This window comes from Leucopleurus acutus (genome assembly GCF_964270905.1).
Source record: "Leucopleurus acutus genome assembly, chromosome: X".
Lineage (NCBI taxonomy): Eukaryota > Metazoa > Chordata > Mammalia > Artiodactyla > Delphinidae > Leucopleurus > Leucopleurus acutus.
The window spans coordinates 81,839,880-81,911,968 of NC_139148.1; positions in this window are offsets into that span (position 1 = coordinate 81,839,880).

Sequence of the window (72,089 nt, forward strand, 5' to 3'; positions counted from 1 at the left end):
GGCTTCTTTGTGGCAGCAGAAGCAGCCTTAGCATCTCATGCCCGTCTCTGGGGCATGCGCTTTTAGCCTCGGCTCACGCCTGTCTCTGGAGCTCCTTTAAGCAGCACTCTTAATCCCCTCTCCTCGTGCACCAGGAAACAAAGAGGGAAGAAAAAGTCTCTTGCCTCTTCGGCAGGTCCAGACTTTTCCCCAGATTCCCTCCCGGCTAGCCGTGGTGCACTAACCCCCTACAGGTTGTGTTCATGCTGCCAACCCCAGTCCTCTCCCTGTGCTCCAACCGAAGCCCGAGCCTCAACTCCCAGCCCCGCCTGCCCCAACGGGTGAGCAGACAAGCCTCTTGGGCTGGTGAGTTCCTGTCGGCCCTGATCCTCTGTGTGCGAATCTCTCCGCTTTGCCCTCCACACCACTGTTGCTGTGCTGTCCTCCATGGCTCCGATGCTTCCCCCCTCCACCACCCACAGTCTCCACCCATGAAGGGGCTTCCTAGTGTGTGGTAACCTTTCCTCCTTCACAGCTCCCTCCCACTGGTGAAGGTCCTATCCCTTTCCTTTTGTCTCTATTCTTTTTCTTTTTTTTCTTTTGCCCTACCCAGGTACGTGGGGAGTTTCTTGCTTTTTGGAGGTCTGAGGTCTTCTGCCAGCGTTCAGTAGGTGTTCTGTAGGAGTTGTTCCACGTGTAGATATATTTCTGGTGTATCTGTGGGGAGGAACGTGATCTCTGCGTCTTACTCTTCCACCATCTTCCCGGAAGCCTGTAATTTTGTATTATTGAATCTAGCACAGTGCATGACACATATTAAATATTAAAAAATATTTGCTGAAAGAATGACTGCCATGCAAACTTGTACCTTAGAATGTTCACCCATGTCATTCTTCTCTTTTGGATGTTCATTATCTTGCCCCTCTAATTGACTTCTAACCATTTGTTGTGGCTTTAACAATTCTTCTTCCTTCATGTGCCCAAATCACTTCAGTCTACTTTAGTTTTCAGAAATAACACTTACTATAGAGCTTTATGTTAGACTTCGTATAGTCATTCATTGTTATCTGTTTCCTAAGTGTCCAGCATTTCTAAGGCAAAGTACCATGTCTTATAATGTTGGGCACCACCCTCCACCAAAGTTTGAACACATAGCAGCTAGTCAATACACAAATCAACTGATAATGATTCTGGAGCCTCAGATTCCTTTTTGTGTAGGAGTTCAGGACTGTCTTGACCTTTTAGTTCACACAGAATCTCTAACAAGTAATGTCCTCACTTTTTGGAGTCCATAGGAACTAAGATTATCTTCTGATTATAGCAGAATTCTAATTATGTCCCCTGATGTCTTTTCCTGAATTCTTTTACCTTAAATGCATTTTTTTTAGTATGAAGCAATTTCATGGTTCCTTAGTTTCTTAGCTAGGAAACAAGAAAACATGCTTTTTTACTAAAAGTGATTTTCAAAGAGATATTCTTTTTTTTAACACCTTTATTGGAGTATAATTGCTTTCCAATGGTGTGTTAGTTTCTGCTTTATAACAAAGTGAATCAGCTATACCTATACGTATATCCCCATATCTCCTCCCTCTTGCATCTCCCACCCACCCTCCCTGTCCCACCCCTCTAGGTGGTCACAAAGCACTGAGCTGATCTCCCTATGCTATGTGGCTGCTTCCCACTAGCTATCTATTTTACATTTGGTAGTATATATAAGTCCTTGCCATTTTTTTTTTCAAAGAGATATTCTTTTGGTAAAGAAGTTTTTTGGTCCATAGGTTTGGGAAATACTACATTACCTAGCCCTTCTCTTGGAGAGTCAGAACACATATTAGTAGATTAAAGATCTGAGGAGATTTTTAGATATGTTTTTTGCTTTACAAGTTATTTAATTTAATCTTCAGAATATCCTATAAGGAAGGCACTCTTTTATTCTCATTTTATAATAGAGAAAACTAAGGAACAAAGAAATTAGTTAATTTGCTTAAAGTCACACAAGTAGTAAGTGGTGAGTCCAGGACAAGCATAGTTAACCACATGAATCGAACCTTTGTGTTCTTAACAAGTGCACCTAGTTTGTCAATAAAATAGTCCATAGAAACATCTTTTATTTCAAGAGCATGCAGCTTTTTATTGAAATATAATTGATTTACAATATTATATTAGTTTCAGGGATACAGCATAGTGGTTCAGTATTTTTATAGATTATACCTCTTTAAAAGTTATTACTAGATAATGGCTATAATTCTCTTTGCTGTACAATACATCCTTGTTGCTTATCTATTTTATATGTAGTAGTTTGTATCTCTTAATCCCATATTCCTGTCTTGTCCCTCCACTCTTCCTCTCCTCTCTGGTAACCACTAGTTTATTTTCTATATCTATGAGTCTGTTTCTGTTTTGCAATATATATATTTTTTGGTTTTATTTTTTAGATCCCTCATATAAGTGACATCATACAGTATTTGTCTTTCTCTCTCTGACTTAACTCACTTAGCATAATACCCACCAGGTCCATTCATGTTGTTGCAAATGGCAAAAATTTATTCTTTTTTATGGCTGAGTAGTAGTCCTTTGTGTATGTATGTGTATGTGTGTGTATGTATATATATCTCACATCTTCTGAGTCAGTCGTCTGTTGATGGACTTGGGTTGCTTCCATGTCTTGGCTATTGTAAATAGTGCTGCTATGAACATTTGGGTGTGTGTATCTTTTTGAATTAGTGGTTTTGTTTTCTCCAGATACATACCCAGGAGTGAAACTGCTGAATCATATGGTAGTTCTATTTTTAGTTTTTGAGGAACTTCCATACTGTTTTCCATAGTGGCTGCACAATTTTACATTGGTGGGAATGCACAAGTGCACAAGGGTTCCCTTTTCTCCACATCCTCTCCAACATTTGTTATTTGTAGATGTTTTAATGATAGCCATTCTAAGAAGTTTGAAGTCATTTCTCATTGTTGTTTTGATTTGCATTTCTCTAGCAATTAACGATGTTAAGCATCTCTTCATGTGCCTATTAGCCATCTTTTTGTGTTTGGAAAAATGTCTATTTAGGTCTTCTGCCAATTATGTGATTGGAGTGTTTGTCTTTTTGATAATGAGTTGTATGAGCTGTTTGTATTTTTGAATATTAACCCCTTGTCAATCAGATCCTTTGCAAACATTTTCTCCATTCATTAGGTTGTCTTTTCATTTGTTAATGGTTTTCTTTGCTGTGCAAAAGTTTTTAAGTTTAATTAGGTTCCATTTCTTTATTTTTGCTTTTATTTATTTTGTCTTAGAATACAGATAAAAGAAATATTCCTATGACTCTCAAAGAGTTTTCTGCCTGTGTTCTCTTCTAGGAGTTTTATGGTTTCCATTTTTACGTTTAGTTATTTAATTCATTTTGAATTTACTTTTGTATATGGTGTGAGGGTGTGTTCTAATGTCATTCTTTGACATGTAGCTGTCCAGTTTTCCCAGCACCACTTATTGAAGTGACTGTCTTTTCTCCATTGTATAATCTTGCCTCCTTTATCATAGATTAATTGACCATAGGTACAAGGGTTTAATACTGGGCTCTCTATTCTGTTTCATTGACCTATGTGTCTGTTTTTGTACCAGTACCACACTGTTTTGATTACTCCAGCTTTGTAGTATAGTCTGGAGTCAGGGAACATTATACCTCCAGCTTTGATTTTTTCTTTTTTTCTTTTTCCTCACGATTGTTTTGGCAACTGAATTTTTTGTGGTTCCATATGAACTTTAGGATTATTTGTTCTAGTCCTGTGAAAAATGTTATGGGTATTTTGATAAAGATTGCATTAAAACTGTAGATTGCTTTGGGTAGTATTGTAATTTTAACAATATTAATTCTTCCACTTCAAGAGCACAGGATATCTTTCCATTTCTTTTAAGACATGGCCAGAAACCAAGTGTCCATCAACAGATAATTGGATTAGGAAGATGTGGTATATATACAAAATGGAATATTGTTCAACCATAAATAGAATGAAATATTTTCATTTGTAGCAACATGATGGACCTAGAGAATATTGGGCTTAGTGAAATAAGTCAGAGTGAGAAAGACAAATATTGTATGAAATAAAACTAAATATATATATTGCAAGATAGAAACTGATTCACAAATATAGTAAACAAACTTGTGGTTACCAAAGGGGAAAGGGAAGTGTGGGAGGCACAAATTAGGGATATGGAATTAAGAGATACAAACTATTGATACTATGTATAAAATAGATGAGCCACAAGCATATACCGTAAAGCATAGAGAGTCATAACCATTATCTTTTAATAACCTATAATGGGGTATAATCTGCAAAAATACCCTTTTCTCTCTTCTCCTTCTGGGACCCCTAAAATACGAATGTTGATATACTTAATGTTGTTTTAGAGATCTCTTAAATTGTTTTCTTTTTTTAAATTGTTTTTCTTTTTGCTGTTTTGATTGGGCGATTTCCATCGTTCTATCTTCCAGATCACTTATGTGTTCTTCTGTATCACTTAGTTTGCTCTTCATTCCTTATAGTGTGTGTGTGTGTGTGTGTGTGTGTGTGTGTGTGTGTGTGTGTGTGTTTAATTTCAGTTATTGAAGTCTTCATTTCTGACTGGCTCCTTTTTTTATATTTTCTAATTCCTCATTAAAATTCTCACTGTGTTCATCTATTTTTTTTCTAATTCAGTTAACATTTTTATTACCAATGCTTTGAATTCTTTGCCTGGTAAATTGTTTACTTCTGTTTCATTATTTATTTTTTCAGGGGTTCTCTCTTTCTCTTCCAATTGAGACCAGTTCCTCTACATTTTCATTTTGCTTAACTTTCTCTGTCTCTATGAAATTATGTGAACCAGTTACCTACTGTGGTCTTGAAGGGGTGTTCTTATGTGTGTGTTCCTATAAAAAGTACATGTACCCAGTATCCTTGGTGGTAGAGCTGGGTTTGATGTGGATGCAAATCACCTCTTTCCTCAGGATGTACTGGCAGCTGCCACCTTGGTAGGGGGGTCAGGCTGGAGATGGTGGGTCTAGAGCTGGAATTCAGTGTGAGGCGGGAGTTCCTCTCTGCTCAGTGGCAGTCACCACCCCATTGGGGGTGGGGTCTGATCCCAAGTTGCTGGAGCAGAACCCCTCATGGTTGGGCCTGAGGTGGCCTTATTTTCTTTAACCATGTACTTTCAGTCCCCCAGCATCAGGACCCTTGCCCCAGAGGAGGGAGACACCAAAGCAAGGGGGAGCCTGTGCAGCAGACAAAATTCTAAACTCTCTCAGATATACTGCCCATGAAGGTGCCAGCAATCGTTTTCCTAGCTCTGTGAGGGGGTCCAAGTCCCCACTGTGCATCACAGCCAATCACTCCCCACAGCCTCTGCCACCCCTACCTTGCTGTGTAAACACACTGCAGGGCAGGCAGTGCCTGCATGAACTCTTGGCATATATCATAGTGTGAGTGGTAGTGGTGCAGCTGCTATCAGAGATATGGGCTGCTTCTTATGTGCTGTCTGAGTAACCACCAAAAATGGCTGCTGCTGCCCAACCCAGACTCTGCCCCAGGACCAGGTTGCCTTTGTGTCCCTTTGTCCAGTTTTCTCCCACTTTGTGGCATCCCTAGATCCATTGCTGTGCTGTGACATGGAGTGAGGCTGGAGCCTTTGTTAGGCTCAGGCTGGGTTGCAACCCGAGGCAGTCATAGGAAGTGAGTCAGCCAGCCTCACTGTTTTAATTTGCCCTTTCTGCCCTGCTTCTGAGTCTCCTCCCAGGGGCACAGATTCCAACCCAATCACTTTTCTGCCCTTCCTACTTGACTATGTGTGTATCTTTCTTACAACCATGGTTGTACAGGAGTCTTTCGGCCAGTTTCCAATTAGGTGTAAGTAAGAATTGTTCTAGGTGTAGTGTATTTTCAATGTGTTCATGGGGGGACGTGAGTTCCATGTCTTCCTACTCTGCCATCTTGATCAATCCCCTGTATAAGGGCATGAATTAATAATGATAATAAAAATTTCATTAGTGCTTTCTATGTGCCATTCTGTCACCATGCTGAAAATGTTTATATGTATCATGACACTTAATTCTCAAAATAACACTATGAGATTGATGGGGGATATAATAATAGACCTGGGGAAATAGAGACTTAGAGAGGTTAAGGAACTTGCCCAAGTGTTCACAGCTGTTAATTGGTAGAGCTGAGAGTCAAAGTCTGGAAGGGAAATACACTTAAGATTAAGGTATTTCTTAACAGGAATTTATCTGCATTTAAAAAGGCAGTGTCACCCAAATGAAATCATTGCTTATCTCTGAATGGCAGTGCCCACATGATTCCTCCAAAGCAATTTAGAATCAAAACTCTTTTGTGTCCTAAAAGAAATAAATAAAACGTACTTCTGGAAGTTAAATAACTGTTAAAATGGATTGTGATTACTCATTAAACAAATAAGTAAATATTACTCTTTCAAAAGTTTATTTGCTTAACTGTTTCCACACCTTGGATGATTTTGTACATAAAGACATTTTAAGGCTGATTGATGGGGGGAGGTATTCATAAGTGCTTTTACAAACTTTTTTTAAAAAAGAATAACATATTTTGAAGTAAAAGTAAGCACATTTTTAAAGGAAAGGTTAATTGAAATCAGAATATAGAAAAGCTCTACATAATGTAAATTATAGTTTATATATATATATATACACATACCTATGACATTTCATTTTAGACATATGAGGGATTGCATATAACAAACACATGGAGGGTATTATGCACATAGAGATCTGATTTTCACTTTTATATATCCACCTCTGTGCTGAATGTCCCTCCAATGGAGTTTTTCAGTTGCCTACCCTAAGATGAAGGTGAGTTGATGCTTGTGATATAGTTTAAAGAAGACTGGTTTTGTAGTCAGAAAATTTAAGTCTGCATTTCATATAGTAGAATATGTAGTGTAGTATCTGACATACAGCAGGTGGCTCTTATTTAAAATGCAGTGAATGAATAAATGAATACTACTTACTGGCTCTATGACCCTGAGAAACTTAATCTCTTCTATTCCTTATTTTCTTCATCTGAAAGAGTGGAATACAGCTACTATTTATCAACCAGATTAGATTTGAGAAATAAATATGGTGATGTGTGGGGAAATCTTCAAAAAGTTCCTTTGCAGAATGACTTCTGGACTGGCAGAAATAACTTACAGAGAGCCTGGTTCAGTTCTCCTTAACCCATCTGCATGCTGTAAGTGATGAAGTAACATATACACCAGACACTTATTTAAAATAAAGTCTATTGGTGGGAGGGGTTGTAGACAATAAAGGAAGTGGTACTAGTTACCATTCACACACCCCAGCTAAAAATCATCCAGCCTAAAGAGAGGAAAGAGAAAACCTAAAAGCAACATCTTAGATGGTGTTGTGTCAGAGAGAAGGAGTCCTATTCCCTGCCCTTGCCCCAGTATGAGTCACAGTGAGGTGAGGTAAATCATAGAATCCACAGATAGTTTTGAGGGGGGTAAGTATGAGAATATAGATATGGTATGTCTTCAAGGTTAAAGCAGCAACAAGTCTTACAGAGTTCCACATCCAGGATGGCTCTGGAGTAATAGAGATGGCCACTTGTGTCCTTACAGTTGGGCCTGAGTGAGCCTTGCAGAGTGCATGTTATGGAGAGTAGCTGAATGTTTTCTCATGAGACAGAGCATCATGTGTATGGTAGAGAGAAGCATCTGATGTCAGATACCTTGTAGTTAAGATGAGGAAGATGATGTTAGCACCTATATGGAGGCCAACTAGGGAGCAGATAGGAGGACAAATGTTGATATATGACCAACTTTGCCTATCCGGTTGGATTATTTTGGCACTATTGTGGCTCCTAAACTTAGAAGAAATAAAAGAGAATAGGAGGAGAAATAGCACCTTTAATTGACTGAGAAAATCTTGTATTAAGATTATACTTATTTGTCTTTAAGAAGGTTTTGACACCTGGTAGAATTGTTATCCAAAATGAAAATTCAGTTGATACTGAAATAGAATAACATTCTTGGCCCACCCAAGATTATGAACTGAGACTCACGTTGCTACAAGTAGAAGTCAACTTTGTAATAAAATTAAGAGTCATCTGTAATTTTAGAGCAAAGCATGCTTGCTTTTTGTACCCTAAATGTAGTATGAATTTGAGAAATTTTCCAATAATAATACCCTGAATAAAACTTCTCAGTGCACAAGCTGACAATTGCTTAACATTAATATTTTCTCTTCCTCCAAGTTTAGATAATCCCAAGTAAAACTTAAGGTATTTCATACACATATACTTTAAATATACTTTTCTGAAAGGAATACAACAAGCTATTTTATTTTTTACTTGGGAGAGAAGAGGGGCTCTTATTTTCAATTTTGTACTTCTGTGTACAGTTTGATTTTTTCAACTATGTATACATAAAGCATGTGTTTAACTTTTTTTGTCAAAATTCAACTGGGCAATGAAATTATTAGTATTTTTTTCTTTAATTTTCTCTTTATTAACAATGAATGAAAGTTATTTTAAAATACCCAGTACGCTTATAAAGGAATATAAAAATGTGAAGCATTGTCTTGGTTGTTGATAGGGAAGGCAAACTATTTGAGCTACAATGCTGATTTTAAATATTCTAATCCCTGACAGAATAAGTGAAGAATGCTAGAATCTAGAAAATATTATAATATTTTCTCAAATACTCCAAAATAGTACAGACTCATTGGTATTAAGAATCTCTGAAAATACAAGTATCTTCTTTAAAAATTAAATCAGATTTAGACTAGGGGCCACGACTCAAAATAGTACAGATTCTGACTAAGGTTGAGAAGAGAAAAGGGAAATTCACATAGTACAGACTTAGCCAGGTTGAGAGATTTTAGAATATTTAAGAAGGATACTCTGACTCCTGGGCATCAAAGAGCAGACAAACAAAAGCTGGAGGTGAAATAGGGTTTTAGAAAAACAGATTAACACTGGATATATGAAAGTGAGCCAAAAATTCATTCCACCACCCCCCACGGGATTTGTGGTCTAATGAGGAATCAGAAACTAATCAAGCAAATAGATATTTAATTGCAATTTAGGATAAGTGTAATGAAGGAAAAATAGGGTATCATTAGAAAGGATATTGGAAGGGGGTTATATTAAATTGGGCAATCAGAGAATGTAGTCCTAAGGTGACACTTGAACTAAGATCTGAATGACTAGAAGTTATCAGCCTTGGTGAAGATCTGATTGCTGAATATTCCAGGCAGAAAGTATGAAGGTACTGAAATGGAAACAAACTTGAAATATATTGCAGTAGAAAGAAGATTGGTTTGACTGAAAGATAGTGCATAAAAAGTAGAGAGTGACAGATGATTTGGTCAGAGATGTAATAGAGGGGCCAAATCATGGAGAGTATTACAGGTTTGTCAACCATATAACTTATCATCTAAATCCAATCGTTTTTGTAAAAATTTCAGCTTTATTGAGGTAAAATTGATACATAAAATTGTAAGATATTTAAATGGTATATCATGGCGAATTTATGTACATATACATTGAGAAAGGATTCTCTCATCTAATTAACACATCCATCACCTTACCTATATATATAGTTTTTTCTTTGGTGAGAATATTTGAGTTCTACTGTCTAAGCTAATTTCATTAAAAAATATAGTGTAATCAACTATAGTCACCATGTTTTACATTAGCTCCTATGACCTTATTCAATTTATAGCTGAAAGTTTGTACCTTTTTATCAACCTCTCCCTACTTTTCCCTACCCAAGACCCTGGCAATCATTTTTCTAATCTCTGTTACTGATTGACTCTTTTTCCTCAGCATTATTGAGATATAACTGACATAGAGCACTGTGTAAATTTAAGGTGTACAACAAATCGATTTGATACATTAATTTTTTATTTTTTTCATGAGTCACGAAACTACTTTATTTTATTCTATTTATTTTTTTTACTTATGCTTAACTTTATTTCTTAGTAAAAGGAAAACTAAATCTTCAACTTGTCAACATTTCTTATTGAATATTCTCTCTCTTTTTTTAACATCTTTATTGGAGTATAATTGCTTTACAATGGTGTGTTAGTTTCTGCTTTATAGCAAAATGAATCACTTACACATATACATATGTTCCCATATCTCTTCCCTCTTGTGTGTCCCTCCCTCCCACCCTCCCTATCACAAACCTCTAGGTGGTCACAAACCACAAAGCTGATCTCCCTGTACTATGAGGCTGCTTCCCACTAGCTATCTATTTTAAGTTTGGAAGTGTATGTATGTCCATGCTCTAGTAGATCTGTGTCTTTATTCCCATATTATCACTAGGTTCTTCATGACCTTTTTTTAAATTATTTTTTCTGAGATTCCATATATATGTGTTAGCATACGCTATTTGGTTTTCTCTTTCTGACTTACTTCACTCTGTATGGCAGATTGTAGGTCCATCCACCTCACTACAAATAACTCAATTTCGTTTCTTTTTATGGCTGAGTAATATTCCATTGTATATATGTGCCATATCTTCTTTATCCATTCATTTGTTGATGGATACTTAGCTTGCTTCCATGTCCTGGCGACTGTAAAGAGAGCTGCAATAAACATTTTGGTACATGACTCTTTTTGAATTATGGTTTTCTCACGGTAAATCCCCAGCAGCAGGATTGCTGGGTCGTATGGTAGTTCTATTTGTAATTTTTTAAGGAACACCCATACTCTTCCCCATAGTGGCTGTATCAATTTACATTCCCATCAACAGTGCAAGAGTGTTCCCTTTTATCCACACCCTCTCCAGTGTTTATTGTTTCTAGATATTTTGATGATGGCCATTCTGACTGGTGTGAGATGATATCTCATTGTAGTTTTGCTTTGCATTTCTCTAATGATTAATGATGTTGAGCATTCTTTCATGTGTTTGTTGGCAATCGGTGTATCTTCTTTGGAGAAATGTCTATTTAGGTCTTCTGCCCATTTTTGGATTGAGTTGTTTGGTTTTCTGTTATTGAGCTGCACGAGCTGCTTGTAAATTTTGGAGATTAATCCTTTGTCAGTTGTTTCATTGGCAAATATATTCTCTCATTCTGAGGGTTGTCTTTTGGTCTTGTTTAGGGTTTCCTTTGCTGTGCAAAAGCTTTTAAGTTTCATTAAGTCCCATTTGTTTATTTTTGACTTTATTTCCATTTCTTTAGGACGTGGGTCAAAAAGGATCTTGCTGTGATTTATGTCATACAGTGTTCTGCAAAGGATTTCCTCTAAGAGGTTGAAACTTTATGCCCTTACATTTAGGTCTTTAATCCATTTTGAGTTTATTTTTGTGTATGGGGTTAGGGAGTGTTGTATTTTCATACTTTTACATGTACCAGTCCAGTTTTCCCAGAACCATATTTTGAAGACACTGTCTTTTGCCACTGTATATGCTGGCCTCCATTACCAACAATAAGGTAGCCATATATGCGTGGGTTTATCTCTGGGCTTTCCATAATGTTCCATTGATCTATATTTCTGTTTCTGTGCCAGTACCATACTGTGTTGATTACTGTAGCTTTGCAGTATAGTCTGAAGTCCAGGAGCCTGATTCCTCCAGCTCCGTTTTTCGTTCTCAAGATTGCTTTGGCTATTCGAGTTTTTTGTGTTGCCATACAAATTGTGAAATTTTTGTTCTAGTTCTGTGAAAAATGCCAGTGGTAGTTTGATAGGGATTGCATTGAATCTGTAGATTGCTTTGGGTAGTAGAGTCATTTTCACAATGTTGATTCTTCCAATACAAGAACATGGTATATTTCTCCATCTGCTTGTGAGTCCTTTAATATTTTTCATCAGTGTCTAATAATTTTCTGCATACAGTTCTTTTGTCTCCTTAGGGAGGTTTATTCCTAGATATTTTATTCTTTTTGTTGCAATGGCAAAAGGGAGTGTTTTCTTAATTTCACTTTCAGTTATTTCGGAATTAGTGTATAAGAATGCCATAGATTTTGGTGCATTAATTTTGTATCCTGCTACTTTACCAAATTCATTGATTAGCTCTAGTAATTTTCTGGTAGCATCTTTAGGATTCTCTATGTATAGTATCATGTCATCTGCAAACAGTGACAGCTTTACTTCTTCTTTTCCAATTTGGATTCCTTTTATTTCTCTGATTGCTGTGGCTAAAATTTCCAAAACTATGTTGAATAAGAGTGGTGAGAGTGAGCAACCTTGTCTTCTTCCTGATCTTAGTGGAAATGGTTTCAGATTTTCACCATTGAGGACGATGCTGGCTGTGGGTTTGTCATATATGGCCTTTATTATGTTGAGGAAAGTTCCCTCTATGCCTACTTTCTGTAGGGTTTTTATCATAAATGGGTGTTGAATTTTGTCAAAAGTTTTCTCTGCATCTATTGAGATGATCACATGGTTTTTCTCCTTCAATTTGTTAATATGGTGTATAACATTGATTGATTTGTGTATATTGAAGAATCCTTGCATTCCTGGAATAAACCCCACTTGATCATGGTTTATGATCCTTTTAATGTGCTGTTAGATTCTGTTTGCTAGTATTTTGGTGAGGATTTTTGCATCTATGTTCATCAGTGATATTGGCCTCTAGTTTTCTTTCTTTGTGACATTTTTGTCAGTTTTGGTATCAGTGTGATGGTGGCCTCACAGAACGAGTTTGGGAGTGTTCCTCCCTCTGCTCTATTCTGGAAGTGTTTGAGAAGGATAGGTTTTAGCTCTACTCTAAATGTTTGATAGAATTCGCCTGTGAAGCCATCTGGTCCTTGGCCTTTGTTTGCTGGAAGATTTTTAATCACAGTTTCAATTTCATTGCGTGTGATTGTTCTGTTCCTGTTTTCTATTTCCTCCTGGTTCATTCACAGCAGGCTGTGCATTTCTAAGAATTTGTCCATTTCTTCCTAGTTGTCCAGTTTATTGGCACAGAGTTGCTTCTAGTGATCTCTCATGATTCTATGTATTTCTGGAGTGTCAGTTGTTACTTCTCCTTTTTCATTTCTAATTCTATTGATTTGAGCCTCCTGCGTTTTCTCTTGATGAGTCTGGCTAACAGTTTGTCAATTTTGTTTATCTTCTTGAAGAACCAGCTTTTAGTTTTATTGATATTTGCTATCATTTCCTTCATTTATTTTTTATTTATTTCTGAGCTGATCTGTATGATTTCTTTCCTTCTGCTTACTTTGGGGTTTTTTTTGTTCTTCTTTCTCTAATTGCTTTAGGTGCAACGTTAGGATGTTTATTCGAGATGTTTCCTGTTTCTTAAGGAAGGATTGTATTGCTATAAACTTCTCTCTAAGAACTGTCTTTGCTGCATCCCGTAGGTTTTGGGTCATCATACCTCCACTGTTGTTTGTTTCTAGGTATTTTTTTGATTTCCTCTTTGATTTCTTCAGTGATCACTTCGTTGTTAACTAGTGTATTGCTTAGCCTCCATGTGTTTGTATTTTTTACACATCTTTTCCTGTAACTGATATCTAGTCTCATAGCATTGTGATCAGAAAAGATACTTCATATGATTTCAATTTTCTTAAATTTACCAAAGCTAGATTGGTGACCGAAGATATGATCTATCCTGGAGAATGTTCCATGAGCACTTGAGAAAAATGTGTATTCTGTTGTTTTTGGATGGAATGTCCTATAAATATCAATTAAGTCCATGTTGTTTAATATATCATTTAAAGCTTGTGTTTCCGTATTTATTTTCATTTTGGATGATCTGTCCATTGATGAAAGTGGGGTGTTAAATTCCCCTACTATGATCATGTTACTGTCGATTTCCACTTTTTTTTTAACATCTTTATTGGGGTATAATTGCTTTACAATGGTGTGTTAGTTTCTGCTTTATAACCGATTTCCACTTTTATGGCTGTTAGAATTTGCCTTATGTATTGAGGTGTTCCTATGTTGGGTGCATAAATATTTACAATTATTATATCTTCTTCTTGGATCGATCCCTTGATCATTATGTAGTGTCCTTCTTTGTCTCGTGTAATAGTTTTTATTTTAAAGTCTATTTTTTCTGATATGAGAATTTTTACTCCAGATTTCTTCTGATTTCCATTTGCATGGAATATCTTTTTCCATCCCCTCACTTTCAGTCTGTGTGTGTCCCTAGGTCTGAAGTAGGTCTCTTGTAGACAGCATATATATATGGGTCTTGTTTTTGTATCCATTCAGCCAGTCTGTGTCTTTTGGTGGGAGCATTTAATCTATTTACATTTAATGTAATTATCGATATATATGTTCCTAGTCCCATTTTCTTAATAGTTTTGGGTTTATTATTGTAGGTCTTTTATTTCTCTTGTGTTTCTTGCCTATAGAAGTTCCTTTAGCAGTTGTTGTAAAGCTGGTTTGGTGGTACTGAACTCTCTCAGCTTTTGCTTGTCTGTAAAGGTTTTAATTTCTTCATCAAATCTGTATGAGATCCTTGCTGGGTAGAGTAATCTTGGTTGTAGGTTTTTCTCCTTCATCACTTTAAATATGTCCTGCCACTGCCTCCTGGCTTGCAGAGTTTCTGCTGAAAGATCAGCTGTTAACCTTATGGGGATTCCTTGTGTGTTATTTGTTGTTTTTCTCTTGCTGCATTTAGTATGCTTTCTTTGTATTTAATTTTTGACAGTTTGATTCATATTTTTCTTGACATATTTCTCCTTGGATTTATCCTGTATGGGACTCTCTGTGCTTCCTGGACTTGATTAACTATTTCCTTTCCCTATTAGGGAAGTTTTCAACTATAATCTCTTCAAATATTTTCTCATTCCCTTTCTTTTTCTCTTCTTCTGGGACCCCTATAATTCGAATGTTGGTGTGTTAAATGTTGTTCCAGATGTCTCTGAGATGGTCCTCAGTTCTTTTCATTCTTCTTTCTTTATTCTGCTCTGCAGTATTTATTTCCACTATTTTATCTTCCAGGTCACTTATCCGTTCTTCTGCCTCAGTTATTCTGCTACTGATCCCATCTAGAATATTTTTAATTTCATTTATTGTGATGTTCATCATTGCTTGTTTCCCCTTTAGTTCTTCTAGGTCCTTGTTAAATGTTTCTTGCATTTTGTCTATTCTATTTCCAAGATTTTGGATCATATTTAGTATTATTATTCTGAATTCTTTTTCAGGTAGACTGCCTATTTTCTCTTTATTTGTTAGGTCTGGTGGGTTTTTACCTTGCTCCTTCATCTGCTGTGTGTTTTCCTGTCTTTTCATTTTGCTTATCTTACTGTGTTTGGGGTCTCATTTTTGCAGGCTGCACGTTCGTAGTTCCTGTTGTTTTTGTTGTCCCTCCCCAGTGGCTAAGGTTGGTTTAGTTGGTTGTGTAAGTTTCCTGGTGGAGGTGACTAGTGCCTGTGTTCTGGTGGCTGAGGCTGGATCTTGTCTTTCTGGTGGGCAGGTCCATGTCTGGTGCTGTGTTTTGGGGTCTCGATAGCCTTATGATTTTAGGCAGCCTGTCTGTTAATGGATGGGGCTGTGTTCCTCTCTTGCTAGTTGTTTGGCATAAGGTGTCCAGCACTGTAGCTTGCCACTCGTTGAGTGAAGCTGGGTCTTGGTGTTGATATGGAGATCTCTGTGAGATTTTCACCCTTTGATATTACATGGAGCTGGGAGGTCTCTTGTGGACCAGTGTCCTGAAGTTGCCTCTCCCACCCCAGTGGCACAACACTGATGCCTGGCTGGAGCACCAAGAGCGTGTCCTCCACATGGCTCAGAATAAAAGGGAGACAAAGTAGAAAGAAAGAGGATAAAATAAAATAAAATTTATTAAAATAAAAAATAATTATTAAGAAAAAAATGTTTTAAGTAAAAAAAAAATAAAATGATAAAAAACGAAAAATATACCAGATTGACAGAAACCTAGAACAAATTGTGAAAGCAAAGCTATACAGACAAAATCTCTCACAGAAATATACACACTCACAAAAAGAGGAAAATGGGAAAAAATAATATATCTTGCTCCCAAAGTCCACCTCCTCAACTTGGGGTGATTCATTTTCTATTCAGGTATTCCAGACCTGCAGGGTACATCAAGTTGATAGTGGACCTTTAATCCGCTCACTGCTTCTGAGGGTGCTGGGAGTAATTTCCCTTTCTCTTCTTTGTTTGCACAGCTCCTGGGGTTCAGCTTTGGATTTGGCCCCGCCTCTGCATGCAGGTCACCTGAGGGCGTCTCTTCTTCGGTCAGACAGGACAGGGTTAAAGGAGCAGCTGATTTGGAGACTCTGGCTCACTCAGGCCGGGTGGAGGGAGTGGTATGGATGCAGGGCGAGCTTGTGGCGGCAGAGGCCAGCGTGACGTTGCACCAGCCTGAGGCGCGCTGTGCATTCTCCCAGGGAAGTTGTCCCTGGATCACGGGACACTGGCAGTGGTGGGCTGAACAGGCTCCCGGGAGGGGAGGTGGGGATAGTGTCGTGTACTTGCACACAGACTTCTTGGTGGCTGCAGTAGCAGCCTTAGCATCTCATGCCCGTCTCTGGGGTCCACGCTGATAGCCGTGGCTCACGCCCATCTCTGGAGCTCCTTTAAGCAGCGCTCTTAATCCCCTCTCCCCATGCACCAGGAAACAAAGAGGCAGGAAAAAGTCTCTTGTCTCTTAGGCAGCTCCAGACTTTTCCCGGACTTCCTCCCGGGTAGCCGTGGTGCACTAACCCTTTTAGGCTGTGTTCGTGCACCAACCCGAGTCCTCTCCCCGTGTCTGACTGAAGCGCGAGCCTCAGCTCCCAGCCCCCACCCATCCCAGCAGGTGAGCAGACAAGCCTCTCGGGCTGGTGAGTGCTGGTAGGCACCGATCCTCTCTGCGGGAATCTGTACGCTTTGCCCTCCACAGCCTTGTTGCTGTGCTCTCCTCCATGGCTCTGAAGCTTCCCCTTCTGCTCCCGCAGTCTCTGCCCGCGAAGGGGCTTCTAGTGTGTGGAAACCTTTCCTCCTTCACAGCTCCCTCCCACTGGTGAAGGTCCCGTCCCTATTCTTTTTTCTCTGTTTTTTCTTTTTTCTTTTGCCCTACCCAGGTACATGGGGAGTTTCTTGCCTTTTGGGAGGTCTGAGGTCTTCTGCCAGCGTTCGGTGGGTGTTCTATAGGAGAAGTTCCACGTGTATATGTATTTCTGATGTATCTGTGGGGAGGAAGATGATCTCCACGTTTTACTCTTCCGCCATCTTCTCAAATCCCCCTGATATATTTATATACTGCAAAATGATTGCCACAATAACATTAGCTAACACCTCCAAACCGTCACATAATTACCATTTCTTTTTTGTTGTGAGAACATTTAAGATCAACTCTCTTAGCAACTTTCAAGTATATAATACAGTATTATTAGCTATATCCACCATGTTGTACATTAGATCCCCAGAATTTGTTAATCTTATAACTAGAAGTTTGTGTATTTTGACCAGTATCTCTCCATTTTCCTCAACCCCACCCCTGGTAACCACCACTCTACACAGTTTCTCTGTATTTGGCTTTTTTAGACTCCACATATAAGTAACATCATACAGTATTTGTCATTCTCTAACTTATTTCAGTTAACATAGTTTCCTCAAGGTCCATCCATGTTGTTGCAAGAGGCAGGATTTCTTTCTCTCATGTCTGAATAATATATATAATTCTATCTATTCACCTATTAACAGACACTTAGTTTTTTGTCATTTCTTGGCTATTGTAAATAATGCTGCAATGAACATGGAGATACAGATTTTTTTTCAAGATCCTATTTTCATTTCCTTTAAATATACACCCAGAAGTGGGATTGGTGGATCATATGGTAGTTCTATTTTTAATTTCCTGAGGAATCTCCATACTGTTTTCCATAATGGTTGCACCAGTTTAATTTCCCATCAACAGTGCACAAGTGTTTCCTTTTCTCCACATCTTTGCCAACACTTGTTATCTCTTGTCTTTTTGATGATAGCCATTCTAATAGGTGCCAGGAGATATCTCGTTGTGGTTTTGATTTGCATTTCCCTGATGATTAGTGATGTTGAACATCTTTTCATATACCTGTTGGTCGTCTGTATGTTTTCTTTTGGAAAATGCGTTTTCAGTTCCTCTGCCCACTTTTTAATCAGATTTTTTTAAATATTGAATTGTATGAGTCCTTTATACATTTTGGATATTAACCCCTTATCAGATATAGGCTTTGCAAATATTTCTCCCATTCTGTAGGTTGTCTTTTCATTTTGTTGATTGTTTCCTTTGCATATACCTTCTTTTTTCAAAATATTTATTTATTTATTTATTTACGTGGCTGTGTCAGGTCTTAGTTGTGGCACATGGCATCTTTAGTTGCAGCATGTGGGATCTTCAGTTGCAGCCTGTGGGATCTTTTTTAGTTGCATCATGTGGATTTCTCAGTGTGGCATGTGGACTCTTAGTTGTGGCATGCAGACTTCTTAGTTGCTGCATGCATGCAGGATCTAGTTCCCTGACCAGGGATTGAACCCAGGCCCTTTGCACTGGGAGCACGGAGTCTTACCCACTCGACCACCAGGGAGGTCTCCAAATGCTTTCTAGTTTGATGCAGTCCCACTTGTTATTTTTTGCTCTTTTTGCCTTTTCTTTGCTGTCAAATCTGAAAAAAAAAATCATTTCCAAGACCAGTATCAAGGATCTTACTCACTATGTAAACCCAAACACTTTTTTTTTTTTTTGCAGTACACGGGCCTCTCACTGTTGTGGCCTCTCCTGTTGCAGAGCACAGGCTCAGCAGCCATGGCTCACGGGACCAGCTGTTCCGCAGCATGTGGGATCTTCCCGGACCGGGGCACAAACCCGTGTCCCCTGCTTTGGAAGGTGGATTCTCAGCCACTGCGCCATCAGGGAAGCCCCCAAACAATTTTGAGAATGAAAGAGAAAACTATTACAATTATGTGGAACAACAGGCATAAACCAGGACTCTACTGGAAAAACTAGATATATGGCCATACTTATGTCATGATTGGAATTTAAATTTTATTCTAAATATGATGAGAAACAATGGAAAATTTTTAAGCAGAGAGATGATGTGATCTGATTTCCACATATTTGTCAAAATTTTCTTAATTCAATTAATATAAGTGGCATAAAAATTTATACATTTTGTTGGACCCTTGTTTGCAAAAAGTAGAGGTTACTTTAAGTAATTATTACTTTATTTTTAAGACATAGAAAATAAGAGAAGCATGTATTCTTAATCCCAGTGCCATGCCTCACACAATTTAGTCAAATACATATAGCTAGGCCTCATGGAAGAATAGAATACAGGCCTTAAATAGATGGGAATTTGGAGTTTGGTCAGTGTTTAAAACAGATCTAATTGCTAGGTTATCTTGTTAATTTCCCTCCTATTTTTAACAGCCATGTTTTATTGATCTTTTACTCTTTTGTTGCTACCAATCAACTACCTCACTTTATAATCTCTAAATCTTCTTGACTTCTACTTATTCAAAGTTTTTTCTTCTTCATGACTTTTATAGCTTCAATATTTCCACCTACTGCTTTCTTTCTGTCCTTCCACTTTTGCTCCCCCTACTAGATAACCAATACTCTTTCTGTATCATATTTAAACTCCTCTATAAAGATGACTTGGCTAGTTCATTTAAACACTATACCACAGGTGGACAAATTTTTTTTCTAAGAGATCAAATCGTATTCTGTAGGTCAGGCAATATATTGGTTGTCTTTCAGCCAGGTAACCATCTCTGTCTAAAAGCTGTGACATTGTGGGTGTTCAAAGACTTAGCCAATTCAATATAATATTATCAGCAATAGTTTAGAAATTAAGAAATGGTTTTCTCATATTCACAAGCTACTCTCACTCCAAGATAGTATAATTCAATCAGTGTATCTCTCTCACTAAACAGTTACTCCCCACTGAATGAAAATAAATTTTCTCCCTTCTCATATTATTCATTCAGTCAGTCATACATTTTCCCAGTGCCTTTTGGTATATATCTGAAGGTATTTCTGCATTCATTGGAGATTTAAAATAAGTCATTTTTATATTAATAAACAGCCCCCAAATCTGTATCTTACATCAAATGTTTATTCCTCCCTCACATTTTATACAGCTATGGGCCAGCCATAGCTTTGTTCCATATGCCTTCATTCAGTACCCAGACAAAAGGAATAGCCCCGATCTGTGACATGTTCTAGAACATGATATGCTTGTGGCAAAGGGGAAAGAACAATAATCTGGCAGACGGCACTTAAAGTTTCTGCTCAGAAGTCAAATTGACTCATATTCGATTGGGCACAGCAAATCATATGGCCAAGCTTAATGTCAATGTGTTGGGAAATGAGGCCATAGGAAGCACTGTAAGTCAAATGTCAACAATTAGGAATGTATGAACTCTCTTACTGGAAAGAAAAGTAAATAGATTGAACAGATGAGAAAATATATTCTCTATTACATTCCACCCTCTTAGTCACAAATATTCACTTTCCTTCTTCCTGAATGTAAATAAACTCACTCTTTCCCAAGAAGGCATTCAAAAATCTCACCAAATCATGGCATCAAAATGAAAGTTTGAGATTTTGAAATGGTCTCTACATCAGGTTTTTTTCTAAATTCAAGAAGTAGAATTAAAGACAAGTTTCACAGTCTTCCAAACACCTAACATACAATGATGAATCAGTGACACTCACATCTCAAAGTGAAAACACATAAACTGTAGTAACTCACTGGACAGTAGGAATTGTAAAACCTGCTGGAAAAATGACTGTAGATAAGAATTGTTTCTTGATTACACTCCAGTTTCACTTTTTGGGAGGAGCTTTGCAGTCAAGTTTTCTCCATCGCTTAGTTCTACCCTATGGAAAGTAATTCCTTTTCCATGATTCTCCTTAGCCACATCTGAAGAGAACATGGAAAATATGTTCTCCTATTTCACTCTAGTCAGTTTAATATGCCAATAGCTACATGCACAATTCTTTTCAAATTATGCCCCTTTATTAGACTTACAGGTAATTTGAATTTATTACACTTTAGTGAAACCACTCTCTTAGTCTGTTTTCCCTGAGCTATTTAATACAATTTAAAGGATTTACTGAGAATCACCTAAATCTGTTCAGAGGTTTTTAACAAAACATGTGACCATGCCTGTCCTTGATTTGGTCCTTGATAGAAGCTGAATCTTAACTGTCTTAATTGGCTTTTCTTGCTCAAAGCATTTCTTATTAATTTTTTTCATTTTCCAGTTTGATATTAGGAGCAGTTGTACCTTTCTCTCTTTTTGCTTTCTGCTTGTAAAGTACCTGGTTGTTTTTTTGCTTGTTTGTTTGTTATTTTTATTAATTCTTTCTTATAATACCTTGTCAAATTATAGCACCAAACAATCAAATAATGAATCCAACATTCTGTTTTCCACTTCTTCATCTAAAACAGGTTTATTAGATAATTATTTGCCTTCCAAGTTATCACAGTTATCACTTTTTTCTTTTTTTTCTTTCTTTCTTTTTTTTTTTTTTTTTTGTGGTACCCGGGCCTCTCACTGTTGTGGCCTCTCCTGTTGCGGAGCACAGGCTCCGGACGCACAGGCCCAGCAGCCATGGTTCACGGGCCCAGCCGCTCCGTGGCACGTGGGATCCTTCTGGACCGGGGCACAAACCCGTATCCCCTGCATCGGCAGGCGGACTCTCAACCACTGCGCCACCAGGGAAGCCCACATGTGACACTTTTATAAAAATATTTGTCATTGCATATATGAGCTGTTATTTTTCCAGTCTCTGAAGATAATTTCCTTTCTACCCATGACTTGATCCCCAAAACAATGACATATATATTAAGTGTTTTGTGATGTTAGCACCTTAAATATTAATATATATATTAGTCAGCTTTGCTGTGGTAACAAACAACACTAACTTCCCAGGAGCTTATCACAACAGAAGTTAATTTTTGTTCACATTTTATGTTAGTTGTAGGTCAGCTGTAACTCTGACTCCCATTTCTTTTTTCCATCACTCAGTCTGCCTGATAAGCCCCTATCTGGAAAATGCTTTGATAACATGTCATTATGGCAAATGGAAAAAAAAAACTGATCTGGCAAAAACATTCAATGGCTTTAAAAGCAACTAGTTATACATCATGTCTGCTCACATTTCTTGGTCAAACATCAACAAGGTGAGTAAATAGACTCCTCCCTCAGGAGGCATTGCAATACCCATGGCAATAAACATAGATCCTATAGATACTCTTATAAGAAGAAAGAGTATATAGCTCAGAATGATAAAATCTACTATGACTTGTTAGAAAAGCTAGATATTTTTAATACAAAGAAGAGAAGAGTGAGTCAACATCCACTTTAAAATTACTTCTATCTTCTTAAAGGTCTTTACTAAACTCTCATTTTGAACACAAAGGAGTATCAATAGATGTGAGCATGCCTTTCTGGATTTTAGAAGATTTTGGATAAACTCAAAAGACTACTGAGACCAATTGTCAACTTTTTGTCCCTATTGATGAAAACATATAATATTGAAATTCTGGGTAGAGAATACAGATGCTTTTCTTCATTAACTTAAAGTAATTGGAAAATAGTAACAATACGATTCTAGAAGACTAGATAGTGAGATGGAGGAGGGGGAGTGTAAAGGAGACAGATAAATGAAAGTAACTGTATTGCAGAGAGTGAAACTGACATTCTGATCCTAGGGAAGGGAATTGACTATTATTGCTTACGTTACTCTATGCTAGCTACTGTACTTGGAGTTTTGTATAATGTTTTTATCAATTGTCAAAATAATGTATAATTACTTCCAGTTTGTCAATCAGGAAGTCATGATTGAAAAGTATAATTTGTACAGTTTTGGAGCTAAGTTTCAAACCAAGGCCTGTCTCTTCTTCCTATTTCTCCTGCTGAATATCTCAAGCATATTTTCATTGTGGCAATACTTGTGCTTTTATGGATAGGGAAAGAAGTTTCTTCGACATTCCTGGTGATCTTGAGCCACACTTGCCTTAATAATTTCCTCAATCTACTGTATGGCAATCACCTCAGCACTATAAAAGAGCTCTGATTTAGAGATATCTTTCAAACCAGTAAGAGGGATTTACTGTGAAGACTAACAAGGGAGTTAACAGCTTTCAGTTCAGTTTAGCAAATATTGTATTAAGTATGTACTATGTTCTATTTACTGATGAAATGAGTAAGATATAGTCTCTGATCTCAAATTATTTAGAGACTTTGGAACCGGAAGCAAGAGAATTCTTCTGGATATGCTGGTAAACTTCCTAATAGTTACATAAAGATAACAAAACTTACTAGCACACTGACTCATAATGGAAGCCTATTGAGTTAATGTCCAGAACTCAACCACCACTTCTACTCAAAGAAGTATACAACCATTTTAAACTTTACCAGAACCTAGGGAGTGAATTAAGAAGTCTACAAAAGACATGAAAAAGATAACCTCACATTATTTATGTTTCAATAAAAAGGAAATTTAGTAATATATAAATCTCCCTACTTATGAACAAGTTAAGTTTTAAGGAATTGTAAGTTCATTTAAGTCCAATATGATATCATACAAGGGAGTGCTTACACTAGTTATCAATTGCAGACATGGTTGACATACTTTTGTTCTAATGTTCACTTTTTCTTTAAAACATTTCAGGCTAAAATATTAAAAATAGAGAAATTTCTGTATCAAATGAAAAACTGTTAAATAAAAAAAAGCAGAAATCACAAAATTACTGTGTATAATTATTTTATAACAACGAAAACCATTTTAAACATTTGTTGTAATAACAACAAAAAACTTTTAAAAATTAAAAGAAATTGCTGTGCTTGTTTCAGAACAATGGGTTCTGAAACTTTAGGTACTAGATTATTAGGTATTAAAAAAAAATGAGGAAGCTGTAATATGATGGTGAACCTGTCTGAAAAGAGAAACTGAAGGAGGCCATAGGGAGTATGTGGTGGCTGGTGGAAATTTCTCAAACCTGAAGAGAGGACAAAAATAAATAAATAAATAAAACAATTGGGTGAAGTAATCAGAAAGATAATATGAGGAGGAATTGAGTAAGTGTGGTCCTGACCTAATATCTTGCAGTTAATTGATGATATTTTGGCACAAGCATAAATTCCTGGAAATGTAAGAGTGATATGATTCATTTAATTGATCTAAATTCAGCGTTCGGAATGATTTAGTCAATGGTTTTAGTCATTCCATTTCTCTATGGGCCATACAGAGTATAACTCTAAAGAACCAGTAACTTAGACACTATAAGGAAACTACTTATTTATAGTCACACCTAAACTACTTGTGTAAGTCTTAGAGACCCTACAAGTTACTATCCTGAGCAAAACTGTGATTCATTTAATTATAAGACTATGTAGATTGAACTTTGAGGTTTAGTCAATCACTAAGACCAAAAAAGAGAATTCTCAGAATGGCTCATGGTAGCCACTGATAAAAATACATAATCTACTTGTTTACATCTTGACTATCACATATATAATAAATGATATTTATGAACATCACATTATAAAATAGTTATCTCTTCCTTGGCTTTCATGTTAACATACTTTCCTGATCTTCCTTGTTCGTTTATGGCTATTCCTTTAAGTTTCATTGTTGACTCAAGCATTGCTATTTAGTCACTAAATGCTGGCATTCATTAAGTAAATTTATGTACATTACTTCTCACTCTATATTTTTTCCCATGGAAATCACATCCATTCTATTTGCATCAATGATCATTCATGACTCCCAAAATCATATCTCTAGCTCAGAACTCTCTTCTGATACTCCAGACCTTATAATTCAACTACCTTTTTAGCACTTACATTTGGATAACTAAAAAGGACCTGAAACTCAAAAGGCTCCAGATTTTACTCATAAGCAAACCACCATCTGCCTGGGGAGCACAGGAACAGATCCTCTCCAAATGTTCCCTCCCTAATAAATAGCACTGCTATTCATCCAGATTAAAACCTAGCACTAATTCTTGACATTTTCTTCCTCCTCACTTCCCATATATAATCCAGCAATAAATGGTACTGATTTCATTTCTGGTCTCTCATATCTATCCATTTTCTTTTCAATATCCACTGTCTTTATTTGAAGCAACCACAAAGAGATTTTTATCCTTTTCTAAGCTAATTCAGGTTCTGAAGCTAGCTAGAGTAATCTTTTCAAAATGCAAACCTGTTCATGTCACCACCGCCCATTATCATGCTCCTTTAAATATTTCAGTACTTTAAAGCCCTTAAATAGTATTTTAAATATTATCCCATTAGGACAATTACTAAAATCTATAACATGATCTAACAAAATTTGAATGTTCTGACCTCTGCCTATCTTTCCATCTTCATCTTGAACTGTAATCACCTTCATTAAATATTTTAGCCACACTCACTTTCTTTCAGTTCTTCAAAGTCACCACACTCCTTCTTGTTAATGGAATTTTTGTATAATGTTCCCCTTGCATGGAGGACTTTTAGTCTTTCCTGACATACTCCAAGATTATTTAACTATTCCTTCTTATGATCTCAGTTCAAAAATTACTTACTCAGGAAAGCCCTCTCTGATCACTTGATCTACTAGACATCCTATTGTTATACACTCACCATGCACTGTGTATTATTTATCTCTAGAAGTTATCGGAGTTGTAATTTAATAGTTATTTGATTGATATCAGAATTCTTTATTAACCTCTAAATTTCAAGACACGTGAATTATTTTTTTCTGTTTTGTCCACAGCTGTATCCCAGTTGCATAGGATAGTGCCTGGCAACACACTAAGCATTCAGTACCAATCTGTTGAAAAAATGATTGAAAAAAGTAGATGTGATACTAAAGAGTTTCAGATTTATAATACAAAATTCTTTATTTTGTTTTTCTAAAAGCTTGTAACAATTTTCCTTTTTAAAATGGCTATAAGGGTATATCTATAAAACTTTAACATCATTAAACAAATCAAGCATTGAACACATCTTGCTTTTCTAGTCATTCTACTTCTATATGGGCAATAAAAAGTATGACTCTAATGTACCAGTAACATAGTTATTCCTTTATAGTCACACCTGAACTCCTTGTAAGTGACAGAGACCCACATCCTATTTTGCCCTATCACCACCAGAAAGCACTATTCCTTACACATTCTTATCATCTTTAAGACCCATTATTATGGGGGGGAAAAAAGACAAGCTTTTAAATTGTCTTTGTTGTCATTTCAACAGCTTTAAGAAAATGACTATGGTGGTGGTTCCCAATCATAGTCTTCTATAAAAAAAAATCTAACACTTATTTTTAAAAAATAAGGAAGACTTTATTCAAAACAATTGCAATAGTGGTCAAGACTACTGCAATGGAGGAGAGAGATTGAACTCAACTTCAAATATGGCAGAAACAGCTGGAAATTTATAGCTAAAGAACAGAATGAGGGGATCAGTGGATGGAAAATTACTAAAGAGAACTAGATTAGATACCAAGGAGAGAGATTCTTCCTAAACTGACCTAATAAAATTCTCACTAAAAGAATGCCAAGGGCTTAGATATTAAGGATGGGGCTGTTGAAGAATTTGATCAAATATCAAGTGGTGGTAAGATTCTCACTAACTGACTTCACAGAATTCTCTGCTAAAACTGGGCTGAGCCAGTCAAGATCAAGACCTAGTTGAGAAGAGGGCTTAGAGGAGCCTGAATAAAGATTGGTGACTAAAGACTGGTCAAGAATGGAGTCTTTATCACTTCTCATAACAAAGTTTCAACTCACATATTCAAATATCAATCCATACTAATTAATTGCATTACATTCATCTAATATTATGAAAACTTGCAATCTTAGGAAAAGTACCTGAATGGACCTGAATATCCTGTTTCCAGTTTAAGAATCCATTTTTAATTTTTAGCCTTAAAATGTTTAATCATCCCCTCATATGAAGGACAATAAAATAATCAAAAATGAAGCTAATAAAAGAATACATTAGAGCAAGATCAATCATCTCTTGGAGGATATGGTCAGAGGCAAGTCATGCTATGTGAATTTAAAAATCTCCCAACATAATGACTGAATGGGTTGTTTCTTCCTGTGATTATACCATTTTTTGCATCATATATTTGTCTATGCAATTAGATGCATGCAAGTTCAATTTTGATATGCGTGTGTGTGTGTGTGTGTGTGTGTGTGTGAATTATATCTTTTATGTAGTATCTCCACCAAATAATTTTGGCTCTAAAGTCTATAAACATATACTGTTTGATATTAAAATAAATGCACACACTTCTATTTTGTTTATATTATATATATATATATATTTGATATGTTATGTATATATATTCCTTTCTTTTACTTTTAATTCTTCTTTAGTCTCTTGTTTATTATGTGTCACTTGAACAACATACAGCTGGATCTTGTTTTCTTATATTTTATTTTTAACCAGACTAACAAAGTTTGTCTTTTTTTTTGTTTGTTTTGTTTTTCTGCGGTACGTGGGCTTCTCACTGTTGTGGCCTCTCCTGCTGCGGAGCACAGGCTCCGGACCCGCAGGTTCCAGATGCGCAGGCTCAGCGGCCATGGCTCACGGGCCCAGCCGCTCCACAGCATGCAGGACCCTCCCGGACCGGGGCACGAACCCGTGTCCCCTGCATCGGCAGGCGGACTCTCAACCACTGCGCCACCAGGGAAGCCCAAAGTTTGTCTTTTAATTTGAATATCTGGACCACTTACACTTACTTGAATTACTGGTATATTTTTATTTATTTTGATGATCTGATTTTGTGTTTCCTATTTGTCCTGAGATATTTTTGCTTACAATCCTTTCTTTTCTTCATTTAGATGATTTGTAATTTTAATTTTCTTTCTAATATTTTAAAAAACTTATTCACTGTGATTTTTATTTTTTAAGCATTACCACAAAAAATCCTAATGTAGCTCCTTAAATTAGTTTTTTTAAATATCTTTTATATATTTTTAATTGAGGTATATTTGATTTATTATATTATGTTAGTTTCAGATGTATGGCATAGTGGTTCAGTATTTTTGCAGGTTATACTCAATTATAGGTTATTACAAGGTAATGGCTATAATCCCCTCTGTATAGAGTATGTCCTTGTTGCTTATCTATTTTATATATGGTAGTTTATTACATATGATAGAGTTATCCCATACACCTAACTTGTCCCTCCTGCCTTCCATTTCCTCTTTGGTAATCACAAATTTGCTTTCTATACCTGTGAGTCTGTTTCTGTTTTGCATATACATTCATTTCTATTATTTATACAAGTGATATCATGCAGTATTTGTCTTTTTCTGTCTGACTTATTTCAATAAGCATAATATTCTCTAGGTCCACCCATTTTGCTGCAAATGGCAGTATTTCATTCTTTCTATACATCTGAGTAATATTTCATCGTGTGTGTGTATGTATATATATATATATATATATATATATATATATATATACATATATACCACATTTCTTAATGCAGTTTACTATTGATGGGCACTTGGGCTGCTTCCATGTCTTGGCTATTCTAAATACTGCTGCTATGAACATTGGGGTGCATTAATCTTTTCGAATTAGTGTCTCAATTTTTTTCTGGTTATATACCCAGGAGTGGAATTGCTGAATCATATGGTAACTTCTAGTTTTAGTTTTAGTTTTCTGAGGAACCTTCATACTGTTTTCCATAGTGGCTGCACCAATTTACATTCCCACCAACAGTGTTCAAGGGTTTCCTTTTCTCCACATCCTCTCCAACATTTGTTATTCATAGACTTTTTGATGATAGCAATTCTGATAGGTGTGACGTGATACCTCACTTTTGTTTTGATCTGCATTTCTCTAATATTGGGTTGGCCAAAAAGTTCATTCGTTTTTTTCTATAGATGGCTCTAGTAGCACTTAGTTGTCTGTAACTTCATTCGAAACAATTTTGTTAGATTGTATGTGACCGCTGTCCTAGCATGCATTTACAAAAAGACATCAAAATTGCTGAATTTTTGTATAGCCTTTTAATACTGAAGATGGAAGAAAAAAACATTTTTGGCATATTATGCTTTATTATTTAACGAAAGGTTAAAAATGCAAATGAAATGCACAAAAAGATTTGTGCAGTGTATGGAGGAAGTGCTGTGACTGATCGAAAGTGGCAAAAGTGGTTTGTGAAGTTTCGTGCTGGAGATTTCCCGCTGGACGATGCTCCACGGTCAGGTAGACCAGTTGAAGTTGATAGCGATCAAATCGAAACAATAATTGAGAAAAATCTACGTTATACTACACGAGGGATAGCCAACATACTCAAAATATCCAAATCAAGCATTGAAAATCATTTGCACCAGCTTGGTTATGTGAATTGCATTGATATTTGGGTTCCATCTAAGTTAAGCGAAAAAAAACGTGTTGACCATATTTCCGCATGAGATTCTCTACTGAAACATAATGAAAACGTGCCGTTTTTAAAACAAATTGTGACAGGCAATGAAAAGTGGATACTGTACAACAATGTGGAATGGAAGAGATCATGGGGCACGTGAAATGAACCACCAACAACCACACCAAAGGCTGGTCTTCATCCAAAGAAGGTGATGTTGTGTATATGGTGGGATTAGAAGGGAGTGCTCTATTATGAGCTCCTTCCAGAAAACCAAAGGATTAATTCCAACAAGTACTGCTCCCAATTAGACCAACTGAAACTACACTTGATGAGAAGCATCCAGAATTAGTCAAAAGAAAATGCATAATCTTCCATCAGGATAACACAAGACCACATGTTTCTTTGATGACCAGGCAAAAGTTGTTACAGCTTGGCTGGGAAGTTCTGATTCATCTGCTGTATTCACCAGACATTGTAGCTTCGGATTTCCATTTATTTAGGTCTTTACAAAACCTCTTAATGGAAAAATTTTCAATTCCCTGGAAGACTGTAAAAGGCACCTGGAAGAGTTCTTTGCTCAAAAAGATAAAAAGTTTTGGGAAGATGGAATTATGAAGTTGCCTGAAAAATGGCAGAAGGTAGTGGAACAAAAGGGTGACTACATTGTTCAATAAAGTTCTTGGTGAAAATTAAAAATGTGTCTTTTATTTTTACTTAAAAAGCCAAAGGAACTTTTTCCCCACCCAATAATTGATGATGTTGAGCATTTTCTCATGTGTCTGTTAGCCATTTGAATGTCTTCTTTGGAAAAATGTCTTCTGCCCATTTATTGATGAGTTGTTTTATTTTTGATATTGAGTTCTATGAGTTGTTTGTATATTTTGGATATTAACCCCTTGCTGCTCACATCATTTGCAAATATTTTCTTTCATTCCCTAGGTTGTGTTTTTGTTTTGTCAGTAGTTTTTTTTGCTGTGCAAAAGTTTTTAAATTTAATTACGCCCCATTTGTTTATTTTTAACTTTATTTCTTTTGCCTTAGAAGACTGATTCAAGACAATATTGCTATGACATGTCAAAGAGTGTTCTGCCTGTATTCTTTTCTAGGAGTTTTATGGTTTCCATTCTTACATTTAGGTCATTCAACCATTTTGAGATTATTTTTGTATATGGTGTGAGGGAATATGCTTATCTCATTGTTTTACCTGTGACTGTCCAGTTTTCCCAGCACTACCTGTTGAAGTGACTGTCTTTTTTCCATTATATATTTCTTCCTCCTTTGTCGTAGACTAATTGACCATGGGTGCATGGGTTTATTTCTGGGCTCTCTATTCTGTTTCACTGATCTCTGTGTCTGGTTTTGTGCCAGTACCATGTTGTTTTGATTACTATAGCTTTGTAGCATAGACTGAAGTCAGGGAGCATGATATCTCCAGGACTGTTCTTTTTTATCAAGATTCCTTTGACAATTCAGAGTCTTTTGTGGTTCCATGTGAATTAGAGGATTATATGTTCTAGTACTTTTTAAAATGTCATGAGGGCTGGGAAGATGGCGGAAGAGTAAGACGTGGAGATCACCTTCCACCCCACAGATACACAAGAAATACATCTACACGTGGAACAACTCCTACAGAACACCTACTGAACGCTGACAGAAGACCTCAGACCTCCCAAACGGCAAGAAATTCCCCACATACCTGGGTAGGGCAAAAGAAAAAAAGAAGAAACAGAGACAAAAGAATACGAACAGCACCTGCACCAGTGGGAGGGAGCTGTGAAGGAGGAAACGTTTCTACACACTAGGAAGTCCCTTCGTGGGCTGAGACTGCAGGAGGCAGAGGGGGGAACTTCGGAGCCACAGAGGAGAGAACAGCAACAGGGGTGCGGAGGGCAAACTGGGGAGATTCCTGCACGGAGGATCTGTGCCGACCAGCACTCACCAGCCCGAGAGGCTTGTCTGCTCACCCACTGGGGCGGGTGGGGCTGCGAGCTGAGGCTCGGGTTTCTGTCAGAGCGCAGGGAGAGGACTGGGTTTGGTGGCTTGAACATAGCCTGAAGGGGTTAGTGCACCACAGCTAGCCGGGAGGGAGTCCGGGGAAAAGTCTTCACCTGCCAAAGAGGCAAGAGACTTTTTCTTCCCTCTTTGTTTCCTGGTGCACAAGGAGAGGGGTTTAAGAGCGCTGCTTAAAGGAACTCCAGAGACGGGCGCGAGCCATGGCTAAAAGCGCGAACCCCAGAGACGGGCGCGAGCCGCAGCTAAAAGCGCGGACCCAAGAGACGGGCGCGAGCTGTGGCTAAAAGCGCAGACCCCAGGGATGGGCGTGAGCTGTGGCTAAAAGCGCGGATACCAGAGATGGGCGCGAGCTGCAGCTAAAAGCACGGACCCCAGAGACAGGCAGGAGATGTTAAGGCTGCTGCTGCCACAACCAAGGGTCCTGTGTGCGAGCACAGGCCACTATCCACACCCCTCTTCCGGGGAGCCTGTGCAGCCCGCCACTGCCAGGTTCCTGGGATCCAGGGACAACTTCCCCGGGAGAACGCACAGTGGGCCTCAGGCTGGTGTAACATCATGCCGGCCTCTGCCGCCGCAGGGCCGCCCCACACCCCGTGCCCTCCTTCCCCCCAGCCTGACTGCACCAGAGCCCCCGAATCAGCGGCTTCTTTAACCCTGTCCTGTCTGAGCAAAAAGGAGACGCCCTCCAGCGACCTACACGCAGAGGAAGGGCCAAATCCTAAGCTGAGCCCCTGTGAGTTGTGAGAACAAAGAAGAGAAAAGGAAATCTCTCCCAGCAGCCTCAGAAACAGCGGATTAAAGTTCCACAATCAACTTGATGTACCCTGCATTTGTGGAATACATGAATGGACAACAAATCATCCCAAATTGAGGAGGTGGACTTCGAGAGCAAGATCTATGATTTTTTCCCCTTTTCCTCTTTTTGTGAATGTGTATGTGTATGCTTCTGTGTGAGATCTTGTCTGTATAGCTTTGCTTCCACCATTTGTCCTAGGGTTCTGTCCTTCCATTGTTTGTTTTTTAAATTTTTGTCTTAATAATTAATTTCAATTTTAATAACTTTATTATACTTTACTTTCTTTCTTTCTTTCTTTCTTTCTTTCTTTCTTTCTTTCTTTCTTTCTTTCTTTCTTTCCTTCCTTCCTTCCTTCCTACCCTCCTTTAGACAACAAATCATCCCAAATTGAGGAGGTGGACTTCGAGAGCAAGATCTATAATTTTTTCCCCTTTACCTCTTTTTGTGAGAGTGTATGTGTATGCTACTGTGTAAGATTTTATCTGTATAGCTTTGCTTCCAACATTTGTCCTAAGGTTCTATCCGTGCCTTTTCTTTTTTTTTTTTTAATAAATAATTATTTTTTAATTCAATAACATTATTATACTTTACTTTACTGTATCTTCTTTCTTTCTGTCTTTTTCCTTCCTTCTCTCCTTCCTTTCTTCCTTCCTCCCTCCCTCCCTCACTCCTTTCTTTCCTTCTTGCCTTCTTTCATTCTTTTCTTCTTTCTTTCTTTCTTTCTTTCTTTCTTTCTTTCTTTCTTCCTTCCCTCCTTTCTTTCTTTCTTTCTTTCCTTCTTTCTTTCTTTCTTTCTTTCTTTCTTTCTTTCTTTCTTTCTTTCTTTCTTTCTTTCTTTCTTTTTCTTTCTTTCTTTCTTTCTTTCTTTCTTTCATTCTTTCTTTCTTTCTTTCTTTCTTTTTCTTTCTTTCTTTCTTTCTTTCTTTCTTTCTTCCTTCCTTCCTTCCTTCCATCATACTTCTACTAATTGTCTCTACTTTTTCTCCCCTTTATTCTGAGCCATGTGGATGAAAGGCTCTTGGTGCTCCAGCCAGGAGTCAGGGCTCTACCTCAGAGGTGGGAGAGCCAACTTCAGGACACTGGTCAACAAGAGACCTCCCAGCTCCACATAATATCAAATGGCAAAAATCTCCCAGAGACCTCCATCTTAACACCAGCACCCAGGTTCACTCAACGACCAGCAAGCTACAGTGCTGGACAACCTATGCCAAACAACTAGCAAAACAGGAACACAACCCCATCCATTAGCAGAGAGGATGCTTAAAATCATAATAAGCCCACAGACACCCCAAAACACACCACCAGATGTGGACCTGCCCACTAGAGAGACAAGATCCAGCCTCACCGACCAGAACACAGGCACTAGTCCCCTCCACCAGGAAGCGTACACAAACCACTGAACCAACATTAGCCACTGGAGACAGGAATCAAAAACAATGGGAACTACGAACTTGCAGCCTGCAAAAAGGAGAACCCAAACACAGTAAGATAAGCAAAATGAGAAGACTAAAAAACACACCGCAGATGAAGGAGCAAGATAAAAAGGCACCAGACCTAACAAATGAAGAAGAAATAGGCAGTCTACCTGAAAAATAATTCAGAATAATGATAGTAAGGATGATCCAAAATCTTGGAAATAGAATGGACAAAATGCAAGAAACACTTAACAAGGACCTAGAAGAAATAAAGACGAAACAAGCAATGATGAACAACACAATAAATGAAATTAAAAGTACTCTGGATGGGATCAATAGCAGAATAACTGAGGCAGAAGAATGGATAAGTGACCTGGAAGATAAAATAATGGAAATAACTACTGCAGAGCAGAGTAAAGAAAAAAGCATGAAAAGAACTGAGGACAGTCTCAGAGACCTCTGGGACAACAACTAAATGCACCAAACTTTCCAGTAGAAGAGAAAAAGAAAGGGACTGAGAAAATATTATTTGAAGAGATTATAGTTGAAAATTTCCCTAATATGGGAAAGGAAATAGTTAAACAAGTCCAGGAAGCACAGAGAGTCCCATACAGGATAAATCCAAGGAGAAATATGCCAAAACACATATTAATCAAATTGTCAAAAATTAAATACAAAGAAAGCATATTAAAAGCAGCAAGGGAAAAACAACAAATAACATACAAGGGAATCCCCATAAGGTTAAGAGCTGATCTCTCAGCAGAAACCTTGCAAGCCAGAAGGGAGTGGCAGGACATACTGAAAGTGATGAAGGAGAAAAACCTGCAACCAAGATTACTCTACCCAGCAAGGATCTCATTGAGATTTGATGGAGAAATTAAAATATTTACAGACAAGAAAAAGCTGAAAGAGTTCAACACCACCAAACCAGCTTTACAACAAAAGCTAAAGGAACTTCTCTAGACAAGAAACACAAGAGAAGGAAAAGACGTATAATAACGAACCCAAAAGAATTTAGAAAATGGGAATAGGAACATACATATCGATAATTACCTTAAATGTAAATGGACTAAATACTCCCACCAAAAGACACAGATTGGCTGAATGGATACAAAAACAAGACCCTTATATATGCTGTCTACAAGAGACCCACTTCAGACATAGACACATACAGACTGAAAGTAAGGGGATGGAAAAAGATATTCCATGCAAATGAAAAGCAAAAGAAAGCTGGAGTAGCAATTCTCATATCAGACAAAATAGACTTTAAAATAAAGACTATTACAAGAGACAAAGAAGGACACTACATAATGATCAAGGGATCGATCCAAGAAGAAGATATAACAATTGTAAATATTTATGCACCCAACATAGGAGCACCACAATACATAAGGCAAATACTAACAGCCATAAAAAGGGAAATTGACAGTAACACATTCATAATAGGGGACTTTAACTCCCCACTTTCACCCATAGAGAGATCATCCAAAATGAAAATAAATAAGGAAACACAAGCTTTAAGTGATACATTAAAAAAGATGGACTTAATTGATATCTATAGGACACTCCATCCAAAAACAACAGAATACACATTTTTCTCAAGTGCTCATGGAACATTCTCCAGGATAGATCATATCTTGCATCACAATTCAAGCCTTGGTAAATATAGGAAAATTGAAATTGTATCAAGTATCTTTTCTGACCACAACGCCATGAGACTAGATATCATTTACAGAAAAATATCTGTAAAAAATACAAACACATGGAGGCTAAACAATACACTACTTAATAATGAAGTGATCACTGAAGAAATCAAAGAGGAAATAAAAAAATACCTAGAAACAAATGACAGTGGAGACACAACGACCGAAAACATATGGGATGCAGCAAAAGCAGTTCTAAGGGGAAAGTTTATAGCAATACAAGCCCACCTTAAGAAGCAGGAAACGTCTCGAATAAATAACCTAAACTTGTACCTCAAGCAATTAGAGAAAGAACAAAAATATCCCAAAGCTAGCAGAAGGAAAGAAATCATAAAAATCAGATCAAATAAATTACAAAGAAATGAAGGAAACAATAGCAAAGATCAATAAAACTAAAAGCTGGTTCTTTGAGAAGATAAACAAAATAGATAAACCATGAGCCAGACACATCAAGAAAAAAAGGGAGAAGACTCAAATCAATAGAATTAGAAATGAAAAAGGAGAAGTAACAACTGACACTGCAGAAATACAAAAGATCATGAGAGATTACTACAAGCAACTCTATGCCAATAAAATGGACAATCTGGAAGAAATGGACAAATTCTTAGAAATGCACAACCTGCCAAAACTGAATCAGGAAGAAATAGAAAATATGAACAGACCAATCACAAGCACTGAAATTGAAACTGTGATTAAAACTCTTCCAACAAACAAAATCCCAGGACCAGATGGCTTCACAGGCGAATTTTATCAAACATTTAGGGAAGAGCTAACACCTATCTTTCTCAAACTCTTCCAAAATATAGCAGAGGGAGGAACACTCTCAAATACCTTCTACGAGGCCACCATCCCCTTGATATCAAAACCAGACAAGGATGTCACAAAGAAAGAAAACTACAAGCCAATATCACTGATGTACATAGATGCAAAAATTCTCAACAAAATACTAGCAAACAGAATCCAAGAGCACATTAAAAGGATCATACACCATGATCAAGTGGGGTTTATTCCAGGAGTGCAAGGATTCCTCAATATACGCAAATCTATCAATGTGATAAACCATATTAACAAACTGAAGGAGAAAAACCATATGATCATCTCAATAGATGCAGAGAAAGCTTTTGACAAAATTCAACACCCATTTATGATAAAAGCCCTACAGAAAGTAGGCATAGAGGGAACTTTCCTCAACATAATAAAGGCCATATATGACAAGCCCACAGCCAACATCATCCTCAGTGGTGAAAAACTGAAAACATTTCCACTAAGATCAGGAAAAAGACAAGGTTGCCCACTCTCACCACTATTATTCAACATAGTTTTGGAAGTTCTAGCCACAGCAATCAGAGAAGAAAAGGAAATAATAGGAATCCAAATCGGAAAAGAAGAAGCAAAGCTGTCACTGTTTGTAGATGACATGATACTATACATAGAGAATCCTAAAGATGCTACCAGAAAACTACTAGAGCTAATTAATGAATCTGGTAAAGTATCAGGATACAAAATTAATGCACAGAAATCTCTGGCTTTCCTATACACTAATGATGAAAATTCTGAAAGTGAAATCAAGAAAACACTCCCAGTTACCACTGCAACAAAAAAAATAAAATATCTAGGAATAAACGTGCCTAAGGAGACAAAAGACCTGTATGCAGAAAATTATAAGACACTGATGAAAGAAATTAAAGATGATACAAATAGATGGAGAGATATACCATGTTCGTGGATTGGAAGAATCAACATTGTGAAAATGACTCTACTACCCAAAGCAATCTATAGATTCAATGCAATCCCTATCAAATTACCACTGTCATTTTTCACAGAACTAGAACAAAAAATTTCACAATTTGTATGGAAACACAAAGGACCCCGAATAGCCAAAGCAATCTTGAGAATGAAAAGCAGAGCTGGAGGAATCAGGCTCCTGGACTTCAGACTATACTACAAAGCTACAGTAATTAAGATGGTATGGTACTGGCACAAAAACAGAAACATAGCTCAATGGAACAGCATAGAAAGCCCAGAGATAAACCCACGCACATATGCTCACCTTATCTTTGATAAAGGTGGCAGGAATATACAGTGGAGAAAGGATAGCCTCTTCAATAAGTGGTGCTGGGAAAACTGGACAGGTACATGTAAAAGTATGAGATTAGATCACTCCCTAACACCATACACAAAAATAAGCTCAAAATGAATTAAAGACCTAAATGTAAGGCCAGAAACTATCAAACTCTTAGAGGAAAACATAGGCAGAATGCTCTATGACATAAATCACAGCAAGATCCTTTCTGACCCACCTCCTAGAGAAATGGAAACAAAAACAAAAATAAACAAATGGGACCTAATGAAACTTCAAAGCTTTTGCACAGCAAAGGAAACCATAAAGAAGACCAAAAGACAACCCTCAGAATGGGAGAAAATATTTGCAAATGAAGCAACTGACAAAGGATTAATCTCCAAAATTTACAATCAGCTCATGCAGCTCAATAACAAAAAAAACAAACAAACAACTGAATCCAAAAATGGACAGAAGACCTAAATAGACATTTCTCCAAAGAAGATATACAGACTGCCAACAAACACATGAAAGAATGCTCAACATCATTAATCATTAGAGAAATGCAAATCAAAACTACAATGTGATATCATCTCACACCGGTCACAATGGCCATCATCAAAAAATCTAGAAACAATAAATGCTGAAGAGGGTGTGGAGAAAAGGGAACACTCTTGCACTTCTGGTGGGAAAGTGAATTGGTTCAGCCACTATGGAGAACAGTATGGAGGTTCCTTAAAAAACTACAAATAGAACTACCATATGATCCAGTAATCCCACTACTGGGCATATACCCTGAGAAAACCATAATTCAAAAAGAGTCATGTACCAAAATATTCATTGCAGCTCTATTTACAATAGCCCGGAGATGGAAACAACCTAAGTGCCCATCATCGGATGAATGGATAAAGAAGATGTGGCACATATATACAATGGAATATTACTCAGCCATAAAAAGAAACGAAATTGAGCTATTTGTAATGAGGTGAATAGACCTAGAGTCTTTCATACAGAGTGAAGTAAGTCAGAAAGAAAAAGACAAATACCGTATGCTAACACATATATATGGAATTTAAGAAAAAAAATGTCTTGAAGAACCTTGGGATAAGACAGGAATAAAGACCCAGACCTACTGGAGAACGGGCTTGAGGATATGGAGAGGGGGAAGGGTGAGCTGTGACAGGGCGAGAGAGAGGCATGGACATATATCCACTAACAAACATAAGGTAGATAGCTAGTGGGAAGCAGCCGCATGACACAGGGATATCGGCTCTGTGCTTTGTGACCGCCTGGAGGGGTGGAATAGGGAGGGTGGGAGGGAGGGAGATGCAAGAGGGAAGACATATGGGAACATATGTATATGTATAACTGATTCACTTTGTTATAAAGCAGAAACTAACACACCATTGTAAAGCAATTATACTCCAATAAAGATGTTAAAGAATGTCATGAGTACTTTGATAGGGATTTCATTAAATCTGTAGATTTTTTGTGAAGTATGGCTATTGTAGCAATATTAATTTTTCCAATCCAAGAACACTGGATATCTTTCTGTTTCTTTGTGTCATGTTCAGTTTCCTTCATCAATGTTTTATAGTTTTCAGTGTGTAGGTCTTTCATATTTTTGGTTAAGTTTATTCCTAGGCATTTTATTCTTTTCTGATGCAATTTTAAATGGGATTTTTTTTCTTCCTGATACTTCATTTTTAGTGTATAGAGCCACAAGAGACTTTTGTATATAAATCTTTTTTCCTGCAATTTTTCTGAATTCATTTATTAGCTTTAATAGTTTTTGGTTGGATACTTTAGTGTTTTCTATATAAAGTATCATGTCATCTGCAAATAGTGAAAGTTTTACTTCTTCCCTTCCAATTTGGGTATGTTTTATTTCTTTTTCTTTTCTGGTTACTGTGGCTAGGACTAAAAATAATATGTTAAATAGAAGTGGCAAGAATGGGTATTCTTGTCTTGTTCCTGAAATTAGAGGAATGGCTTTTAGCTTTTCAACTTTCAGTATGATGTTTGCTGTGGGTTTGTTGTAAATGGCCTTTATTATGTTGAGATATATTTCCTCTATACACACTTTGATGAGAGTTTTTTAATCATGAATGGATGTTGAATTTTGTCAAACACTTTTTCTGCTGCTATTGACACGATCATGTGATTTTTATTCTTCCTTTTGTTAATGTGGTGTATAATATTGATTGATTTGTGAGTTTTGAACCACCCTTCTGACCCTGGAATAAATCCAACTTGATCATGGTGTATGATCCTTTTTATTTATTGTTGGATTCCATTTGATAATATTTTGTTGAGGATTTTTGCATCTATATTCATCAAAGCTATTTGCCTGTACTTTTTTTGTAGTGTCTTTGTCTGGTTCTGGTATCAGGGTAATTATGGCATCATAGAATGAATTTGGGAGTGTTCCATCATCTTCAATTTTTTGGAATAGTTTGAGAAGGATAGGTATTATTTCTTCTTTATATGTTTGGTGTAATTCCATTGTGAATTTGTCTGGTCCTGGACTTTTGTTTGCTGGGAAGTTTTTATTATGAGTTTAATTTCACTTCTAGTGATTAGTCTTTTCAGTTTGTCTGTTTCTTCTTGATTCAGTCTTGGCAGTCTGGATGTTTCTAGAAATTTGTCCATTTCTTCTATGTTGTCCAATTTTTTGGCATATAAGTATTCATAGTATTCTCTTATTTTGTTGTATCTCTGTCAGATTTTTCATCATTAGTATATAGGAATGCCAGAGATTTCTGTGCATTAATTTTGTATCCTGCCACTTTACCAAATTCATTGATTAGCTCTAGTAGTTTTCTGCTGGCATCTTTAGGATTTTCTATGTATAGTATCACGTCATCTGCAAACAGTGACAGCTTTAATTCTTCTTTTCTGAATTGGATTCATTTTATCTCCTTTTCTTCTCTGATTGCTGTGGATAAAACTTCCAAAACTATGTTGAGTAAGAGCTGTGAGAGTGGGCAACCTTGTCTTGTTCCTGATCTTAGTGGAAATTCTTTCAGTTTTTCACCATTGAGGATGATGTTGGCTGTGGGTTTGCCATATATGGTCTTTATTATGTTGAGGAACGTTCCGTCTATGCATACTTTCTGCAAGGTTTTTATCATAAATTGGTGTTGGATTTTGTCAAAAATTTTCTCTGCATCTATTGAGATGATCATATGATTTTTCTTCTTCAATTTGTTAATATGGTTTATCACATTGATTGATTTGCGTATATTGAAGAATCCTTGCATTCCTGGAATAAACCACACTTCATCATGGTGTATGATCCTTTTAATGTGCTGTTGGATTCTCTTTGTTGGTACTTTGTTGAGGATTTTTGCATCTATGTACATCAGTGATATTGGTCTGTAGTTTTCTTTCTTTGTGACATCCTTGTCTGGTTTTGATATCAAGGTGATGGTGGCCTTGTAGAATGAATTTGAGAGTGTTCCTCCCTCTGCTATATTTTGGAAGAGTTTGAGAAGGATAGGTGTTAACGCTTCTCTAAATATTTGGTAGAATTCGCCTGTGAATCCATCTGGTTCTGGGCTTTTGTTTGTTGGAAGATATTTAATCACAGTTTCAATTTCAGTGCTTGTGATTGGTCTGTTCATATTTTCTATTTCTTCCTGATTCAGTCTTGGCACGTTGTGCATTTCTAAGAATTTGTCCATTTCTTCCAGATTGTCCATTTTATTGGCATAGAGTTGCTTGTAGTAATCTCTCATGATCTTTTGTATTTCTGCAGTGTCAGTTGTTTCTTCTCCTTTTCGTTTCTAATTCTGTTGATTTGAGTCTTCTCCCTTTTTTTTTTTGAAGAGTCTGGCTAATGGTTTATCTATTTTGTTTATCTTCACAAAGAACCAGCTTTTAGTTTTATTGATCTTTGCTATCATTTCCTTCATTTCTTTTTCATTTATTTCTGATCTGATTTTTATGATTACTTTCCTTCACTAACGTTGGGGTATTTTTGTTCTTCTTTCTCTAATTGCTTTAGGTGCAAGGTTAGGTTGTTTATTCGAGATGTTTCTTGTTTCTTAAGGTGGGCTTATATTGCTATAAACTTCCCTCTTAGAACTGCTTTTACTGCATCCCATAGGATTTGGGTCGTTGTGTCTCCATTTTCATTTGTTTCTAGGTATTTTTTTGATTTCCTCTTTGATTTCTTCAGTGATCACTTCGTTATTAACTAGTGTACTGTTTAACCTCCATGTATTTGTATTTTTTACAGATCTTTTCCTGTAATTGATATCTAGTCTCATAGTGTTGTGGTCAGAAAAGATACTTGATACAATTTCAATTTTCTTAAAGTTACCAAGGCTTGATTTGTGACCCAAGATATGATCTATCCTGGAGAATGTTCCATGAGCACTTGAGAAAAATGTGTATTCTGTTGTTTTTGGATGGAGTGTCCTATAGATATCAATTAAGTCCATCTTGTTTAATGTATCATTTAAAGTTTGTGTTTCCTTATTTATTTTCATTTTGGATGATCTGTCCATTATTGAAAGTGGGGTGTTAAAGTCCCCTATTATGAATGTGTTACTGTCGATTTCCCCTTTTATGGCTGTTAGTATTTGCTTTATGTATTGAGGTGCTCCTGTGTTGGGTGCATAAATATTTACAATTGTTATATCTTCTTGGATTGATCCCTTGATCATTATGTAGTGTCCTTCTTTGTCTCTTCTAATAGTCTTTATTTTAAAGTCTATTTTTTCTGATATGAGAATTGCTACTCCAGCTTTCTTTTGCTTTCCATTTGCATGGAATATCTTTTTCCATCCCCTTTTTTTCAGTCTGTAGGTGTCTCTAAGTCTGAAGTGGGTCTCTTGTAGACAGTATATATATGGGTCTTGTTTTTGTATCCATTCAGCCAATCTGTGTCTTTTGGTGGGAGAATTTAGTCCATTTACATTTAAGGTAATTATTGATATGTATGTTCCTATTCCCATTTTCTAAATTGTTTTGGGTTTGTCATTGTAAGTCTTTTCCTTCTCTTGTGTTTCTTGCCTAGAGAAGTTCTTTAGCATTTGTTGTAAAGCTGGTTTGGTGGTGCTAGGCTCTCTCAAATTTGCTTGTCTGTAAAGGTTTTAATTTCTCCATGAAATCTGAATGTGATCCTTGCTGGGTAGACTAATCTTGATTGCAGGTTTTTCTCCTTCATCAGTTTAAATATGTTCTGCCACTCCCTTCTGGCTTGCAGAGTTTCTGCTGAAAGATCAGCTGTTAAAATATGGGGATGCCCTTGTGTGTTATTTGTTTTCTTTCCCTTGCTGCTCTTAATATGCTTTCTTTTTATTTAATTTTTGACAGTTTGATTATTATGTGCCTTGTCATATTTCTCCTTGGATTTATCCTGTGTGGAACTCTCTGTGCTTCCTGGACTTGTTTAACTATTTCCTTTCCCATATTAGGGAAGTTTTCAACCATAAGCTCTTTAAATATCTTTTCAGTCCCTTTCTTTTTCTCTTCTCCTTCTGGAACCCCTATTATTCAAATGTTGGTGCATTTAATGTTGTCCCAGAGGTCTCTGAGACTGTCCTCAGTTCTTTTCATTCTTTTTTCTTTATTCTGCTCTGCAGTAGTTATTTCCACTATTTTATCTTCCAGGTCATTTATCCGTTCTTCTGCCTCAGTTATTCTGTTATTGATCCCATCTAGAGTATTTTAAATTTCATTTAATGTGTTGTTCATCGTTGCTTGTTTCATCTTTAGTTCTTCTAGGTCCTTGTTAAATGTTTCTTGCATTTTGTCTATTCTATTTCCAAGAATTTGGATCATCCTTACTATCATTATTCTGAATGATTTTTCAGGTAGACTGCCTATTTCCTCTTCATTTGCTAGGTCTGGTAGGTTTTTATCTTGCTCCTTCATCTGCGGTGTGGTTTTCTGTCTTCTCATTTTGCTTGTCTTACTGTGTTTGTGGTCTCCTTTTTGCAGGGTGCAGGTTCGTAGTTCTCGTTGTTTTTGATTCCTGTCTCCAGTGGCTAATGTTGGTTCAGTGGGTTGTGTAGGCTTCCAGGTGTAGGGGACTAGTGCCTGTGTTCTGGTCGGTCAGGATGGATCTTGTATCTCTAGTGGGCAGGTCCATGTCTGGTGGTGTGTTTTGGGGGTGTCTGTGGGCTTATTATGATTTTAGGCATCCTCTCTGCTAATGGATGGGGTTGTGTTCCTGTTTTGCTAGTTGTTTGGCATAGGGTGTCCAGCACTGTAGCTTGCTGGTCGTTGAGTGAAGCTGGGTGTTGGTGTTGAGATGGAGATCTCTGGGAGATTTTCGCTGTTTGATATTATGTGGAGCTGGGAGGTCTCTTGTTGACCAGTGTCCTGAAGTTGGCTTTCCCACATCTGAGGCACAGCACTGACTCCTGGCTGGAGCACCAAGAGCCTTTCATCCACATGGCTCAGAATAAAAGTGAGAAAAAGTAGAGAGAAAGAAGTAGTAGAAGTAGGAATAAAGGAAGAAAGAAAAGGAAGGAAGGAAGGAAGAAAGAAAGAAAGAAGAAAAGAAGGAAAGAAAGAAAGAAACAAAGAAAGGAAGGAGGGAGGGAGGGCAGGAGGGTCGGTGAGAGGAAGGAAGGAAGGAAGAAAGGAGGGAAGGAAGGAAAAAAGAAAGAAGTAAGATAAAGTAAAATAGATTAGAGTAATGTATAATAAAGTTATTAAATTAAAAAATAATTATTAAAAAAATATTTTTTAAAAAAGAAAAAAAAACGGATGGATACAACCTTAGGACAAATGGTGGAAGCAAAGCTATACAGACAAAATCTCACACAGAAGCATACACATACACACTCTCAAAAAGGGGAAAAGGGGCAAAAATCATAAATCTTCTCTCAAAGTCCACCTCCTTTATTTGGGATGATTCATTGTCTATTCATGTATTCCACAGTTGCTGGGTACATCAAGTTGATTGTGGAACTTTAATCCACTGCTTCTGAGGCTGCTGGGAGAGATTTCCCTTTCTCTTCTTTGCTCCCACAGCTCCCAGGGGCTCAGCTTTGGATTTGGCCCCGCCTATGCATGTAGGTTGCTGGAGGGTGTCTGTTTTTCGCTCAGAAAGGACGAGGTTAAAGAAGCTGCTGATTCGGGGGCTCTGGCTCACTCAGTCCCTGGGGATGGAGGGGCATGGAGTGCGGGGTGAGCCTGCAGCGGCAGAGGCCAGCATAACGTTGCACCAGCCTGAGGCTCGCTGTGCATTCTCCCAGGGAAATTGTCCCTGGATCCTGGGAACCCGGCAGTGATGGGCTGCAGAGGTTCCCCGGAAGGGAGGTGTGGATAGTGACATGTGCTGGTACACAGGCTTCTTGGTGGCGGCAGCAGCAGCCTTATTGTCTCATGCCCATCTCTGGGGTCCACACCTTTAGCCGCGGCTCGCGCCTGTCTCTGGAGCTCCTTTAAGCAGTGCTCTTAATTCCCTCTCCTCATGCACCAGGAAACGAAGAGGGAAGAAAAAGTCTCTTGCCTCTTCGGCAGCTCCATATCTTTTCCCGGACTCCTTCTCGGCTAGCCGTGGTGCCCTTACCCCTTCAGGCTGTGTTCACGCCACCAGCCCCAGTCCTCTCACTGCGCTCCGACCAAAGCCCGAGCCTCAGCTCCCAGTCCCGTGCACCCCGGCCGGTGAACAGAGAAGCCTCTCGGGCTGGTGAGTGCCGGTCGACACTGATCCTCTGTGTGGGGATCTCCCCGCTTTGCCCTCCACAACCCTGTTGCTGCGCTTTCCTCCGCAGCTCTGAAGCTTCTCCCCGCCACTACCCGCTGTCTCCGCCTGCGAAGGGGCTTCCTAGTGTTTGGAAACATTTCCTCCTTCACAGCTCCCTCCCACTGGTGCAGGTTCTGTCCCTATTCTTTTGTCTCTGTTTTTTGTTTTTTTTTCTTTTGCCCTACCCAGGTACGTGGGGAATTTCTTGCCTTTTGGGAGGTCTGAGGTCTTCTGCCAGCATTCAGTAGGTGTTCTGTAGAAATTGTTCCACGTGTAGATGTATTTCTGGTGTATCTGTGGGGAGGAAGGTGATCTCCGTGTCTTACTCTTCCGCCATCTTTCCCTCGTCCTATTGTAGGGTTTTGATGTGTGATTGCCATGGGGTTCATATATGTTGACCAATAATTATATTTTCTTGATTTAAACTGATAGTCATTTAAATTTAAACACATTCTAAAAGATCTACATCTTTACCCCCCCATTCTCATTTTGTGTTTTTGCTTTTATATTTTACATCTTTATGCTTATGTCTTTATTGTTTATCATAATTATAATTGCTTTTGTAATTGTTTTGTCTTTCAATCAACATACTAGTTTATGTAAATGATCTTCAATCCTACTATATGTTTGTCTTTCTTATTGGGATTTTCTCTTTCCAATATATTCTTACTTCTTTTCCATTTAGAGAAAATATTTCAACATTTCTTTTAAGGTATATTTGTTATTGCTGAATTCTTTTAGTTTTTGCCTATCAGTGAAGTTATTTATATCTCCTTCTCTTCTAAATGACACCTTGCTGGGTAGAGTATCCTAGTTTGTGGGCTTTTTCCTTTTAGCACTTTGAATATATTTTGACACTCCCTTGTGGCTTACAAATTTTCTGCAGAGAAATCAACCAATAGCCTATGGGGATTCCCTTGTATATGACTCTGTTTATCTCTTGATGCCTTTAAAAATTTTTTCTTATCTTTAATTTTTCCCATTTTAATTATGATATATCTTGCTGTAGGTTTATTTGGGTTCATCATGTTTGGTACTGTCTCTGGTTCCTGTATGTGCATATCTGTTTCCTTCTTTAGGTTTAGGAATTTTTCAGCTATAATTTCATCAATTATAATTTCTTCAATTTATTTGATACCCTTTTCTCTCTTTCCTCCTTCTGGACCACTATAATGTGAATGTTTTCATGTTTGATGCTATTCCAGAGATCTCATGTGTTACATTTGTTTCTGTGTTTGTTTCACTTGTCTTTCTAGCTGCTGTTCTGATTGAGTGATTTCCATTATTCTTATCATCCAGATCACTTATGTGTTCTTCTGTGTCATTTAGTTTTCTGTTCATTGCTTCTAGAGGGCTTTTATCTCAGATATTGAATTATCTATATTTGATTGGGTCTTTTTTTATTTTCTAGTTCATTTTTAAAATGATCTGTGTTTAGATCAATTCTCGTCCCTAATTCAATTAGCATTTTTATTAGCCATGTTTTGAATTATTTGATAAATTGCTTATTTCTGTTTCATTCTTTATGTTTTCAGGGTTTTTCTCTTGTTTTTTAAATTGAAAATAATTCCTCTGTGTTTTCATTTTACTTAGCTTTCTCTGCCTCTATGAACTTAGGTGAAATAGTTAACTACTTCACTTTAAAGTGGTGTTCTTATATGGGAGCATCCATATGCAGACTATATATGCCCAGTGCCTTAGGTGGGATGGCTGGATTTAATGAGAATGCCAGTCACATCTTTCCTCAGGGTGTGCTGGCAGCTATGAACTTGATAATGGGTGTGGCTGGTGATGGAGAAGCTAGAGCCTCTGCAGGTTGTGAGACATGAATTCCCCTCTGCTCAGTGGCCATCACCACCCTGTCAGGGTCAGAGTCTGTCCCCAGGTGGCTAAAACATAAGCCCCGAGGGTCAGGCTAAAGCTGGTTCTGTTCTTTTTAAGCGTGCATTTCTTTTTCTCCTCACAGTGGGGTCTTTGCCCCAAAGGAGGGGAGTGCTGAAGCAAACGGGGCTAATGTGCTTACAGAGGTCTGATGCTCTGCTTGTGTAAGCATTTGTGGCTCCCCTCAGACACAGCCCAAGGTCATTTTTTTTTTTTGCCTGTTGTAGCTTCCCCAGATCTAGAGACAGCTGTGGTGTGGAGTGGGCAAAGCCAAGCAGTTCGGCTTATATTGGTCTGGGGTGGGCAACAAGGCAGTCTCAGAAATTCAGGTATCCCTGCTGCTGTCAGAAGTCTGGGCTGTTTTTCATGTGCCACTTGAGTATGTGCCAAAAATGGCTGCCACTGCCTTACCTTGGTTACACCTCAGGACCCTGTGTTGCCTCTGAGTCTATAGGTGGAGGTTTTTCCCATGTCCTGGCCACCCTAGATCCAGTAAAGTCTTGTACTTTTACTTTTACTTTATCGTTGTAGGAACACTTAATATGAATCTAGTCTCTTAACAGATTTATAAGTGTACAATAAAACACTGGTATCTAGAGGCAAAATGTTGTGCAGCAGATATCTAGATTTTCATTCATCTTGTACAACTAAACCATTATGTTATTTGATTAGCAACTGTCCATTTTCTATACCCTCAGCCCTTGGCAACCACCATTGCATACTCTGCCTCTAAGAGTTTGACTATTTTAGATACCTCATATAAGTGGAATCATGCTGAAGTTACCCTTTCATGACTGGCTTGTTTCACTATGTATAATGTCTTCAATATTTATTCATGTTGGCACATATTGCAGAATTTCATTCTTTTAAAGGCTGAATAATATTCTATTATATGCATATACTATGTTTTGTTTATCCATTAATCTGTCAATGGACATTTGGATTATTTCCACATCTTGGCTATTGTAAATATTGCTGAAATAATCATGGAAGTGCCTATATCTCCTCAAGATCCTGACTTAAATTCTTTTCTTTTTTTTTTGTTTTTGCAGTACACGGGCCTCTCACTGTTGTGGTTTATCCTTCTTGTCCTTAATGTGGTATATCACCTTTATTGGTTTTCTTTATTGAACCATCCTTTCATGCCAAGGATATATCTTACATGATTATGGTTTATAACCTTTTTAATGGGATGTTGAATTTCATTTTCTAGAGTTTTTTTGATTACTTTTTATCTATTTTAATCAGGGATATTGGCCTATACTTTTCATTTTTTGTGGTGTCTTGGTTAGCCTTTGTTATCAGGGTAATGCTGGCTTCATAAAATGAATTTGTAAGTGGTCTCTCTTCTTCAAATTTTTGGAAAAATTTGAGAAGAATTGACATTAATTCTTCTTTAAATATTTGGTAGAATTTGTCAATAAAGCCATATGGTCATGAGCTTTTCTTTGTTGGGGACTTTGATGAGTCATTCTTGTTACTAGTTAAATAACTGTTTAGACACTAGTTCTTCATGGTTCAGTCTTGGAAAACTGAGTATTTCTAGAAATTTGCCCATTTCTTCTAGGCTATACAGTTTATTGTTTTATAATTATTCATAGTAGTCTCTTATGACCCTTTATTATTTCTCTAGCATCAATTGTAATGTCTCCTTCTTCATTTCTGGTTTTAATATTTTTATTTTCCTTAGTCTAGATAGAGCTTTGTTGATTTTGTTCATCTTGTCAAAAAAACCAACTCAGTTTCATAAATTTTCTTGCAATTTTTCTAGTCTCTATTTCATGTATTTTAGCTGTAGTCTTAATTATATCCTTCTTTCGGCTAAATCTGGGTTTAGTTTCTTCCTCTTTTCTAGTTTTTTAAAGTTATATGGCTAGGGTTTTATTTGAAATATTTATTCTTTATCAAGGTAGGTGGTTATTGCTATAAACTTTCCCCTTATTACTTTTTTAACTGCATTGTATATACTTGCTTTGTTGTAGTTGTTTATATCTCAAGATATTTTCAAAATTCCCTTTTGATTTACTCTGTGGTCAACTGGCTACTCAAAAGTAGGCTGTTTAGAATATTAGCAAATGGGCTTCCATGGTGGCGCAGTGGTTGAGAGTCCACCTGCCGATGCAGGGGACACAGGTACGTGCCCCTGTCCAGGAAGATCCCACATGTTGCAGAGTGGCTGTGCCCATGAACCATGGCCGCTGAGCCTGTGCGTCCAGAGCCTGTGCTCCGCAACGGGAGAGGCCACAACAGTGAGAGGACCGTGTACTGCAAAAAAATTTTAAAAAGTAAAATAAAATGAAATAAAATAAAATAATAGCAAACAGTGGGCTTCCCTGGTGGTGCAGTGGTTGAGAGTCTGCCTGCCAATGCAGGGGACACGGGTTCTTGCCCCAGTCTGGGAAGATCCCATGTGCCGCAGAGCAGCTGGGCCCATGAGCCATGGCCACTGAGCCTGTGCATCCGGAGTCTGTGCTCCACAACGAGAGAGCCCACACCAGTGAGAGGCCCACATACTGCAAAAAAAAAAAAAAAAAAAAGCAAACATAATCCAGAAGCACATTAAAAGGACCACACACCATGATCAACTGTAGTTTACCCCAGGAATGCAAGGATTCTTCAATATATGCAAATCAATCAATGTGATACACCATATTAAAAAACTGAAGCGTAAGAACCATATGATCATGTCAATAGATGCAGAAAAGGCTTTTGACAAAATTCAACATCATTTTTTTATAAAAACTCTCCAGAAAGTAGGCATACAGGGAACTTACCTCAACATAATACAGGCCATATATGACAAACCCACAGCCAACATCACTCTCAATGGTGTAAAATTGAAACCATTTCCACTAAGGTCAGGAACAAGACAAGGTGGCCCACTCTCACCACTATTATTCAACATAGCTTTGGAAGTTTTAGCCACAGCAATCAGAGATGAAAAAGAAATAAAAGGAATCCAAATCAGAAAAGAAGTAAAACTGTCACTGTTTGCAGATGACATGATACTATACATAGAGAATCCTAAAGATGCTACCAGAAAACTACTAGAGCTAATCAATGGATTTGGTAAAGTAGCAGGATACAAAATTAATGCACAGAAATATCTTGCATTCCTGTACACTAATGATGAAAAATCTGAAAGAGAAATTAAGGAAACACTCCTACTTACCATTGCAACAAAAAGAATAAAATACCTAGGAATAAACCTACCTATGGAGACAAAAGACCTTATGCAGAAAACAACAAGACACTGATGAAAGAAATTAAAGATGATAGAAACAGATGGAGAGATATGCCATGTTCTTGGATTGGAAGAATCAACATTGTAAAAATGACTATACTACCCAAAGCAATCTACAGATTCAATGCAATCCCTATCAAACTAGCACTGGCATTTTTCATAGAACTACAAAAAAAATTTTTGCAATTTGTATGCAAACACAAAAGACCCCAAATAGCCAAAGCAATCTTGAGACAGAGAAACGGAGCTGGAGGAATCAGGCTCCTGGACTTCAGACTATACTACAAAGCTACAGTAATGAAGACAGTATGGTACTGGCACAAAAGCAGAAATATATATTAATGAAACAGGATAGAAAGTACAGAGATAAACCCACGAACATATGGTCAACTTATCTTTGATAAAGGAGGCAAGAATATACAATGGAGAAAAGAGAGTCTCTTCAATAAGTGGTGCTGTGAAAACTGGACAGCTACATGTAAAAGAATGAAATTAGAGCACTCCCTAGCACCATACACAAAAATAAACTAAAAATGGATTAAAGATGTAAATGTAAAGCCAGACACTATAAAACTCTTAGAGGAAAACATAGGCAGAACACTCTATGACATAAATCACAGCAAGATCCTTTTTGGCCCACCTCTTAGAGAAAGGGAAATAAAAACAAAAATAACCAAATGGGACCTAATGAAACTTAAAAGCACCACAAAGGAAACCATAACCAAGACAAAAAGACAACCCTCAGAATGAGAGAAAATATTTGCAAACAAAGCAACTGACAAAGGATTAATCTCCAAAATATATAAGCAGCTCATGCAGCTCAATATGAAAAAAAAATAACCCAATCCAAAAATGGGCAGAAGACCTAAATAAACATTTCTCCAAAGAAGAAACACTGATTGCCAACAAACACATGAAAGGATGCTCAACATCATTAATCATTAGAGAAATGCAAACAAAAACTACAATGAGGTATCACCTCTCACCAGTCAGAATGGCCATCATCAAAAAATCTACAAACAATAAATGCTGGAGAGGGTGTGGAGAACAGGGAACCCTCTTGCACTATTGGCAGGAATGTAAATCGATACAGCCACTATGGAGAACCGTATGGATGTTCCTTAAAAAATTAAAAATAGAACTACTGTATGACCTAGCAATTTCACTACTGGGCACAGACCCTGAGAAAACCATAATTCAAAAAGAGTCATGTACCACAATGTTCATTGCAGCTCTATTTACAATTGTCAGGACATGGAAGTAGCTAAGTGTCCATCAGCAGATGAATGGATAAAGAATATGTGGCACATATGTACAATGGAATATTACCCAGCCATAAAAAGAAACAAGATTGAGTTATTTGGAGTGATGTGGATGGACCTAGAGTCTGTCATACAGAGTGAAGTAAGTCAGAAGAGAAAAAAAAATATCATGTGCTAACACATATATATGGAATCTAAGAAAAAAATGGTCCTGAGGAACCTAGGGTCAGTACAGGAATAAAGACCCAAATATAGAGAATGGACTTGAGGATACGGAGAGTGGGAAGGGTAAGCTTAGATGAAGTGAGAGAGTGACATTGACATATATACACTACCAAATGTAAAATTGATAGCTAGTGGGAAGCAGCTGCATAGCACAGGGAGATCATCTCAGTGCTTTGTGACCACCTAGAGGGGTGGGATGGGGAGGGTAGGAGGGATACGCAAGTGGGTGGGTAAATGGGGACATATGTATATGTATAGCTGATTCACTTTGTTATACAGCAGCAGCTAACACAACAATGTAAAGAAATTATAATCCAATAAAAATGGTTAAAAAAAGTGTGTTGTTTAATTTCCATATATTTATGAATATTTCAGTTTCCCTTCTGCTATTAATTTATACATCGTAGTTGGAAAATGGCCTTGGTATGATTTCAAGCTTAAATTTATTAAGGCTTGTTTGTGATCTAACATGCAGTCTATCCTTAAGAATGGTCCATGTGTGCTTCAGAATGTGTATTCTGCTGCTTTTAGGTTGGGTATTCTACATGAATAGAATAGTCTATACTGTTGTTCTTGTCCACTGCTTCTTTGTTGAATTTCTCTCTGGTAATTCTTTCTATTATTGAAGGTGGGATATTGAAGTCTCCTACTACTATTTTCTTGCTGTTTCTTCTTACAGTTCTGTCAATGTTTGCTTTATATATTTAGTTCTTCTGATTAGACACAAATATATGTTTGTTATATCTTCCTGATGAATTGACATTTTTATCACTGTACAATGTCCTTCTTTGATTTTTGTGTCAGTTTTGCACTGAAGATCTATTTTGTCTGATATAAGAATAGCCACTCCTGTTCCTCTCTGTTTGTCATTTGCACAGAATATCATTTTCCTTTCCTTCATTTTCAACCTATGCACGTCCTTACATCTAAAGTCTCTTGTAGACACCACATAGTTGGATTTTTGTGTGTTTGTACCCATTCAGCCACTCTATGTCTCATGATTGAGAAATTTAATCTATATACATTTAAGGTAATTTTGGTAGCAAAGATTTTACTCTTGTCATTTTGTTAATTTTTTTGTTTAGTAGCTATTTTTATTCCTTTTCTCCTCTTTTTTTGTGTTTTATTGATTTTGCTTTTTTTAATCGATATGCTTTGATTCCTTTCTGTTTGTTTGTTTTTTTTTCTTTTGCGGTACGCAGGCCTCTCACTGCTGTGGCCTCTCCCGTTGTGGAGCACAGGCTCTGGACGTGCAGGCTCAGCAGCCATGGTTCATGGGCCCAGCCGCTCTGCGGCATGTGGGATCTTCCCAGACCGGGGGGCGAACCCGTGTCCCCTGTATCGGCAGGCGGACTCTCAACCACTGAGCCACCAGGGAAGCCCTCTTTTCTCTTTTTAAAAAATCCTATAGATATTTTATTTGTCATTACCTTTGGGCCTACGTAATATATCTTATAGTTATTTTAAGCTGTTAGCAACTTAAATTTGATGACATACAGAAACTCTACACTTTTATTTCCTCAATACGCTTTAAGTTATTGATGTCACATTTTACGTCTATTTATGCTATGTATCCATTAATATTGTTCAGTTATAGTTATTTCTGTTAGCAGACATTTGTTCCTGTCCAAAACACCCATAAGATATTTGGTCCATGCTAAAATTTGGCCCTATTCAAAGCATTCATGGGCATATTTGGCCCATGCCAAACGGTTTTGCACAGGACCAAATATCAAGGACTTTTTGGCATGGACCAAATGTGTTATAGACATTTTAAACTGGACCAAAGAGTCCTACAGATATTAAGGACCTTTGGTTGTGAACTAAATTTCTTATGATATAAATATCTTATGGACCAAATGTCTTTTAGAAAAATGTCTTATGGGCATTTTGGACAGGACCAAATATCCTGCAAGGGTTATTTTTACTACTTTTTTATTTTTTGGCTTTTAAAGTAGAACTAAAATTATTTACTCACCACTGTTACAATTATACAGAATTCTGTGTTTGTCAATATATTTACATGTCCCAAAGAGTTTATTTTCTTTTTCTACAGTGTTGCTGCTTAGTGTCCTTTCATACCAAATTAAAGGATTCCCTTTAGCGTTTCTTGTAAGGCAGATCTAGTGGTAAAGGACTCCTTTTGATTTTGTTTATCTGAAAAGTCTTTATCTCTCATTCATGTTTGTAGGAGAGTTTTGCTGGATATAGTATTCTTGTTTGGCAGTTCTTTTTTCTTTCAGCGCTTTGAATATGTCATCTCACTCCCTCTTGCCTGCAAGGTTTCTGCTGGAATATCTGCTGATAGCCTTATGGATGCTCCCTTTTACATGATAAAAGTCATTTTTCTTTTGCTGCTTTCAAAATTCCTTTTGTCTTCGACTTTTGACAATTTGATTATAATGTGTCTCAGCATGAATTTTATTTGACTCATCTAATTTTATGTCATTTGGGTATTCTAGATCTGGATGTCTATTTCTTTCCCTAGATTTGGGAAATTTTAAGCCATCATTTCTTTGAATAAACTTCTTGGTCATTTCTCTCTCTTTTTTCCTTCTAGGACTCTCATAATGCATATATTGGCACACTTATGGTGTCCCATAAGTCCCTTAAATTTCCTTAATTATTTTTCATTATTTTTTTCTTTTTGCTTCTCTGACTAATTTCCAATGACCTGTCTTCCAGTTAGCTGATTCTTTATTCTGCTTGCTTTAGTCTGTTGCTGAATCCTTCCATTGGTGCTTTCAGTTCAGTTATTATATCCTTTGACTCCAAGATTTCTATTTTGTTATTTTTTAAAATTCTCTCTTTTTGAAATTCTCACTTTGTCCATGAATTTTTCTCATGATCTCATTGTGCATTTTTATAATGGATATCTAGAATTTTCTGTCATGTAATTCTTATGTCTCCATTTCATTAAGGTTTGTTTCTAGAGTTTTCACTTGTTCTTTTTTCTAGGTTGCATTTCCCTTTTTCATCATTTTTATTGACTGTGCTGGTAGCTACACATTATTTAAAAAAAGAAAAACACCAATTCTCCTAGTTTTCATGGACTGGCCTTGTACAGAAGATCTTGTCCATTAAACATGGTGGAAGCTTCTGAGGGCCTCTCAAACCTTCATGCTAGTCCAAACCACCATTTTTGTTCTTAGGAATCCCCAGGTGTATAGAATATGCCAGATCCTGTCAGTGCTCCAAGACTGGTGAAACAAATGCCAGATACTTGGGCAGCACCTGGAAAAGATTGGATAGTGGATGTGCACTACAACTCTATTCCTCCACAGGGAGAATCTGAGAGCTGAGGGTGTTCATCCTTTTTCTCTGTGCTGAGATGCTGGAGGAGTTGTGGGTGCCTGCACACTAGTTCAAACCACCACTCTTTTCTCTGTAGCCCACAGACAACTAGCATATGCCAGGTCCCATCCACACTCCAAGACATGTGAGAGAGAAATCATTACCTCAGGTGCCAATTAGAAAAGTTGGGATTTAAATATGTGGCCCAACTCGTTCCCTCCTCAGGGAGAAGCTTGGAGTTTCCTGTTTCTCTTGATTATATGGTACTTTCGCTGGTATGAAGATTATGGTTAGAGGGTGTCTTCAGTTTTCCTACTGGTTTTGATGTGGCTGGTTTTGCACTCATTTGAGGTGCTGGAGCTTCACATCTAGTTTCTGGATTTCTCACAAAGGAATTGATCCAAGTGTTGCTGTTAAAATCAGTGAGTCCATCAGTGGAAGGAGAATCCAAGACTTAATTTTTCACCATCTTGTTGATGTAATTTCATAAATTATTGACTCTTACACTTAATCAATATTTTTACCTTTCTCCTGAACAATACAAGGACCATTAACACTATCTCTGATAACCCATCTATTGCTACTTTACGTTTTACATCTATCTAGTTTTTACTTTTAGTTTTTACTTCCTGAGAAATTACTGTTATTGCTTTATAAAAGTATTGTTCGTTTAAATTTACCAATGTATTAACAACTTTTTGGTTGTTTACCCCTCTTTTATCATAGAATTTCTACCTGGGAAGACTTTCCCTTTACCCAAGAACATACTTAAAATCTCTTTTAGTGAGAATCCATTTTAATGTTTCTTAACATATATTTCCATATAATTTTTGAAGGATGTCCTTGCTAGGTATTCAGTTCAAGGCAATTTCTTTTACTTTCCCTTAGTACATTGAATATATTATTTCACTTTCATAATGGTCTCCACTGAAAGAATGTTAATCTTTTAGATTATTTTTTTTTTGCATTTGGGAGTAATATATTTCTTATTTCTTGTTGCTTTTAAGATTTTGTGTTTGGTTACCTGCAGTTTTGCTATCATTTATGTAGACGCAGATCATTTTTTATTTAACCTGCTTGGTATTCATTTGTCTTCTTGAATCAGTGTACTGCTACCTTTCATAAGCTCAATAATATTTTGTATACAAATAAAGGTTCTTCTCCATTATTACATCATTTCCTTTGAATTTCCAAATAGATTAATTTTAGAGCTTCTCACACTTTCCACCACATCTCTTAAAATATTGCTCATAATTTTTCACCTTTTTATTTCTCCATACTCTATTATCGATGATTTTTTAAAATCAGTCTTTCAATTCACCTATTCTCATATTGTTTGTCTTTTTTATGCTTTACTACATCCACTTTTTTGTGTAAATCAGTGTTTTACTTTAGAAAATTTTATATTTACAGAAAACTTGTAAACATAGTACAGACAATCTTCATATACCCCATAGCTAATTTTTCCTAGTAGTATTATATAGACTGGGTTTTAACATTTATATCATTATTTGTTCCTCTCTGCCTGGGGTATCTGATTAAAATCCCTAACTTTGATGGATTTGTTTGTCTCTAGCCTCCAACCTTGCCCCTCACACTAAGAAGACATGAAAATCAAAGTTCCTATGTTTAGCAAATGTCTTTAAGATAAAAGGTAAATTAAATGTCCAGATATCTTCTTTGGTTTCCTATTTTCATTTACTGTTTAATCTCTGAGTATATCTAGATTTTCATTTCATTGACGCATTTGTTTTTGTTTTTATTTTATTCAGCATTTTTAGGTGTTTTCGGTAGGAGGAAGTGAGAGGGTCATTCAGGATATGGAATACACTATACCACTGTAAAGAGTTTGAGTTTGATTCTAAAACCTCTTACAATTAATTGTATGTATGTTATTTAACTATGCTCAAAGCAAGAAAATCTTACTTAAGAAGTAAGTATATAGGAAGTAAGTACATAGGAATTATCCATAGAGATAACAAAAACAAGCAGTCACAAATCTGTCACTGAAACTCAGCTGTTCTAAATGTCACTCCTTATATATCATTAAAGCAGAAACTTTTGATGTGATAATTTTGATGGGCTGTGCATTTTAAATTAATACCCAGAATAAGCTATCAGCAGCAACAAAATGATCTATTCTTCAACTATTATTTTAAAAAGGAAACTTACTGTGAAATGTATTCTGATCTAATTTTTGTCCTAGGAAGTAAAACCTTGAAATAAAACCACAAGTTAGAAAGATTCAAATTTCAGCATACTTACCAAATAATATGTGAAAGTACTCTCACATAGCACACTGCTGCCATCATTTATCCACAAGGTGGCATTACAAGCCTTCAAAATCAACCAATTTCACCACTAGGACATAAAGATTGTGCTGAAATTTTGATAAGATTCTAAAGGGAGGAAGAGATAGATATAAACAAAGGTCTACTTCCTTCTTGAACACAAATTTTCTTAGACGTGATCAATTACAAGAAATACTAAGGAATGAAACTATAAGATGTTAAAGCATCAAAGAACAAAGGGAACAGTAAAGCAGATCATCTCAAGTCATTTAGATTGCTTTTTTTAATGTCTAGAAGATCCCCTTCCTGCTTATATTTGGTAAAGTGTTATCTTAATGGGTATTTCGTGAACAGATAGTAGTGGCAACTAACTCAGAATAAAGTGATGTTTCAAGGAGTTAGCCAACCTGGGATTTGCAAACATTCAGTTGATAATACACAAGTTCTGACTCTACAGAATTATTAAGAAAGCTTCATGGGATTGTTGAAAAATAAGAATTTATTTTCTCATTCTCAATTGGTCTAATTTCTTTACCTCCACTGAACAGAGAGGCAAAACCTTATAATCATAGGAGTTTAGAATTGAAAGATTCTTAAAGACTATATAATCCAACACTTTCATTTTACAATTTAGAAAACTGAAATCAACATAGGTTGAGTAAATTCTTCAAGATGACATGCCTTAACAGGATTACAGTCGTCATCTCAGCTATGGCATCTAATGAACAAAAATTCTTGATGAAAACACAATGGTGATGTGAGACTTTTAAGAAAAACAATCAGTTATTTCATCAAGGGAGAAAAAATAAAACTATGTCTAAATGACACTAGAAAAATAACTGATTGTAACCTTCCAAAATCACACAGCTATTAATTAGCATAACAGGCACTCAAACAATGAACATGGTGGCCTTAACCAAACTGAGATAGGTTTTATTCCCAATGCCTAAATAAGGGCCTGGGTATTGAATAGTAGGCACACACTAAGTATGTCTCAAACTAAAAACCTAAACAGAATGAACATTATTTGCAAGAGCTTTTGTGGAAGTGAATAGAGTGAGGGTGCAGAATTAATTTGGTTCCACCGTACCTGCTCTCTGAGAAAATAGAAGTTGTTAAGGGAAATCTGGGCTAGAAGGAGATTATCAGATACCAGACATGATGGATAGGTGGATTATTATAATTATTACTATTATACAAAAAATATACAAGTGGATCTTTAAAAATTATTAAATATCTAATTATGTAAAAATACATACAATGGAAACGTAAGACTCAACCATAAACTCTCCACATAGAAATAACCACAAGTGATGTTTGAGATTGTGCCAGACTTTTTCTGTGAATATATATACTTTTTAAAAAATTAGTACAATAGTGTACATAACTTTGTTACCTGCTTTTTTCAATTAAAAATATATAAACATTTTTCTATGTCAATAAATATCCCCCTCCATATATGTTCAGTGACTTTAATTGAATATTTTCTCTATTGTTGGACATTTAGATTTGCTTTTTGCCATTTTGAACATTGCAATAAACCTTATTTACAAAGGAAAAAGAACTCACTGATGAAGCAATGCATGGAATAAACCTTCCATGGGGGAAAAATCAAGTTATTTGCCTAGAATTATGTGGACTTAATCACTGGTTGATTGATACACTTTGTAAAATTAATCTTTGGCATTGTTTCTTACTGAATAAACATAAGATATCTATCTCACATGGCTTCTATCTACTTTTCAACCTGCTTGTTTATGAACTCTATAACAACAGCTCTGTATTCACATCATCTTAGTACATGCTAGCACATAGTAGATGCATTTCATATTAATAAATCTGTATGTTTCCTATTAACTTGTAAAATAGTTGACTGATATTGATCAAAATATGACCTTACTAAAGAACATCAACTATTAATTGTACCTGCTTTGTAGTTAGTATAACCAGAAATAAAAGATTGCACGATACAATGTTCAAATGTATTAATATTTGGTTTTTGCTTAATTGAGACTTATTTATTATAGAACCACTAATCTTATTAGACCTAAGAGAGTTTAAAAATAATTCTTACCTCCTTATTTTTCTATTATACCCTGTCACTCTGTCATAAACTCCTGAAAAGTCAACTTATTTGTTGACAATATTTGTTTAACACCTTCAGTTGCAGGGTGAAGATCTGTAAAGGTTGTAGAAAACATCATCTTCTCCTTAAGAGATTTACAGTTTAATATGGGAGGCAGACATGTTGGTAAAGATAGGCTAGATTATGTTGCAATACCAAACAAGTCCCCAAACTCAGTGTGTTAACAGTAAATGTTTATTGTTCACTCATGTTACATGTCTATTGGGTAGCAGTTACGTATTCATGGTAATATCTCAGAGACTCAAGTTGACAGAATAACCTTTATCTTGACTTTTCTGGCCATGCAAAAGAGAAACATATCTGTGGAAGGTCTCACACTAGCAAATGAATGCTCTGGCCCAGAAGTGATATATATCACTTCAGCTTATAGAAAATTTTACAGAAATTCTAATTTATAAGAGCTAGACACAGAGTTCCACTCAAACACAAGGGTGCCAGAAAAAGTCCAGAAAACAGAGCACCAGCAATACTTGCTGATCAGTCATAATGACTACCACAGTAGAAAATTCACAAATTACAGAATCACCATATGGTGGAGCAAAAAGTGACCTATGAAATCATCCTCAAATCCCTTATTTTACAGATAAGGACTAAGGCCCCAAAAGGAAGAAGTGATTGATAAGAGATTACATAGCTAGTAATCAATAAAACTAGGTCAAAACTCAGTTCCCAATTTAGAGCTGGGTTCTTTCCACTAACTAAAATTCAAAAAGCAATTGTATGCCACAAGTCAATCTCAATGTCTCATCAATTCTGCTAGCAAAATCCACTTTAAATAACTATTTAAATAACTTTAAATAACTATTTAAACTGTATAACTCCATTTCTACTTCTAAATAAACAGACTTTAGTTATCCAACCCCAAATATTTAACTCCTTCAAGCTATCTGTTCAAACCTATAATCCCCTTAATCATTCTATTCTTCTTTTAACTTCTGCTAAGCAGTTTGCAAATTTATAATGTCATGAAAATTATCACTTATTTTTTTCTCCCTCCCACTGAAGTAAAATGTTAGAAGTGGTGTTAAAGCAAAAGCAGTTCTCCACATGGAACAGAAATTCCCACAGTGAAGTGCTGGCTACTTCATTTCCCTTACTGTACAACAGGAGATACAAAGGCAAATGGTCGCATTGTATGGATTAGGATGCTGAGCCCACAGCAAGAAAAACAGCTAGGGGTCACAAGTAATAAGGGAAGCCATTGGTTATGCTATAGTTTGTCTGAATGTGAATATAATCTCTGCACATCTCAAGTGTTGATGTTTGGGACTGAAATAAATTCAAAGGAATTCTGTTTTAATTTACCACTCATATGGAGAGAAATAAAAAGGTAAATTCTCCTGGGGCCTGAAAGGTACTGTTAGGAAGTTCATCAGGAATTCTCATTTTCATGTTCTCAGGGTAGGACTTATTAAACCTGTATCAGCAGAGTTTGGAGTTCTGAAAAAGTAAATGCTTAATGTACCACCCACCTAGGAGTAGCTCAGGCCTTTGCAGAAGCTGGCTCAGCATGTTTCCAAGTTAGCTCAGGAGTTGTTTTCCCATCACCTGACTCTACAAAAAAATATAATGGATCAAATCAGGCTCAATAGACTAGTTACCCTTAGAAGAAATCCTACTCCCTGAAAAGAATAGACTTGATTTTGGATATGTTTTCCACCTAAGAGACAGATCATTTTCACAGCACTGTCCATTGTAGTTTTACTGACATAAAGTACAAAGATCAGTCAATTGTTTTCATTTCACCCATTACTCTTGAACGTCATTGAAGAAACACTCTTTGGGGCAAAATTATGAGAGTCACTCTTCCTACTGCCTCTCTAGAACTTGAGAGAATATTGTTTCGGATTTCATAGGATGGTCATAAGTGGATAAATAACACTCAGAATAGGTATATTCATAGCATCTGCTGCAAATTCTCTCTTATCACCAACTGTCTTTGCACAAGTATCAAAAGAACAGGCAGACTGAGTTGGCCTTGACTGCTTTTTGGTAATCAACCCTTACACATCAAGCTTCAGGAAACAACCTTTTGATAAATGGTGTTCCTGTGAGAGTGGCAGCAAAAATGGAGGCAAAATGTCTTCCTACCTCAGACTTTCCTGATGAAACATAACAACCTGGCATAGCTAGAGTGGGATCCCCAGGCCTAATCGTAGCCAACTGGCTCCTTTGTGATTTGCCTCATTTTTATTTTGTTTGACAGTTCTGAAGCTGTACTTTTCTTACAGCTGAGTGGCCTGTGGCAGTTGGTTGTCGAGAGTAGTTTTCACTCAGAGACTACACACACACACACACACACACACACACACACACACACACACTCACACATACATACATGGTGGGGGGGAGAGAGAGAGAGTGCAAGAGCGAGAGTGAGAGAGAGAGAGGAAATGTGTGAAAAAATGCAATGGCAAGGACTGTTACAAAATGTGTGAAAAATTGAAATAACAAAGACTGTTAGCGGCTTGTCTCATCGTCACAGACAAACTGAAAGTGCTACTGGTAGTTTGAGCATTTGAAAGGTGACAGGACAGAAGTCTTGGCTATGGAGGTTTCCTCTCCCCACTGGAATCCTACAAAGGTCAGATTCAAAGGAATTCTGGTTCACTTCTAAATCTATCAGGCTTAAGATATCACTGTAAGGTTACTATAAAAGGATGTGTTTTTCACAGTTTGACAAACTGAAAATTATTTAACTCTTCAGAACGGATTTTGTGTAATTGTAAGTTTGGTCCAGTTGATAGTAGCTTCATAGATTTAGAAAAGTTCCTGAGCAGTACTCAGAAAGAGTGATGATTCAACTTCTCATTGGACAATATTCAATTAAATAAATGGTTTTTGAGGTGGGGTGTGAATTCAGAATCTAAATGAGGTAATGAAGTAAATCATATATAGAAAGTGATAAATAAACAAGAACACATTGAAAGTGAGATATAGATGCTAATAATAATTGAAAAGGATGGCAGACAAGCCTATATTTTTTATCACATATCACAATAAAACTCCATTCAGGAGTTTTGTGCAGGATCATGGATTAAGGAATTTCCCACCTTATGTACTTACCTACATAACAACCACAGAAACGTTTTTGAGAAAGAACTCCAATCCACCAATTTTCATTTCAGTGGTAGGTGAAATAATAATGCAGGAAATATGACAGCCAGCACATTTGTGATTTCAGTTATACAATTAGCAGATATACCAAAAGATGTCTTGGTGCAAAGAAGCATTACCAACCTCTATTTCATTCTCTTAGATATGGGAAGAAAAGGCTGAGATGTGATGAATACAAACTATTGACCAAAGATCAATGTCTACACTGATACTCTTTTTTTTTATTTATTTTTTTTTTATTTTTGGCTGTGTTGAGTCTTCATTGCTGTGTGAGGGCTTTCTCTAGTTGTGGTGAGCAGGGGCTACTCTTCATTGCGGTGCACAAGCTCCTCATTGCGGTGGCTTCTCTTGTTGCAGAGCACAGGCTCTAGGCACATGGGCTTCAGTACTTGTGGCATGTGGGTCTAGAGCGCAGGCTCAGTAGTTTTGGTGCACGGGCTTAGTTGCTCCATGACATGTGGGATCTTCCTGAACCAGGGCTCAAACCCATGTCTTCTTCATTGGCAGATGGATTCTTAACCACTGCACCACCAGGGAAGTCCAACACTGATACACTTAATCATAATAAAAACAATAATAACAAAAACAAATAAAACACCACCACTATTTACTGACTTCCTACTATGTACCAGGCAATTATTTTATATATATTACTTACAAAAACCTTCAGTGAAAGTCTTTATCCCTTTTTTCAAGGGTTAAGAAAGTGAATCTCAAAGAGGTTAAGTACCTTTCCCAAAGTCTCATCTAAGTAGCAAAATCAGAATATAAAATGCCCAATGTTCTTTCCAGTAAATCATTTTTCCCAAACTTGTATTTTATAAGATATTTTCTGGGAGATGTTTCATAAGTATTCCACAAAAAAAAAAAGAAAAAAAAGAAGAGGTTGAGGAGGAAAATAGCTATGGGGAAAAAAAGACTCACACTATTTCATGACTATTGACAAAGTTCATTGTATATGAAGTGCAGTGATTGTTCAAGGAAGTACCACAGTAAATAACTGGCTTAATTTATAATTACAATTTATAATCCCCAACTGATTTGAACATAGAAATCCTTTTTCAAGAATATTTATTAATATCCTTGAAACTGTGTTCTGAGGCCACTGGTTTAGGAATCTCACTAATAAAGTGAAACTAATGATACAAACTGACTACACCATGATTTTATATTTGTATTGCAATACATGCTTTTCGAAGTACTTTCAAAACAATTACTCATTTAATTCTTGTAGCAGTCTAAGGCATATTTGGTGATGTTAATTTCATTTTACCAGTCAAGCATTATCAAGTTCAATGAGGTTATCTGTTGATCAAGGTCACAGCTAGTAAGTGGTAATGTATGAACAAGAATTTTTGCCTTCCAACTCCTAGTCCAGTATTCTTTATGCTATATTATATGACATTGCTAAAGTATTATCTTTCCTCTAAGTCTCAAAAGAAGATTAATTTACATGTTTTAATGTATACCAAATCAAAGGTTGGTGACAAGGTTTGAAACAATGCATAAATGTAAAAACAACAAAAAAAGTCCTATTATTTTTGTAGTCTAAGTGTAAAGAAAAACAACTTAAGGCCAAAAAACCCCAAAAAACTTAAGACAAAATTTGATGGGTTGACTGTATCAAGATTAAGGGTTTCTGTGTAGTGAATGATTCCAGTCAACCTACTGATAGATGGTATTTGCAATGTCTATAACTGATCAGGGACTAATATCTAAAATAAATGATTAAACTACATATGAAATGATGATAAAAATAAAACAAAAATGGGCAAAGGACAAGAATAGTCAAGTTAAGAAAAAGAAAATTCAGAGACTAATTATAGGAAAACTTGCTCAAAATCATTAGTAATCAGAGAAATGTACATTAAAACCAAGCTAGGTCACTTTATATTCATATTTGAAGAAAATTTTAAAAATTATAATGTTACATAATGGCAAGAATGGGAGAAACAGTATTTTATTCACTATTGGTAGGCATATAGACATTTGTAGCCATTCTGGAGAGCAGTATTACCATTGGCCAAATTAACTACACACATCTATTATGATCTAGTATCTCTCTACTGGATCTATAATCCAGGAAAATTCTCACATAGTACCATAGGGGAATATATAAGAGGATATTTATTGCAGCATTGTTTGAAATATAGGGATATCTCACTAGAAATTTCTCAATAGAAAGCAAAATGTGGTGGGTGCCACTTCTGGTTTCTGCTCAGAAGTATAGAGAGCTGTAAAGAGCATCACTCTCATGCTTACAAAAAGAAAAAACTGGAGAAACTGAAAATTAAGAACTTTCTTGACCCTAACCCTAAAGCCAAAGGTCAAATAATTATCCCAAAATCTAGGGAGAGATTGAAACCTACAACAAGAAACCAGGCTCTAACACTGGCTTACTTCAAGAAGAAGCCACTGGATTCCATATAAGACAGTAAGAAGATCCAGCTAAAACTATTAGCAAATTGCTGAAGGCTGAGAGCATGGGCTAGGGTGAGAGTGCAAAGACTTTAGGAGTGGCAGATATATTGGGGTTAGTACTCTCTGGAGAACTTTTCCTCCATGAACCCCACCAGGTGCTCACAAGGAAGGTGGAATGAATCCTGATAAAATTTTCTTCATGGTGCTGTCTAGGGGAAGGGAAAAGTAGCCTCAGATAAAACTCCACACAGATCCATCTCCTTGAACTCTCCTATGGAAGAAAAGCCTTAATCTGCAGGGAAGAATAACAAAAACTGTACACTTAGGACTTCAGAACAAGGAATTTTAACAGATATAAACAGGGATATTAGATAATGATGAAAGAGTCAATTCACCAAGAAGATATAGCAGTCCTAAATATCATGCCTCAAACAAGACAGCCTCAAAATACAGGAAGCAAAAACTTAAGAGTTGAAAAGAGAAAAAGGCATATCCACAATTAAAATTGGACACTTCAACAGTTCTTTCTAAGGTATTGATAGAATAAGTACATAGGCAAAAAAGAACAAACAAACAAAAAAGCAGTAAGAATATAGATTTTCTGAACAATGTTATCTTTGATATTTATAGAAAAATCTAACCAACAACAGCAGACTACACATTCTTCACAAATACACATAGAACACTCACATATATATACCATAGTCTGGACCATAAAAGAAAATTTAAGTAATGGAAAGATATAGAAATTATACAAAGAATATTCTAGGACCACAATTAAAGTCAATAACCAAAAGATATCTGTAAAGTACCCAAATATTTGGAAACTAACATGCTTCTAAATAATCCATACATCAAAGAAGATGTCTTAGGGGGAATTAAAAGTACTATGAATTCAATGAAAATAAAAACACAGCATATCAAAATGTGATGGATGCTGCTAAAGTGGTGCTAAGGGGAAATTTAAAGCAATTAATACTTGTTATAGAAAAGAAAATCAGTAACAACCTAAATATGTGTTTTCTTTAATTTCTTTCATCAGTGTTTTATAGTTTTCACTATACAAGTCTTTTGCCTCCTTAATTAAGTTTCTTCTTAAGTATTTTATTCTTTTTGGATGCTATTGTAAATGAGATTGTTGTCTTAATTTCATTGTCAGATAGTTAATTGTTAGGATATATAAATGCAAATAATTTTTATTTGTTTATGGTGTATCCTTCAAATTTACTGAATTGTTTATTAGTTCTAAGAGATTTTTTGTGAATTCTAAGATTTTGAGGAACTTCCATACTGTTGTCTAGAGTGGCTGCACTATATTGCATTCCCATTGAGAGGTCATCTGCAAATAAGACACATTTTACTTCTTTTCTGGTTTGGATATAATTTTTCTCTTTCTTCTCAAATTGCTCTGGCTAGGACTTCCAGTATTATGCTGAGTAGAAGTGGTGTGAGTGAGCATCCTTGCTTTGTTACTAATCTTATTTTTGTTTTTATTTCCATTACTCTAGGAGGTGGGTCAAAAAGGATCTTGCTGTGATTTATGTCAGAGTGTTCTGCCTATGTTTTCCTCTAAGAGTTTTATAGTGTCCAGCCTTACATTTAGGTCTTTAATCCATTTTGAGTTTATGTTTGTGTATGGTGTTAGGAAGTGTTCTAATTTCATTCTTTTACATGTGGCTGTCCAGTTTTCCCAGCACAATTTATTGAAGAGGTTGTCTTTTCTCCATTGTATATTCTTGCCTCCTTTATCAAAAATAAGGTGACCATATGTGTGTGGGTTTATCTCTGGGCTTTCTATCCCATTCCATTGATCTATATTTCTGTTTTTGTGCCAGTACCATACTGTCTTGATTACTGTAGCTTTGTAGTGTAATCTGAAGTCAAGGAGCCTGATTCCTCCAGCTCCGTTTTTCCTTTCTTAAGATTGCTTTGGCTATTCGAGGTCTTTTGTGTTTCCATACATATTGTAAAAATTTTTGTTCTAATTCTGTGAAAAGTGCCCTTAGTAATTTGATAGGGATTGCGTTGAATCTGTAGATTGCTTTGGGTAGTATAGTCATTTTGACAATATTGAGTCTACCAATCCAAGAACATAGTATATCTCTCAATCTGTGTCATCTTTGAATTCTTTCATCAGTATCTTACAGTTTTCTGAGTATAGGTCTTTTGCCTCCTTAGGTAGGTTTATTCCTAAGTATTTTATTCTTTTTGTTGCAGTGGTAAATGGGAGTGTTTCCTTAATTTCTCTTTCTAATTTTCTCTTTCTAATCTTTCATTGTTAGTGTATAGGAATGCATTGTATGTGTATTAACTCTGTATCTTGCAACTTTACCAAATTCATTGATGAGATCTAGTAGCTTTCTGTGTATAGTATCAAGCTTTCTGCCAACAGTGACAGTTTTACTGCTTCTTTCCCAATTTGTATTCCTTTTATTTCTTTCTTCTCTAATTGCTGTGACTAGGACTTCCAAAACTATGTCGAATAATTGTGGTGAGATTGGACACCTTTGTATTGTTCCTGATCTTAGAGGAAATGTTTTCAGTTTTTCACCATTGAGAATGATGATTGCTCTGGGTTTGTCATATATGGTCTTTATTATGTTCAGTTAGGTTCCCTCTATGCCCACTTTCTGAAGAGTTTTTATCATAAATGTGTTTTGAATTTTGTCAAAAGTTGTTCTGCATTTATTGAGATGATCATATATTTTTTTATCCTTCAATTTGTTAATATGGTGTATCACATTGATTGATTTGCATATATTGAAGAACGCTTGCATCCCTGAGATAAATCCCATTTGGTCATGTTGTATGATCCTTTTAATGTGTTGTTGGATTCAGTTTGCTAGTATTTTATTGAGGCATTTTGCATCTATGTTCACCAGTGATATTGCCTTGTGATCTTCTTTTTTTGTGATATCTTTGTCTGATTTTGGTATCAGGGTGATGGTGGCCTCGTAGAATGAGCTTGGGAATGTTCCTCTCTCTGCCATTTCTTGGAAGAGTTTGAGGATAGGTGTTACCTCTTCTCTAAATGTTTGATAGAATTTGCCTGTGAAGCCATCTGGTCCTCAATTTTTGTTTGTTGAAAGATTTTTATCACAATTTCAATTACATTACTTGTGATTGGTCTCTTCATATTTTCTATTTCTTCCTGGTTCAGTCTTGGAAGGTTGTACCTTTCTAAGATCTTGTTCATTTCTTACAGGTATTCCATTTTATTGGCATATAGTTGCTTGGAGAATTTTCTTCTGATCCTTTGTATTTCTGCAGTGTCAGTTGTAACTTCTCTTTCATTTCTAATTTTATTGATTTGAGTCTTCTCCCTTTTTTTCTTGATGAGTCTGGCTAAAGGCTTGTCAATTTTGTTTCTCTTCTTAAGGAACCAGCTTTTAGTTTTATTTACTTTTATTATTGTTTTCTTTATTTCTATTTCATTTATTTCTTCTCTGATCTTTATTCTTTCCTTCTACTAACTTTGGGGTTTTTTGTTGTTGTTCTTCTTCTTTCTCTAGTTGCTTTAAGTGTAAGGTTAAGTTGTTTACTTGAGATTTTCCTTGTTTCTTGAGGTAAGAGTGTATTGTTGTAAATTTCCCTCTTAGAACTGCTTTTGCTGCATCCCATAAGTTGTGGGTCGTTGTGTTTTCATTGTCATTTGTTTCTATGTACTTTTTTTTTTTTTTTTTTTTGCGGTACACGGGCCTCTCACTGTTGCGGCCTCTCCCGTTGCAGAGCACAGGCTTCGGACACGCAGGCTCAGCGGCCATGGCTCACGTGCCTAGCCACTCTGAGGCATGTGGGATCTTCCCAGACCGGGGCACGAACCCGTGTCTCCTGCATCGGCAGGCAGACTCTCAACGACTGTGCCACCAGGGAAGTCCTCTATGTACTTTTTGATGTCCTCTTTTATTTCTTCAGTGATCCATTGGTTGTTTAGTACCATATTGTTTAGCTGTCATGTGTTTGTGTTTTTACAGTTTTCTTTTTCCTGTAGTCGATGTGTAATCTCATACTGTTTGGGCTGGAAAAGATGCTTGATATGATTTCAATTTTCTTAAATTAACTGAAGCTTGATTTGTGACCCAAGATGTGCTCTATCCTGGAGAATGTTCCATGTGCACTTGAGAAGAAAGTGTATTCTGCTGCTTTCAGATGGAACATCCTATAAATATCAGTTAATTCTATCTGGTCTAATGTTTCATTTAAGGCTTGGGTTTCCTTATTAATTTTCTGTCTGGATGATCTTTCCATTGGTGTAAGTGAGGTGTTAAAGTCCCCCACTATTACTGTGTTACTGTGGATTTTGCCTTTGATGGCTGTTAGCATTTGCCTTATATATTGAGGTGCTCTTATGTTGGGTGCATAAATATTTACAATTGTTGTATCTTCTTCTTGGATTGATCCCTTGATCATTATGTAGTGCTCTCTCTTGTCTCTTGTAACAGACTTTATTTTAAACTCTATTTTGTTTGATGAGTATTGCTACTCCAGCTTTCTTTTGATTTCCATTTAAATGGAATATCTTTTTCCATCCCCTCACTTTCAGTCTGTATGTGTCCCTAGGTCTGAAATGGGTCTCTTGTAGACAGCATATATATGGGTCTTTTTTTGTATTCATTCAGCCAGTCTACGTTTTTTGGTTGGAGCATTTAATGCATTTACATTTAAGGTAATTATCAATATGTATGTTCCTATTGCCATTTTCTTAATTGTTTTGGGTTTGTTTTTGTAGGTCTTTTTTCTTCCCTTCCTCTTTTGTTCTCTTCTCTTGTGTTTTTGCCTAGAGAAGTTCCTTTAGCAATTTTTTTAAAGCTGGTTTTGTGGTGTTGAATTCTCTGTAAACCTTTTGATTTCTCTGTCAAATCTGAATGAGAGCCTTGTTGGGTGGAGTATTCTTGGTTGTAGTTTTTCCCTTTTATCCCTTTAAATATATCTTGTCATTCCCTTCTGCCCCGCAGAGTTTCTGCTGAAAAATCAGCTGATAACCTTATGGGGATTCCCTTGTATGATATTTTTTGCTTTTCCCTTGTTGCTTTTAATATTTTTTCTTTGTATTTAATTTTTGTTCATTTGATTAATATGTGTCTCACTGTGTTCCTCCTTGGGTTTATCCTGTATGGGACTCTCAGCTTTGCTTAGACTTGGCTGTCTATTTCCTTTCCCATGTTAGGGAAGTTTTTGACTGTGATCTTTTCAAATATTTTCTCAAGCCCTTTCTCTTTTTCTTCTTCTTCTGGGACCCCTAAAATTTGAGTGTTGGTGCATTTAATGTTGTCCCAGAGGTCTCTGAGACTGTCCTCATTTCTTCTTATTCTTTTTTCTGTTCATGACAGAAATTCCACCATTTTGCCTTCCAGGTCACTTATCTGTTCTTCTGTCTCAGTTATTCTACTACTGATTCCTTCTAGTGTATTTTTTAGTTCAGTTATTGTCTTGTTCACCTCTGTTTGTTCAACTTTTCTTGTATCTTCTTGATCTGTGCCTCTATTCTCTTTCTGATATCTTTGATATCTTTACTATCATTACTCTGAATTCTTTTTCAGAGAGATTGCTTATCTCCTCTTCGTTTAATTGTTATTGTAGGTTTTTATCTTGCTTCTTCATCTGTAACGTATTTCTTTGTCATCTCATTTTTTCTAACTTACTGTGATTGTGGTGTCCTTTCTGGAGGTTGTAGGGTCGTAGCTCTTCTTGCTTCTGGTGTCTGCCCCCTCGTGGGTGAGGTTGGTCCAGAGGCTTGTGCTCTTATCCTCTTGATAAGGAGTTTGATTGGTGTTGTGTTGATCTGAGTCTGCCCTAGATATAGAGCAGGGCCTCTCCTTTGTTCTGTGGTTGTCACTGGCCCATCAGGGGTGGGGTCTGCTTCCTAGTTGTTGGAGTAGAGACCCCCAGATCTGTTTCTTAGCTGTGATCCTGATCTGCAGTGCAAGGTAGGAGGGATTGGAGCACTCCCACTGGGAGAGAAGCCACTTAGTTTTCTTCCTTTGGAGCTGTTCACGTGTGAATGTGCTCTGTTGTCTCCCCTTTCACCTGTTGTGCAGGCTCATAAAGTATACTGTTATTGGCACTGCTCTCAGTCTCGCCTTAACTGTGGGTATTTCAACAATTGGCCCTGGTGATTCTCAGGTGCTGTTTTCACCCATCCACCTGTCTGGGTCCACTGAGGTTAGGTCCCAGTACTGCAGTAATCATGCACCTGGACCTGCTCTGGGAGCTATAGAGACAGCTCAGACTCTGACCTGGCTCTATCCCCATGTGTATATGCCCACAGAGCCCACAGCTGCTAAAGCCAGACACATCCCAGCTGCAAGAGCACTTGTTGTCCTTTTGGATATTTCATAGGTGCTGAATTTAGGAAGCTGTCAGCGAAGGTGTAACTGCAGTTTGCACAGCCATGAGGAGAGGTTTCAGCTCTTCTTCCTTAGTCACATAGCCCCTGGGGCTCAGCTGTATTTCCAGCCGCTCCTCTGGGCGAGTTTCCTAGTTGGGGGAGCTGTCTGCACCCTCCTGGGACAGCAGAGCAGGTCCCAGCATCCCTGGTGTGTTTCCTATTAGTGAGCTATCCGTGCCCTCCTGGGACAAAGGTGCAGGTCCTGGCACCCACTGGCAGATTTCATAGTAGCAAGAGGTTTCAGCATGCTCCCAGGATAGTGGGGACAGGTCCTGGCATGCACAGACAGATTTCCCAGTAGTGTGAGCTATCTGCACCCTCCTGAGACAGCAGGACATGTTCCAGCACCCACTGATGGGTTTCCTAGTTGTGGAAGCTTTTTGCACCTTCCTGGGACAGTAGGGCAGGTCACAGCATCCACTAACAGACCTCCTAGCTGTGGAAGCTATCCACGCCCTCCTGGGACAACATGGGCAGGCCCTGAGACCCACTGGTGGAATTCCCAGTGGCTGGCTCTGTCTGCACCCTTCTGGCATGGGTAGTCCTATGGCCCACCAGTAGAATTCCCTGTGGGTGAAGATGTCTGTGCCCTTCCAAGTCACCAGAGGTGGGGCATGGCATCAGCCTGAGGACCTGGAAGAGGTGGCCAGTGTCTGCCTCTGGAGCCCAAGGTGGCAGTGGCAGTGACACACCCACACCTGGAGCTCTTGTAGGAGGTGTCCTGTTGCCTGGGAGCACTCACAGGGAAAGAAGCTTTTATGGTGGCCCTACCCCTCTCCTTGTGCACCTTCCAGTAGTGGTGACTTGCCTCTCTGCTGGGTCCAGGCTTCAGGCTTCTTCCTAGTACACTCTCAGTTTCC